The following is a 72,089-nucleotide window of genomic DNA, read 5'->3' as shown; positions in this document are numbered from 1 at the left end:
CCCATTCTCCTTAACAGTGTGAATGTCGGGGAAATTTGAAGCATAAGGATTGTCAAGCCATTTTTAATTACCACAGGGTAAACAGTAGTGAGACATTGTCGAAAGGTACAGGGAATTCATATCTAGAAAAACTGCATCGGACTTTACACCATTGACAGAGTTCTGCCCAGTTAGATCAGTTTTCAAGACACGATCCCCGTGAAAAACATATCCTCCCCTCATTGATCTTTCTACAAATTATTTGAAAAAAACTACGTTTTCTAAAGAGTTAAAGAGGCTGAGTTACAAGGTCGAACCTTAAAACGTACAGGGATTAGGAGGCACAGTTGGGGGCTGCCGCCCCCAAACCCCCGCTTTCGCAGCCTTTAAAAAAAAAGTTTTTTAAACTGAAAGTAAGGAGCGACATTAAATCTTAAAACGAACAGAAATTATTCCGTATATGAAAGAGGCTGTGCCCTCCTCCACGCCTCGCTCTTTACGCTAAAGTTTGACTTTCTCACAACTCTTTTTTTAAACAATAAAAAATTTAGAGTAAAGAGCGAGGCGTGGAGGAGGGCACAGCCTCTTTCATATACGGAATAATTTCTGTTAGTTTTAAGATTTAATGTCGCTCCTTACTTTCAGTTTAAAAAACTGTTTTTTTTATTTAAAGGCTGCGAAAGCGGGGGGTTTGGGGGGCTCGACGGAGCCCTCACTGGAAATATTACTCCTTTTTTATTACTGCGATCCCCCTCCTCAAATTCTTTTTCATATTGTAAAACCATAACACCAATCTTGAACGTTTCGTTAGCCCATTAAAAAATATCTATTCCCTCGAGTGTTACAGGATATTGACCTTCTAAACAACTGAAATCTACTTCAGGGAAATCTGACCCCTCACTCCCATTAGCCGCCAATTTGTCCAACTTTGTCCTAGTAGCATTAACTTGCAGGGATCGGAAGGCAGCTATAAGAAATACATAATTGAAACACTGCTGCCCTGTTTCGAAACAGATTCGTTGTACTCCCTGACATAATTCTAAATCTGGACTATATTACAAAACTATAGACCCCTGTCCCGCTCTTCCACCACCACCTCTCAAATTAAAATCTGTTTTAAATTTACATACATTTAAATTTTCAATAAATAAAAAACATTGACCTACTACCATTCTCATTATAATTATCCGTTTTTTGTCAATACTATTTACCCACTCCATAAATACACCCTCATAATTTTCCAAATGTGGGTGAAAGACTAACATTTCAGTATGAAGAAAATGTGAATAAACTTCACCGGCATTTTCATTTAAATAAAATATTTTGAGTGCTATTGATGCCTTTATACTGTCCCGACCTCCCCAAACCCGAATTTTTCGTTCAAGAATGGCTCGAATCTTTCTCAAATACAAATTGACAATGTATGGGATCTGTTATAATATCCCCTGCTATTAGTGAATTAAATGGGTCCCCAAATATCGCCGTATAAACATCTATTGTGTGCAAGACAGAATTTGTTAAATAAAATTCAGGTAGTGATGGACAGATTTTCATATCCCCACCACCTTCACCACTCTTTGCAACCTCAACAAGAGGGTTGGTGCGTGGGGTAAAAGTCCCTAGTTCGCTCACCATAGCCTCGAGTGTACCTGGGCTGCAAGAATCTGCTCAAGCAAATTTATTTTCCTCTTCAATGATACTCGGTTGAACTGAGGCGATGTACATGAAATCAGTGGGGGGGGGGGGGGAGAGTTCACATTTAACTCTCTGGAAAAATTATCTGAAATTCTACAAGTGTTAGGACTCATATGATCTACCCAACCAAAATCGTTCTCTGACACACCTTGATCTTCAAATCAATCTGGTTGGGCGAAACTAACTTCTAAGCCCTGTTCAAATGCACTAGGTGGAATATTAAATGAAGTAGTAGCATTAGTATCCCTAAAATATTGTTTTAAAAAGTTATCAGTCCACACAGGGTCATCATCATCATCGATAATGTTAGAAGGAAAATCATTAAAATTTTCACTACTTCCAAAACACTCCTTTAAAAATTTACTGTACCATTCAAGTTCATTGTCGACAGATGGCAGCTCAATGAGTTGACTATCATTAAAATCTGTCGGTGGCACGATCAAAGATGTATCCTCAACGAGTTCCTGCAATCCTTGAGTTGGTAGTGGTGGTGGTGGCGGTAACTCATCCATGTAAATCTACAATAATAGAAGAATTTATTTTTATTGTGTAATTGATCCTGTTTTTTATGAGTCGAAAAATGAATTATTAGCGAGCTATATTTTCATATTATTTAAAAACATTTGCATACTAAAAAAAATACTAACAGTTCACTGCCAACCCCAACCTCTCCCTCCCAACCACTATATATATTCCTGAAAGTTTCAATTTAATATAACATTATGTAATGCTCTTACACGTAAATATTTACATCTTAAATGTGCATAGTGTGTTCTGATTTCATCTTAGTTTCATCTTAATGCTCATAAATCTGCTTTTTGGAAAATCCTGGATCATACTTTCCCCATCCCCCACGAAAGTACCATCTTTCCTCCCTCCCACTGTAATAAAACATTTTAAAACAAATATTAATTTGCATAACTTATGAACTATGCTCAACAGACCGTGGAGTTTTTATCTTGTTCCCACACAGACACACAGTTGTTTGAACTTTTAAATATTACGAATAAAATGGCTATCTCAAGGCTGAATTATTTTCTAAATAGTGCACTAGAATATTCAATGAACTATACCATCATAGTTATCTATGATGACTCCTTCCATGTTAAATGATCTGTTGGAAAGAAAAGGATAATAAAAAAAATTACAGCGGCACTTTATTTTATTAATGTGCTGTCCATACTAAAACAGCTTTTTTGCGCTGTCTGATATATTCTCCGCTATCAAGAAGAACCGTAAATCATCTTTTATATTGAATTATAAAAAAATCCAATACTAATCATTTTCATACATTATTCACTGAAATTTAGTTTTTTCTTTATATTAGGAAATATAATCAAGAAACCGTAAAACATTTTTTGTCTTACCTCGTGCATTGAAGATTCATAATATGGAGCATCATGTTGGATATTATTGTCATGTGCAGTCATCACAGAAGTACTGATAACTTCATGTCTGCTAAGAATAGTATATACTATCACAGATGGTCTTATCGTTGCTGCTGCTGCTGATGTTTTCATTTGAGTTGAAGTTGATATTTTTGGTCTCTTTGCCATAGGGTCTCCTTCAGAAATTTCCTTAAATAAAAATTGTATTTAGTTTTACTGATAATTTTATTCTTAATAAGCTGGATGCCCCCCTCACATCCCTCCACCACATTTATATATATATTTACATCTATGTAAAGCATTTAATTGATTAGCCCTGATATCTGCTAGAATGCGGAAAAGAACTTTCCTTTTTTCACGCCCTAATGAAAACGAGACGAGATAAGCAGACTAGAGCGGAAAAAATATTTGGCAATTGACTGATTTTACGTTTTAAGATTATATATGATACACTCTTGAATAATAACAGCCTTTTCTATAGATCAGGGATGTGGAACAGTTCAACAGTCCCCTATTTCAAGCTCTAATGCATACGAGGTTAGGAGAGGGAAAATATTTAGTACTTTGGGCTTAGTTTAAACAACTCAGTATGTAATTAAGACGTGTTGGAGTTTGGCATTTGGATGGTTTTTAAAATTCTATGATTATGTGAAATACAGGTTTTTTGGATAATAACGATTTGTTGTCAAAGTTGAAAGAAGTCATTAAGATACTATCGGATATTAGCCTAAAAGGAATCAAGTTGAAATATAATTAATTTTCATTAGATTTTTTCGCCGTTAAGTTATCGTGTTTCTATATGCTTTATTTGTCTATAAAATTTTGTGCACAAATATAGCTCTTAAGCTTTTGAAATACAATATCTATCGAAACTAATTTAACGGAAAAATATCTTAATTAATTATTTAGAAACTATTTAATTATATAAAATAAATTTACATCAAAGAATTGGCTAACGCCACTTTGATTCTCCATAATGTCAACTATATATTGTTCATGCATCAAATGAATTAGAACTGATACACCACTCTCAGATGTACGCCTTATTTATACATTCGAATTTAAAGGAAACTATATTCAAAATAGAATTTCTGTCACAGCGCATCTAACACTTTGGAAGAGATTATTCTTAGTGACTCCTTATTTGGAGTCCCGTTATATTATCGTCATAGGTTGTTTTTAGATCTCGTTCCGGATAGCAAAGGCTTCCACTACTCACACTCCGAAGTTTCTGTGACCTTGAGGTGGAGGTGTGGATGAGAAAGCGACAATCCTCCTTCTGTACGGAACAAATTCTGCTTATTTGGGGTTTAGTGTTATTCTTTACTTTCATAATAACAGCGTAGACCAGAAATATTCCCAGAAATCGTAAGGGAGTAGATATCAATTTCAAATTTTCATGCGTTCTTAAAGTTTCTTCTGTAGCCCTCCCTCCTCCAACAAAAACCTTTACTGGAAAAAACCCTTTTGCTGGGAAACTTTTCCACCGAGAGGGGGGGGGGAGGGGGATTACCTGAATCTTTTTAAAAACAATCAGAAATTAAAGTCTGTTTCAAATAAAAGTACATTAAGAAAAAATTTCACCCGAGTTAATCCGCAAGAAATTTTCTGGGTGGAATTTTCAGCTGCAATGGAATTGTCTTGGAGGAATTTTCCTGGAGAGGGGGGGGTAATTTTACGTGAAAATAACTTTCCACGGTGGAATTTACTTTGGGTAAAAGAAATTTAAGGGATTTTTCATGGAGGGGGGAGCCGGATTTCCCGGTGTTATTTAAAAGCGATGAGAAAATAAATTACAAAAAAGTTTCTTCAACTGAAAGTAAGGAGCAACATAAAAACTTAAACGGATAGAAATTATTACGTGTATGAAAGGGGCTACTCCTTCTCAAGACCTTGCTCTTTACGCTAAAGTTTTGACTTTTTGTCCTAATTCCTTATGAATGACTCCTGAAACACAATGGCAGTTTAATAAGAATGCTGAGCTTTTTTTTTAATTTCCAATCACCTGCTATGAGAGAATGTCGGAGGGTGCAGAGTGAGGAGAGGGGATGGTGCCTGCAACCACCTGGAGGGAGTCGGATTTTCCAGCATAATCTGATTAACAATCAGAAATTAAAATTTTAAAAATTAAGTTTTTTTTTCAAATAAAAGTACATAACAACATTGAAAAAGACAAAAATTAGTCCATTTATGAGTGGGACTGCATCCTCCAAAATCTCTTGCTCATTAAGCTAACGTCTCTATTGCTTTGACAAAGCTTTTTATTCTAAATAAACGGCCCTAATATTTATGAATTCTTTCTTAAAGAACTGGGGAAAAAGTGAAACTTTAGCGTAGAGGGAGAGGGGCTTAAGAAGGGGAAGTCCCCTCAGATATTGAAAATTTTGTTTATTTAAAGTTTTAATGTAGGTCCTTACTTTTTTTCTATTTATTTTCTTTTTCTATTTAATTTCATAAAAGGGCTACTGTATTGAAATAAACGACACATCATTAACACAGAATTCTGATTAACGGATGATTCTTCTGGCCTTGGTCTGTTTTGGTGGGCGTTTTCAGGCTGAATCCAAGCTACTGTATCTACTATGGGTTGCCTCCCCGTAGTAGCATAATATCTGTGGGGATAGATATATAATGAGTTGGAGGTAATAGGCTTGGGACTGTCTGTGCAGGATTTCGACGCTTGTTGATAGAAGAGCATCGCCAAGTGCTGAAAACCATGTTGTGACAAAGAATAGGCCCAGGATTGCGCAAAGCCTCCCTTTATGCTGGAGGTTCCAGGGACTTCTTGCTGTCCGGTTCTAAGTCGGCTTAAGCACTTTGGTGAAGACTTGATAAGATATGTTGGTCCCCGTCCTGCATTGGTATCCGGGGCCATTACTTTTCCAGAGGGCAAAATAATTTCAATGATTTGAAGAACATAAAAATTGGAACTTGGAATGTTTTGACGTTAAAAAATAACTATCGTATTGACATTGGGACTGACGAATTGAGACTATTCGAACTGGACTTATTAATAGTTTCAGAAACTCATATCCCAGGGTAGGAAGCATGACATTAGGTGTTTTAGAATTTGTTTACTCAGGCAGGAAGGATGGGGCACATGGACAGGGAGTAAGGCTCATGATGAATAAGGAAGCTGCTAAGTCTTGTTTAGGCTAGGAAGGTGTGAATAATATGAATACTAATCGCTCATTTTACGACTAAAAAGTTCAGGGTATCAGTTTTAGTAGTGCATGCCCCTCTAGAGCCGACTGACGGAGATACTAGTGATTCAGATGAATTTTACTTACAGTTACAGAAGCAAATAGACAGGGTCCCAGGTAGAAATATGGTGTTTTTTATTTGGAGATTTTAACTCCCAGGTCGGCAAGGCCGTACCCAGGATTTTTTTCGGAGGGGGTTTTACTCAAAGATTTTTTTTTTTGGGGGGGGGGGGGTACAAAAAAAAACTAAAACACGCACACAAAAGTTGTTTATATCCATTTTTGTTACTTTTTTACGAGTCAAAAAACATTTAGGGAGGGGTTCAAACTCCCCTATCCCCCCCTCTGGGTACGGCCTTGCAGGTCAGTACAATTAGGGATAGATGGTATCCTAGCCTAGTTAAATTTGGTGTAGGAGAAGAAAACAGCAACGGCTACAGACTGTTGCAATTTTGTTGGTGTAACAATCTAGTTATAAAGAATACGGTGTTTGGTTATAAAATGGCCCAAAGACTGACAGGAAGACTGGAAAATACTACCGAATACTACCGAGATAGTACCGAAGACTGGAAGATACTAGGGCGTATAGGAGTGCTGTTATTGTTGTTAAAAGTAAAGATCAACATCTTGTAGTGTCTAGGGTTAATTTAAAGTTAAAATTTCGGAAGAGGAACTACCTTCCGGGAAATAATGATTTGAGTAGACTCCAAGATGAGAATTTGAGAGAAAATTTTCAGGAACAGTTGAATACGAAATTAGAGAGCTTAGAATTTGACAATGTGGAAGATGGATGGAATAATTTTAGGAAAATAATTTGTGAAATGGCTGATGGTGTCTTAGGGAAGAAAGTTAGGACTGCAGCTAGGAATATTAGTGAGAAAACTTTATGTTTAATAGAAAGGGGAAGGGGCTTGTACAAGAATTATCTGACTGATAAATCATATGAAGAAAAAGGACTGTAACAAAAGTGGAGAAAGCATTAAAATATGAACTAATGAGGTGTGAAGTGAAAATTGTAGAGGATCTGGAAGATGTAGCTATATAACATATTAGTAAAATATTGTACTGACTTGTTAATAAATTGAGAGAGAGAGAGTAGTTAATCTAGAACTTTCTCAGCTAAAGATTAGAACGGGGCCACAATTAGCGGTAAAGAAAGAGTTAAAGAGATATGGGCAAAACAATTTGAGAATGTTCTAAATGGAGATAGAGTTACGACAAAAGATATAGAGGAAAATGAAAAATCTTTTATCACCTGAGATATAAATGAAGATTTGTTCTATGAGGAAGAATCTGTGATAGTACTAAAATGATTAAAAAAAAAATTAGGCCCCAGATTCTGATAGTGTAGTAAATGATTTTTCAAAATATGAGAGTTCTGATATTAAAAACCAGCCGTTAGAAATTATGAGTATGATTTTTGAAAAAGGGGAAGTATTAAGCTATTTTACAAACATCCTGATTAAACTACTATAAAAGGAAGGTGGTAAGAGTGATTGTGGTAGTTATTGAGGCATTAGTCTGGTCTCTGTAGGTAGCAAATTACTTAGTAATAAGATACTTTATAGACTGAGAGATGCTGTAGACAAATTTTTAAGAGAAAAACAGTAAGGTTTTAGAAAAGGAAGAGGATGTGTATACCAAATTTTCACTCTTAGTTTAATAATTGAGAAGTCCCTGAGTCATCGAGCCCCTTTAGTCCTCAGTTCTATGGATTATGAGCAAGTGTTTGATTCAGCTGATAGAAGAGCTTTAGTAAAGGTTTTATCCTTGTATGGTATCCCCCTTTATATGGATCATTTTGATAAAATTTGTCTTAAGAAGCACAATCTTAATTTCGGGCCAGGGCGGTTCTAGATCAAAATCTTGGGGGAGGCCCAATGTGACAAGAGCGACAATGAGCAAAATCTTGGGGGGGGGGGGGGACAATGTGACGAAGGTGCCAATAATTGACCAATTTGACAAATTTATTCTAAAAAAGTGAAAAAAAAAACAGGGAAAAGACACCAGAAAAAATCTTAGGGGGCGGGGTTCCCCCCCCCCCCGCCGGGATCCGCCAGTGGTTGCTGGAAGTCTCAGCAATTTTTAATTTTGCAATGTTGCCATAATCAAAAAAGTAAAATTTGAAATGTATATCTTGTTTTTTAGCAGAGCAAAAATAATGCTCTGCCCTTTATAAGGTTTAGGGGACGGTAGCCTTGCTCTTTTTTGTGGTAATCCCTGTTATTTTAATTTCATTTAAATTTCTGTTCGTCTTAGGATTCATTAGTTCATATATAGCAGGCTGTGTTATCTTTTTCTTTGATGTGATTAGTCATTGTAATTCCTGTTCGTTTTGGGTTTTATTTACTCATTGATAGTAATTTCTGTTCTTTTAAAATTTGAACTATTAAATGGCTTTATTTCCTCTTACGTTAGCTTTCAAAATCGCTCTTTAATTTTAATTGCAAAACTTTTCTTTTAGATTAATTTCTGCTCGCTTTTAATTGACGGGGTTTTATTATTGGTAAATACTAGGAGTATTTGTAAGGTCTTTTCGTGTTTTTTTTTTTTTTGCTTGAGAATTAAAATGTTGGACTTTAATTTCAATTTTAAACAACATCGAAAAATTTAGTGAAAATTTTTGATCAGCATTCGTTCTATGCAATTTACTTTCAGTAACTGTTTTTTTTTTACAGAATTTTGGCAGGATGGTAAAGTTGATTGTTATTCATATGAATCGAAAATCTGAAGTTTTTGGTGTTTTTTTAGGGCCGAGGTCACCCTCGCCATCTTGTATACACCCTTAAAAGTTGTAACCCCTCAGAGGTTTCAATGACGCCCATACGGACAACTCCTTTCTTCCACAGGTTCGGCGGCGCAAGAAGAAGATTTGACAACGACCAGGTGCCGCATTTTTAGGCGAAACTCCAGTCCTCACAAAATTCCCGGGTGCTATGGCATGATTACTTGGAATGTGGTCAAGATAATACACAAGTTTTAATAATATGGGGAGCACCTAGCCCTTCGCCCCTGTCTCTAGGCAAGATTTCTAGCGCGTGTTTCGTCATGTGACACACCTCTTTGAATTTATGTGACAGTCCTCTGACGTCACGGTACACACCCTCGCCTTTAAAGGGTCAGATAAGTGGAGCTACCTACCCCTCAAGCCGTCACACCTACGCAATGCGTTTACCGGTTCTATTAAAGGGAACATGGTTGCCAAGACTGCGTGAAACACACCTCTGGACTCCAATGACGTCATGACACACCCCGTTTCAAACGGAGAGAACTAATATGCTTGACGCAATTTTATGTCGCCATGCGTCAGGAACCCATGAGGGAATCCCTTGTTTGATGGTTATGTTTGATGCTTATATTGCTGCTTTGGACATACTTAATAGTATGTCTGCTAGAAATAAGCTAGGAAGTAGGGCTCTTAGACAAAATAATGAAAAGAAATAAATCGTGTTACTAGGCCCTCGCACCTGTACAATGCGGTCAGCTGTTTCTACCGGAGCATTCTGACGTCACGATAGGCATAGGAAAATTTTGACGAATAGAAGTACATCGTGCCACGTGACTTATGAATGTTATTTTCAAGCCGATTGGAGAGACAAAATTTAAGGACCAGTTAGGTGCGTCCCAAATCTTTTAGTCTGGGCTGAACATAAGTATTGCGAGTCCTAGCTGACTACAACAAAGCTTAGGGCCTATTTTCGGGCAAAACAATTTTTTCGAAGTATTCCTCTGCATAAGTTCCCCTTCACCCAATAGCTTATAGGAATAAGTTTCAAGTTTTTAAGAAAAGATTGTCGGTCCTTTTTTGGACGAACCAACATTTAAGAAACAAGTATATTTTTCGGCTCTTATCCCTTTCCCTAGCAAAAATTCTAGTCCCCCTGCCCAGACCAAACACTCCCTAAAAATTTTTAATCGACCCCCAAGCCCTTCCCATGATATTATAGATGCGATATTTTCAAAGCCTGGGTTAGCACACTGCCTTTTGGTTTCCCTCTCTACATCACCGTGAATTGATTCGAAGATAGGGCCAAACCTTTAGGCAGATCAGAAACACACATTCGTTGGCCACCACATTCCCTCCCTCTTAACACAAAACAAATTTTTATTGCCTTATCCCCTCCCCCAATACTTCAGAATTTACAGCTAGATCCCAAAAAGTCGTTCCCGAGATGCTGCGGATATGGCATTTTAACAGTTTGGATGCACGGTTTCTTTTGATTTCCCTCTATCCCTTCCTCCAAGTCAAAATTTGAGATCAACTATTGCCCCTCAACACCCCTGAAAATTTACACTCATTCCCCCAAGCTGAATCTTGACGGAATTAGAACTTCATAGGAGGAACTAAATAGTAAAGCTTTGAACATATTTGGGTAGAGGGGAGTGCGTATCTTATTTACCTCAAGCGGCTTGGTATTGCAATGAGTTGTTAGTAGTAGTATAGAAGTCGTGGATTTGTTTCCCAGATGTGGCTTTTTTTTGCCATATCCTCTTTTCTTTGCTAACATTATATTATGTCTAACCCGTAAATTTTATAATTTATGCTAGTTTCCCATTACATTAATAATCAAATTTATCCTCTAAAACCTACTAATAATAATTCGAATTGTAACGTGAAGTGTAATACGTTATTTTCTCTCCCCCCCCCCCCCCTGCTCTCTCTCTATGTTATTTAAAAATTCAAATCTCTTCAAAAATGTTTCAACGAGGCACCAGACAAAATTATCTTTAATTTATCTTTGCTTTCTATCAACGTTTGGCAAACAGTTCGTGGTAAGGGGATCAATAGTAACCGAAACTCTAAAAAACGTTTTGATACCAATAGATACATCAAAAGAATCGAATTTTTATGCTGATTTCAAATATGTAAATTTCGTCACGATTAGTCTTACCCATCGGAAGTTACGAGCCTGAGAAAATCTGCCTATGTTCGAAAAAAGGGAGAAACACCCTCTAAAATCATGGAATCTTAATGAATCTTAAAATCACACCATCAGATTCAGCGTATCAGAGAACCCTGTTGTGGAGGTTTCAAGATCCTATCTGCAAAAATGTGGAATTTTGTATTTTTTGCAAGAAAAAAGATCACGGATGCGTGTTTATTTTTTTTCCAGGGGTGATCTTATCGACCCAGTAGTCCTAGAATATCGCGAGAGGGTTCGTTCGAAAGGAAATTAAAAGTTCTAGTGCCCTTTTTAAGTGACCAAAAAAACTTGGGAGGATCTTTCCATGGGGAAGGGAATTTTCTATGAAGATTTCCCGGTATTATTTGAAAAACAACCAGAAATTAAATTTAAAAACAAAATTTTTCAACTGAAAATAAGGAGCAACATTAAAACTTAAAACGAACAGAAATTATTACGTATATGAGGGGGTTCACCGTCTAGTCAATACCTCACTCTTTACGCTGAAGTTTTTTTTTAGTACTTTCAGAAGAGCTATTTATTCTAATTTAACGACCTTTGTGATTCAGGGTTCATTCCTAAAGAATTGGAACAAAATTCAAATTTTAGCGTAAAGAGCGAGGTATTGACTGGGGGCCGAACCCCCTCACATACGTAATAATTTCTGTTCGTTTTAATTTTTAATGTTGCTCCTTACTTTCAGTTGAAAAACCTAGCTCTTTTTATTTAATTTCCTATAGAGGAAGATTGCACGTGTAAATGTTGCTTTGATAGGAATCGTATAACCAAAACTACTTACATTCTAATGATTATCAGTTTTGTAGCTCAGCACTGTTGACGATGAGTTCCATTTTTCATAAATATTTCCATTGATAATATGTAGCAAAAAAATTAGGCGTAATATATAATTACTTGTAAAAATAAAAGCAGGACATGGGATTTTCCATCATTGATGGATTTTTTATTCTTTGAATTTAGCTTCAACTTCGAGCATTTAATGCAGGCGCCTCGGCCTGTTATTATACCTATGCCCCGCACGAATCTTATGACAGGAATAACCTATATCATTCAGAATAACCTATACCCTTCAGATACCCTAAAGAATAGCCTATACGATTGATGCTGGAATAATTCTTCACATGCATACCACATTATAGAGGGTGACAGTATAAATATGTGAAGGGTGGTCAAACACGGTAGGGGGTCCTCAGCCTAGGCCTCAATCGAACCCAGGGCGACATCTACATTCTATTCATTTTTCTTTCACGTGGAAATTAACGTTTCAAGTTTTTTTCAACTTATAATCAAAGATGTTCTTCTTTCAGGATTTTATGTAACTATTTCCATCCGAATAGAAAATTTCGAGTTAAAAAAGGATACGGTGCAAAAATTTTGGAGAAAATCAATGCTAAGCACAAAAACGAAAATATCAGTGCAAGAGAAGGCAAGGAATATGTTGCAAGGTTAAAGAAAAAACCACGAAGAAACACTTTCAATGCCTATATCCACTACTGAGAACTCTGATAATCTATTGCATTGATGGATGTTTTCCTCTTTTTTTTGGCCCCTCCCCCATCCTCAAGGAAAGCCCTCTAAAAATAGGAAGCAGATGTTTGTGGACCTATTTGTATGAGAAGTAAACTCATGATTTTTTTTTTCACTGGAAATTAAGAACGAAAATCTAGGTTACTCAGGGGGAGAAACGAAAAGCCCAAAAATAAAAAATAGGTTCTGAAGCAGTCATACGTAAAATTGTGTTCACGTGCTATATACAGTATGCAATTCTTTGTTCAGTTGATAAATTCATCTAATCCACATACTAAGGCTATTTTGGAATTTACGAAAGAAAACTTGCCTTTAAAAGAAAGAAAGAAAGAAACAAACATGAGAAACAATTTTATTCGTCTTCTCTGACAACATGTTTTTGTCTTTCTGGAACATAAGGAACAGCTCCTGGTTTTGAGTGGGCACGACGATTTGCTTCTTTTCTCGCTCGAGATTGTACCATTGCTTTAAGTTCTTTTTTAGCGTTAAAGACATGACGAGGTACTTGTCTATGTCGAGCAATACGTTTAATCTGTGGATGAGCAGCAAACTTCTCCTTCAACTTAGCAGCAGAATTGAGGGCAGCACGCTCTCTTTCTTTAACAACGCCAAGCTTCTCAGATGCTCGAGCTTTCCACATTCGAATATTCATTTCATCAGACCCAGACATTATGTATTTATCATCATTTGACCACAAAACGCAAGTAATCCGTTGCATGCGTTTAGTGTGATAGATGTCCCTAGAATGGCCTTTATCCGCTTCAAATATTCTAATTGTTTTGTCATAGCTACCAGAAACTAATTCCTTTCCAGTAGGCGAATAGTCGACATCAATTACAGCTGAAGTATGGTCTTTATGCACATTCATTGGTGCATTTAAATTTCTCATATCGAAAGAGTACAAATGGTAATCTTCGTTGGCTACTGTAAAGGTAAATGCTTCCATGGGATTCCAAGAAAGAGCATTACACTTAAGTTTCATCACTACTTTCCTCAAGGGTTTCTTCTCCCTCATATCATACAAGATTACACTACGATCACTAGCACAGGCACTCAGAATATTTGTTTCAATTGGATTAAACCGCACTTGATGCAAGCTGTCAACTCCCCAAGTAAAAGACCGAATTGGCTGGGCCCGACTTTCTTCCCAAATCTGACACACTTCGCCAGCAGTGGCATATTTTGCATCCCGCCAGTGATGTGATATACTAAGTAGCATTGACTTTGATATGTTTGTTGACACGACCTCCTCAATATTTCCCTCTGAAGGCGTTTCACACTTCCATCGTCGAATTGTCTTATCATCACCAATGGTATAAAATGCTGATCCCCCCACAGTGAAAGCAATACCTTAAAATATAACAGTCATTAGTATTTAATTACAGTCTGATACAGTAGCTTGGTACGGGAAGGCATCATAACATCAAACCATCAGGAGCAGTGCAGAATCCGTCATAACATCGACAAAAAAATCCGTCAGAACCTCGAACCGTCATAACATCGAAAATTTTAAAACTTTAGTTTTTTGGGGTTTAGGGGGGAAAAGGTACCTAGGTTAGGTTAGGTTACGTATTTAATATATGCTATGCTTTACCCCCACCCCCCTGATATGCAAATATATAGCCGAAATTTGTTTCTAAACTATTTTATACCTATTACTATTATATAAACTTATAAATTTTTTTCAGATGTTATGACGGTTAACCGAAATGATAGCACCCCGCTTGGTACCATCTATTTGTTCAGTGAGCATTAATTCGGTGAATTTACCGAGTTTTTTTTTTCACCGATAAACATTTTGCAATATTTGGCTTTTGCTGTATGATGTGTTTTAGCTAGCGATTGTGTATGGAGGGGATGGTGCTAATTTGAATCATTCTTCTTTGTTAAATTTCGTCCAAAAAATATACTGAGAGAGGAGTTAATGATAAGATAATTAAGAAGTCTGTTGTGTAGTTTTTTTTTTATATTACAAAGCGAAGAAGTGGCTTGGGTCCAAGCTGTTTCCAGGTGCTTTATTTCAGAAGCGAACTGGAACTAAGGGTTGATTTAGCCATTTAAGTGGCACACTAGATTTCATCAAGTGAGGCAACAAAAATGATTTCAAAATCCTGGTATTTGTTATCCAAAGCCCAAGTGAAGTTCTAGTGACACTAGATACAGCTTATTCTACTCTCGCTTCAAGGATAAACGCCTACATATCCAACTAAAATTAATATCTAACGGGTTCGAGACATATTCCACCCACTTCTCGACGGTGTTCGCCTCTCAGTTGGGAGATAGAGCCTCGAAACTGGCTAATGCCATCTCTACTATTGTTGTTATCTATATTGCCGGAATCCATTAGAGATCCAAAAAGCCCTAATGTATTTTAGTCCAGCTATCCCGCCATTATCCAGTTGCTAGTGTTCGCCAGAATGGAGTTTGTGAACATTTGAGAAATCTGTAGTTTCTGATTTCTGTAATTCTCTGAAACCTGTCGTTTCTAGCTGGCACGAAGATTCTGCAGAAACATTACCGTGAAATAGTAAAAGGAATCCCGCCGTCATTTATTATTTTTATTATTCCTGAATTTAAAATATATCCGAGCTGTGGCCGCAGATCGAATTGGTTCGTCCCAAACCATCAAGTTGGATTTCGGATACGTTTGCAAAGAGAGACACGAGAAAGAATGGTACGAAGATTGGTTTTGAGATTGCCAACGATTACGAATGTATAAGAATACGACAGTACGCTTATAAATGTTCCTTTAGGTGCAGGCCTTCTGACCACGTTCTCAGTCTATGTAATAGTCAGATCAAAAAACGTGCTCGCTGAGCCCACAATGGCTTTTTTTCAGAGGATTGTGGCGGGTCTCAGACCGTAAATCGATTTAGTCACTGAATAAGTTAGCTCATACTTGTAGTATTTTGAAACAAATTGCTGGATCTGCGTCATATCTATGTTAAAATTTAGCGTAGTTAGGGATTACGATACTGATTTACTCAATTTAGACCTTCGATCTGATGCAATTTTTTAGTCTTTCCCTGAGTTAAAGCTAGAGGACAAGATTTGCCCGTTATCTTACATTTATAATTCTGAGAGACAAAAAATTCACGAAAAAAAAGGATCATCTACCTTTTTCTTTCTTTTGCAATTTTTCTCTCAACAGATAGCCCAACTTTGCGTGGTAAAAGTAGATGCTTTATCAGACGTAGTTTGAATAAGGTTAATTTGGAGCTTTATATTTAAATTTCTCATAGATCTTTTGTCTATATTAAATGGTCCTTTTCGCCTGCATCAAGTTGGATCTAAATTTGTAAACGACGAGAACTTTCTGAATGCATGTTATTTTCATACTATTCGTCCTTAAAAAACTGAGGGGGGGGGGGTAAGTGCAGAACGCGAAATGCTTAATGGTCTTACGACCCGATTTAAAAACAATGTGAGCCCAAGGAGGACTTAGAAGCAGTTTTCGCACCCTTGGCAGCAAGAAAGCACACGCCCAGGAGGATTTGGACAGGATTTCTAATAAATAGCCAAATATTGTGCATAATTAGTCAGCTTTTAGCAAACATTCAGCAGCCTCTTCTTAAGGATGTGTAAGATCACGGTATAAGAGATTAAGTAATTGCAAAGTTTATGAAAAAAGAAACACATTTACTCTTTATTTTCTATTTATCAAACATACCATGATACACAAGGCCGCCAGTTCAGGAACAGATATGTGGATTTTCAGGGTTTTAGTAATTTTTAAAAGGAAAAATTCTAATTATCGCAGCGCATCTACACCAGAAGCGAGGGGAAAGAGGCCTCATTCGAACGGAAACTATAAGTTCTAGCACCCTTTTAGAAACAAAAAGATCGTGTGGCGTTTTCTGCCATTTTGTGGCACTAAACTACGATTTTACCCCAAATAGGACCAAGTTGCTATCGATTGGAAATTCTGAGATAGCCAAACAAATTACAAAATGAAAAATTTATATTCTGAGCTTCCCAATTTCAGATGAAGTAATGCCACATGGTGGCGCATTCGTCCATGAAAAGTCATGTAATCTATACAAGATAAATGATAACTTTCGATTTTTTATGTAATTATGCTTAGCGATGTATTTTTGCGCAACAGCTATTATGCAGAAGGGGCGGTGGATCATTCTGTATGCAGGGGGGGGGGGGGGCAAACGCCTCAAAGTGTACATTTAATACTCAAATATTCCAACTCTCACTGAACCTTCAGATAAATGCAAAATGAGTTTTGGAGAGGGGGAGGGGGAAAAATTGATATTTAATCCCTTTCGAGATACTTATGAATTATACGGGCACCACCGCTATATAGGCTACTGTATAAAAAATGCAGACACGAAACCCGTCAAACGGGTATTTGCAAGAGAGAATGGATTGCAAAGCGTAATTTCTTACCGCGTTTACAATATTTAAACTGTTGCTTTTTGGGGTTTAGGGGGGGGGGAGGTACCTAGGTTAGGTTACGTATTTAATATATGCTATGCGTTAGATAAAGGTCTTATTAACTTTGCTGTTGTGCCCAAAAGTAGCTAAGAGCTCTTTTGGACCGATCTTCAAAGGATTCCTCCCAGTGTGCAAGGATGAATGCAACTATGTATTTAATCTATTAAACCCGGAAGAATTAACTAGACCTCCTGTAACACATACACTTTTGAATGTAACAAACTCAAAACAGAAAAAAAGAAGCTAAAAATTTTTGGCGACCATGAACTTCCGATGAAGAGCCGTGTCATTGCTTAATAGAACAAGAGCGAATACGAAAAAAATATATGATCAAATCACACTAAAAACAGGTCGACCTTCCAAGGTATAGCAAGAACTGTCATACAACAAAACCTTAGTCATTTATCAAAACATTCATTTGGGTCTTACACACACATTAGACATATTACATTATTCGGCCATTTCAATGTAAAGAAAAAAAGTAGGGCACAAAAAGCTGAAAAAACAAGCATAGAGCAGAGTTCAATGATTTTTAAAGGACGGAAAAAGAGTTATACGTCATATAGGAAAGAGGAATAATCTTGCCCAATACTGGTCTTCGATCGATTATTGACACTCGATCTGATACACCTGGAAGATACCGATACAAAACTCAACAAAATAAAATCAATAAAAGAGAGACCTTCTATTCGCAAACTGCCAATGGAAATGGAACAATAATAAAACAAAGCAGGGTACTTGTGTGATATCCCGACCACACTCAATAAGTGAGGTTATATTAATCATAATGAAATATACCAAAATATGATGAAAATATAATACTTTAGTAACACAATTATGAAAACTACAACACAGAATTCAAAAGTAGGCCACAAAAAGCTGAAAAAAAGAAGCATAAAGCAGAGTTCAATGATCTTTAGAGGACAGAAAGAGTTGTACGTCTCATTAAATGAATTATTGAAAGCAGGCCGCCCAGAGCGCCTAACCTAACCATATTAAATACCTAACCTAACCACCTCTATATATTAAATGTTTAATTAAAATATAGCTGCATAGTATTTTATCTCGCTCAGGCTAAGCTGATTATATGCAAGTTCACAGATACAGAGAGAAACCGGTTTTATTACAGAGCGAAAACAGAGTGTTGTCGGGATATCATCAAATACCCAAAACGGTTTTAACCTTGTTAGCAAAAACTGTACGTACGCAGCACAGACACGCACTTGATTTTACATATCTTCCTTAAATATTCCTTGATTTTACATATTCCTTAAACTAACAAAAGAGTCAGCATCACTAGCTTTTGTTCCCTCCTCCCGCTTTCTTTGCTCGGGGTATAGAACACTAACTCTAAGTTGTAGACGGACTCAGTGGAAAAACAAGAGAAGTAATGACTCAGTGTAATCACGAGCCAAGTCCTGATTCGGTACGAATTCTTTTAGTCTTAAAGAAGACTAAAAAGTTGGGAATAATAAACATGATCTTTTTGAAAAAGTTGTTTTCAAAATGGATTAAAAAATGGGAATCGTTGTTTCCACGAGAATCTACGAATATAAATGAAAACGAGGGGCGCAAAACGGATAGGGGTTTTACATAAATTGATTTTATTTTTAACTCCCTTTCCTCAACGCATGGACTTTTTGATGAGAAAGATTGATCTTCTGATATTCTGGCATGGACTTCCCTGAAAGTTTTCCAGGAATCAAAAAGGATTAAATATCAATTTTTAACCCCTCTCCCTCTCCAAACCTCATTTTGCATTTATCTGAAGGCTCCGTGAGAGTTGGGATATTTAGGTATTAATTGCACTCCTCAATACCTCGCTCTTTACACTAAACTTTGACTTTTTGCCCCAATTCTATAAGAAAAAACTCCTGAAACATAAACTCCTAACCAGAATAAAAAGTTTTTGATAGCGTGCTAAAAAACTTTATCGTGAAGAGGGAGGGAGTGATGAAGGGGCGCCCCCCCCCCCCCCCCCTCACAAACGGAATAATTTCTGTCAGTTTGAAGTTTTAATGCTGTTTCTTACTTTCAGTAAAAAAAAATATTTGATATTGATTAAGACCAGTTATATTGCGGGAGCAAAAACATGGTTTTGTCTATTTTTTCGGCCTATACAGCCGATTTCAGTTTTTCACGAAAAACGATAAGGGTCTAAACTTATCGTTTTTTTTTAAACCAAGTGGGGACCTCAGGCCAGATTTTTGGAACATGTATGTATACCTTGGAAAGTCAGGTGTAGTTTTTACCTGGGGCTAGAATGTATGAATTTTCACTGCCACTTGGCACTGTGGGAAAAGGTGCTGTCACTTGACAAGGGAAATAAAAGGGGGAAGGGTATTTCGGCGAATAAGTTGATTCAAAATGGATATAAGATTTAATAATCCAAGAGTTTTGCAGACAACCTGACGGCGGTAACAAAAGTGTCCAAGCTTAAAATCCCCAAACAGAGAACTTTAGGCTCCCCAGATGCAAGCATTAAACTGAATGCCCCTAAACTGAATTGTCTGTAATGAGTCAGATTCCTAGGATGGCAGAACAAAATGCCATACAAGGCAGCAATACGACAAAGAGGGACGGTACGTTAAAAGAACTTTCACTGACTGCAATTCCATTTTTTTTTTTTTTTTTTTTTTTTTAAATAGCATCGACTTATTCTTACCATAAAATTTTAGAACTTAAGCGATCCCCCAAGTAGCTTCATTTCATCGACCCTTTGAGATACTACATATAGAAACCTGATACAACAGACTTGTCCACAATCCGCATTAACAGAGATATCCGCTGCAATCGAATAGATAGCTCCGCCGAAACAAGCAGACAGGCTCAAATTGTACCAGCTTAGACTTGAAGTTGGACTAAAATCACAAGATATATGACGATTCCTTGGCCCCATCACCAAACATCTTTTTAGACATCCAAAAACGGAGCATTTTCCTACAGGTCCAAAAGTCCTGTCATTTGCTATCAATTACTAGCCATTTATTTTTATCATTCCAAAATGCATGCTAGTGCATGTCCTCCTTATAAGATATTAAATAAAAAAAAAAAAAAAAATTAACTGAAAGTAAGGAACGACGTTAAAACCTAAAACGAACAGAAATTATTCCGTATATGAAAGGGGCTGTGCCCTCCTCAACGCCTCGCTCTTTACGTTAAAGTTTTTTATTGTTTAAGAAAAAGAGATGTGAGAAAGTCAAACTTTAGCGTAGAGCGAGGTGTTGAGGAGGGCACATCCCCTTTCATATACGGAATAATTTCTGTTCGTTTAGGTTTTAACGTCGTTCCTTGCTTTCGGTTAAAAAAAACTTGTTTTTTTTATTTAATTTTTGAGCGTTTTTGAATTAATGCAGGTTTGTATTTTGGCTCACCGTACATGAATAATTAAAACAAAATTTTCATATTAATTTTACTTTTTTTTGGTTAAATGGCTTTCTCGAAAGTTGTTTAATTTTATTTACGAACGTTTTTATTAGTAATAATATAAGTAACTTACGAATTAACTTACGTAACGAACTCCTATATTTATTGATTTTTAATACGTATATTAGGGGGTTCGCCTTCTAGTCAATACCAGGTTCACACAGGAGCGAAATTCGCCCGTCGCCATAATTTAGTTGCCAACTTTGGCAATTTTAGTTGCTTCGTCAAGCAACTACCCAGATTTGAAAAAATCCAACTTTTATGGGGCAACTGACCGATTTTTCCAGCAATTTTTTCAAAACAACAGCAACGATGGGAGAAACAAATGAAAAAGATCAAACTGAGAAGTTAATTATGGCTGTCCAATTTAATAAAATTATTTATGAAAAGAAGGAAAAGGGACATAAAAATGCAGTTTTGGTCCTGAAAGCATGGGAGCAGGTGTCTAGAGCGACAGGATTACCAGGTGAGAACCATTAGCCTATGTCAGTGTGGGTCCACCTTTTTTTGTTACTGCAGTTGCAAGAAAGGCATGTAATATGGCACAGTAAAGTTGCAGAGACCCCTGATAAAATCACTTTTTTCCTACTGTTTATTATTCAGTCTATTGGGCTAAAGGAGCATAGGCCTAGGTGCTTCTGAGTAGAAGCAGGATATTAACAACTTATTTCTTACTGTACATCCTGCTCTATTGGACAGTATCTCTGCACTTTCACCATAGGGGTTGCTTCTATTTTGTTAATTTAGACAAAGATAACCTAGGCTATTTGTTCTTGATGTGCTGACAACCAATTAAGCATTCTGATCAGTCATAACAAGAAAAAATAGAACTGAGGTCTATTACCTTATTTTTATTACATGGTAAAGGTGCATATTAGCTACCATTACAGTATAGAGTGCAGAGGTACTGTCCAGTAGAACCAGGATATACAGTAAGAAGTGAGTAAGAAGAAACATCATTCTGATCCATTTCAACCATGCTCTTTTAATTTTGAATATTTGCGGGTAAAAGTTGGACGACGTAAAAATCCTGTGTGAACATAACGGCGACTAAAATTGCTCATCGATGCAATTGACGAATATTGCCTATCGCAGCAACTGCTTCTGTGTGAACCTAGAGTTACTCTTTAAGCTAAAGTTCGAATTTTGTTCCAATTCTAAAAAATGACCCCTTAATCACAAAGCCCGTTAATTAGAATAAATAGCTCTTATAAAAGTACTAAAAAATCTTTGGCTTAAAGACGAGGTATTGACTAGGGGGTGAACCCGATCATATACGTAATATTTTCTGTTAGATTTAAGTTTTGATGTTGCTCCTTACTTTCAGCTGAAAAACTTGTTTTTTTATTTAATTTCTGATCTTTTTCTTTAATAATGGTGGGAAATCCGGCGCCCCCTTCATAGCAATGTCCCTTCCCCCATGAAAACTTCCTTCATGGAAAGATCCTCCCATTCAACCCCCGACCCCCCACCTACCAGAAAAAATCCCCCTGAAAATGTCTGTATACTTCCCAATAACCAATTCTATAAGTTAACATTTGGTAGAATTCATAACTTTCAGCTCCCCCCCCGGGGATTTCGGGGGATAAAGGTATCCCAAAAAAAATAGCTATACCATTGTTGGCCATGCTAAGTTAAATGGCTATTTCAAAATTTTGATTAGGTAACTTTGGGGAAATAATGAGTGTGGGAGGGGGCCTAGTTGCCCTCGAATTTTTCAGTCTCCTAAAAATGGCAATATAACTATTAATCTCCGTTCCAAAGAGCCCTCTCGCGATATTCTATAACCACTTGATTAATACAATCACCCATGGGGGAAAAAAAAAGATGCAGCCATGATCTTTCTTCTGGCCCAAAATACAAAATTCCACATTTTTGTAGATAGGTGCTTGAAACCTCTACAGTAGGGTTCTTTGATACACTAAATATGATGGTGTGATTTTCATTAAGGATTTATAATTTTTAAGGGGATCTTTCCCCTTTTTTCTAAAATCAGCCAAATTTTCTCAGGCGCGTAACTTTTGATGGGTAAAACTAAACTTGATAAAGCTTATATATTTGAAATCAGCATCTGATTCTTTTGATGTATCTATTGGTATCAAAATTCCGTTTCTTAGAGTTTCGGTTACCATTCAGCCGGGTCGCTCCTTACTTACAGTTCGTTACCACGAACTGTTTGATAATTAATAATGATATATCAAAATAGTTTGTGGTAACTAACGGTAAGTAAGGAGCGACTCGGCTCAATAGTAACCGAAATTCTAAAAAATGGAATTTTGATATCATTAGATACATCAAAAGAATCAACTTGTTATGCTAAATCCAAATATATAGGATTTATCAAGTTTAATGCTACCCATCAAAAGCTACGAGACGGAGAAAATGTGCCTGATTTTCGAAAAAGGGGAGAAACACCCCCTAAAAGTCAAGGAATGAAATGACACCATCAGATTCAGCGTATTAAAGAACCCTACCGAAGAAGTATCAACCTTCTATATACAAAAATGTGGAATTTTGCAATTTTTTTTTACCAGAAGAAAGATCACGGATTCTTGTTTATTTGTTGTTTTTTTTTCCAGGGGTGATCGTGTTGAACAAGGTGCATTCGAACGGAAATAAAACATTCTAGTGACCTTTTCAAGTGAACAAAATGATTGGAGAGCGATTAGCTCCCCTCCAAGGCCCCTTTTCCTCCAAATTCGTCCAATCAAAATTTTGATACATCCATTTTTTTCAGCATAGTTGAAAGGTCCAATAACTATGGCTTTAGGGGTAACATGACCCCCCCGGCCTGTGGGGAAAGGTTGTAAGTTATGAAATTTGCCCGTTGTTGGCGTATAGTATTTGTTATTGGGAAGTAGATGTATTTTTCGGGTGGGATTTTGTGCTTTGGGTGGGTTTCCATGGAAAGAATTTTCCACTGGGATAGAAACTTCCGGGGGTGAACTTTCCCGGGGAAACTTACACTGGGGGGATTTGACAGAATTCCCAAAGGAATTCTTTTTATTTGTCTCTTATTTTCTCTTTACCAACTCAATGTTATGTAGATGTTCCGGGGGAATTGTCCGTGGACAATTTTCAGTGGGTTTGGATTCACGGGAAAAAATTTCCACAGAAGGGGGGGGATTTCCGAATTAATCGGAAAAACGATTAGAAATTAGTGTTTTCCAAATGAAAGTATGCTAAGGAGAATTTGTCTGGCTGAATCGTCCGGAAGAAATTTTACGGGGGATGGGTGTATTTTCCGTGAGAGGAACTTTCCTTAGAGGATTTTCCCGTGAGGGGAGGGAATTTTTTAGAGGATGAGCCAGATTTACCGCCATTATTTGGAAAACTATCAGAAATTAAATAAAAAACCAGGATTTTTCAACTGAAAGTAAGGAGCTACATTAAAAATCAAAACGAACAGGTTTTATTCCGTAAATGAAGGGGTTGCCCCCTCCTCAATACCTTGCTCTTTACGATAAAGTTTGATTGTTTGTTAAAATTTTGTAAGAACGACTCCTGAAACAGAATTAGAATAGAACGCTTTTGTAAAATTGCTAAAAACTTAAGCGTGAAGAGCAAAATATTGAAGAGGGGGGCAAACGCTTCATATACGGGATAAGTTCTGTTCTTTTCAATCTGTTCCTATCAATCGATCAATCAATCAATCAATTTATTTAAAAGAAACGGAGAATTTTATTTAACAAAACTTTAGACTCCCACAAAGGCGCTTTGGCCTGTGAGAGTGGGAGACTAAACATAACATTAAATAATAGCAATAAAATCGAACAGAAGGACAAGAAGAAGAAGAAACGAATTAAACAACAACAATAAAAACTACTATGCATATCAAAATAAATGAATTAAACAAATTGAAAAGGAAAGATAGACGGGAAAAAGAGAAGGGAGGAGAGAGCTAACTCTCTCGGCATAAGCGGTGATCGGTTAGCTCTTTTTTAAACTGTCCATAAAAATGACATAGCCAAAACTGAACTGGTAGGGAATACGAAATGGAGGCGCAGCATAAAACTGGATTAAAATCCGATCTTATGGTTATAGTTTTAGGAATGAAAATATCTATGTTATTTCTGATAGAAAAAGAAACACCAGATTCATTACATAGTTTAGAATTTAAGAGATATAATTATTTGAAGAAGTTAATGAGGAGTCCATAAAAATACTTAAAAATGAAACAAGAGGAAAGAATGATGTATGTGGATTGACCATCCAACGAAAATAAAGTGTGAAATTGAAACTTAAGTAGCCTGCACAAAATAAAGCACTAGTTCATAAGGCTCTATTATAGATCTACAGAGCATCGGTAAATATCAACCATAATACCGATAACTTTTAAATACAACTATAATTCTCAAAAAAAAAAAGTTGCTCAGTTTTCAGTAAAGCGCTAGTTTCTATAATTCTGCAGATAGTGAAAAATATCGGGTCAGTTTATATGACCTAGTTTCATAGATACATCTTGCGTAATCTGCGAAGCAATAATTTGTGTTCGTTTTAAGTTTCAATTTCGCTCATTACTTCCGTAAGAAAAACTCTGCTTTTAAAATTAGTTTTGGCTCATTTTATCTTTTTTTAACATATACAATAAACCTTACAAAAGCATCTGCGTGTAACTTAAGCAAAAAACTAAACAAGTCATCATGAATTTTTAAAGGGCGTTACAAATAGGCTTTATTTCTTACATCCCTTAAATTTTCGCACAAGATATATGCAACTCTGTCACGTAGACAGAGTCTGAGGGCCATGTTGGTCTCGCCAGCCTTAGAAATTTCCAGATAAATAATTAAATATTTTCACGAAAATGAAAATAAACAAATTGTATTTGATTCTTTAGGAAGCTGTTATTTCAAAGTGCGCTTTTTTCAGCATTCACTTACTAAGGGGGTGGGGGGGGGGAGAGGGATACAAGAGGGAGGACTGTAAACCTCCCGTTGAAGTTGTTCAATCGTGTAGATAAGATTAGTGCCATCGTTATGCTTTCCCCTCCAGAAAACTGCAATATGGCAGTACGGCTCTTAACGAAAGTTATTAAGACGAATTTTTAAGAGGCGGTAACTTGTGTAGAGCCATTAGCCAATCTGTCTGCAATCTTATGGTATCCTGCTGCTACTAGCAGAAAAATAAAATTTTAACTTTACTAACTATACGGCAGCATATTGTTTTTTATTTACGGTTAGTTTCCAAGGCCTGTTGGTTGATCTAAATCCTGCGAAAACACGCACAGTCTTGCGTATTTAACTGCATATTTATGCCCATGGCTTTCAATTTCCAGGGGTCTCTAAATTCAATTTGGTAGTAACAGGCTACTTTCCTCGTCATTCAAGATGGAGGGGAGGCTCAAAACCCCACATCAAGGATTTTAGACAATTAAAAATCAATTGTTTATTAGAATTTGTTCTCCCTGGCACGTCGACTCTCTTTAGGTTATAATTGATGCTTTGTAACTTAAAATGGCAGAAAGCGCCACTTTACTCTGGTTAGTCAAAATGGGGGGGGGGGGTCACAAGACCTCCTTTTCAGGATTTTAGAACATGAAAAAGCGACTGGTTATCTTAAAATTTCCATTTTCTGGCATTTTGGCCCTCTTTGGCAGAAACTGATGTTTAGTGGAACAAAGTGGGAGAAAACGTGACTTTGCTGTGGCAAACAATCTCTTTTTTTACTTAAACATATCAGTGCTTCTCGTGAAAACAAGTTATTTTCCTTGTTGTTCAAGGTGGGGGCTGTAGTTCTCCTGTATAGAGTTTTCGAGCATGGCGATTCCAATGGTTTACTTTTTGTTGCGGTCCAACACCATTTTCAGGAGGTTTCAGGCTCTTTCCGAAATTTCCATATGTTTGTATGAAATTTTACTGTTAAGATTAATCAAGCTAATATGTAGTTACCATTGTTGAATGAGCAACAAATGGCTTTCTCCCCGCTAGACAGTTTTTTTTTCAAAAGGAGATTTTAAACTTTTGGTTATTATGGGCCGTGGTCCGAGCTCATTCTAGGTTGCAGCTATTGCTGCAACCATGATAAAACCATTAAAATCCAAGTGTTTGAGCCATAAAAAGTCCTTATAAACTTTTGGTGACTATTGACTCTAGCTGAATGCCCATAGTTATACCCAACATCACCTTCTTGTCCTTTGGGGAAGAATTGTATTTTGAGTTTAAAGACATTGTTTCATACAGTAAGATACTGTCCGTTTTGCAGACTTGGTTAAATCGGTACCTAAACAGTCTTTTTTTCTGAATAGCTTATTAGTATCAATGATCTTCTGTTGATTAGAAGAGATTAAGTTCAAACTATGTAATAGCAACACAGATTAATCTAACCTATTTCATCCAGTTATATAAAGATAAATTTTTGATATTCTTATACATGTTTCAATGGATAGTCCTTCAGGATAGTCCTGGATAGTCAATGGACAAATTCAGTCACTATAGCACCATGGCGACGATATTCTCTCTCCAATTGGTTAAATGCAAGCCAAAACCGAATTGTAGCAATCTATCTGGTTTGTTTATTGAGTTTTAGACGTTTTTAAAGGCAACACTTTTGTTAATCAAAAATTTATTTTTTATTTGAATGGGATCAATTACAGTTCATTGCACTTGTTTCTGCTGGCTATCATCTTCCAAAACTTAGTAGGCCAAAAAATCATCCTGTTATATTTAGGATTCTAAGCTTATCCTAATGAACTAGGTGATTTGCGGCCTTTTTGTGTGATCATGGTCTATGTGGTCGCCTAGATTTAGTGAGGAGGTATGTCGCCTAAATACTTTTTTCTTGACTCATAACATTATACAACAAACGATTTTAGAAAATTGGGAGGGGACAAAAATAATTTCAAATTATGAGATTTAGGGCTACGTTTTGGTTATAAAACTGATTGGATTCGCCTACTCTTTGTGTCCCCATGGCATTATGTAAAATTTCAAGACAACTTTTCTGGCCAGGAATAGCTGAAAATTGCTAAAAGTGAGCCTCCTAGAGCAGCATGATACATACAGCCCGGTAGCAGCACCTTGTACTTGAAAGAGTCGGAGTACTCCTACAATGACTCTATCACTGCTAAGACTACTCCAGCCGCAACCATGCCTACTATACAAACTCTTAAAATGAACAATCCTACCGCCAGCTGGTACTACTATAATTATCACTACTATTACGGTTAGTACTATCACAACTGTTGCTACCAGTAATATAATAACTCTCAGAATGATAACTCCGTCCATTAAGATTTCTACCACTATACTACTATTCCTATCATGGTTATCCCCCCACTACTGCTCTGACTTTAGCTACTTCCACGACTACGATTGCTATTGCAACTACTGCTTTCCTATTACAACTACTACTTAATGATTAAAAACAGAGATTTTACTAATGCATTTTATTAGAAACGTGAGCATTTTAAACTTTATTTAAACAACTTTTGAACAAGTTCAATAAACAATTAAGTGCCATATGGCACTTTAGAGTGGAGTTAATAAGAAAACCTTTAAGAAACACACAGATACGAGCAATAGCTCTTAAATGAGCAAATAAACTTCTCTCTTCGATACGATAGTAGCCCGCTAACCCTGGCGGAAAAAAGAAAAGGACACTAACAATGCAATAAAAATATTTCCCGTATTTTTTAAGAAAGAACCGTTTAGGATTTTAGACCACAAAGAATCGATGGGCTCTTTTAGAATATGCATTTCCCGTCATTTTAGCCCACTTTTAGAAAAAAAAATAATGTTTCGTTATGTATGTTTTGTTTTGTGGCACAGGTTATGAAAGCATGTATGTTTTGTGGCATAAAATGGCAGGAAACGCCTCTTTGCTGTAACCCAATATCTGTGGTTACTTAAAAAGAGCACTAGCTATTTCAACTTCCATTCAACTGAGTCCTCCCCCAATGTTCGCTCTTTACTAGGTTGCAGCTATTAATGTAACCATGATAACCATGGAGATGTTTTTACTCTGCGTAACAAGAGGGCCAGAAATTAATCGTCAAAAATAATCCATTAATTTACTATATAAAACGGCTCTTCTAACCATAACTATTCTTATCAGTCATCAAATATCAGTTGATAAAATTATAAAGTGAAAATCAAAAACATTTTGCTTTACAAAAAGTATCCAGCCTGTGTAAGTAACATTTACGTTTTACAAAAAGCATCCAGCCCAGGAGTTACTGCCGCTCTTATTGCTAATACTCCTATCTTTACTATTCTTCAGGTATGCCAAGATTTTAAATGCCAAGGAATTACTCTGAATGATAGGGTAAATAGCTGTTTGTGATAATATATTTTGGGTTAGACTTAAGCAGCAATTTAACAAATAAGCTAAGGGTCAAGAAATAAACAACCACTCGGCTTTTTTCAAAGATTAGAGAGTCAAGTCTAGTAAAGCCCCACTTTGGTTGTCATTCTGTCTCGGATCTTCTAGGCCGCAAAACTGCCAGAATTTGAAAAGTGACATTTTAATCAGCATAAATTTGACAGTCCAGTGGAAAAACTGAAATTTTTTGTTCTGTTTTTGGCTATTATTATAGAATAAGTTGTTTGGAAAAGAAAAATTTTCCATACATGTTACAAAACAGCAAAATTGTTATCAAAGCTACTCTTTCGAACTATTTCGTTGTGGAAAAAGAGACCATATTGCATTCTGGAAAACAATTTTAAGACCTTAAAATTATTCTGTCCTTTGAATTATTGCAGTTCCATTTAGCAAGAACAAAACAATTCCAATATGCATGGGTCTTTTTAACCAAAAGAGTGATAAAAAAAAAACTAATATAATATTCCACCTATATAACTAATAGCAGTCCTCAGCTGCCACTACTACTAATCAAACAATTCGTGGTAACGAACTGTATGTAAGAAGCGACTCGAACCAGAGTAAGTGAAACTCTAAAAAAAATAACTTTGATAACAATTAATTCATCAAAAGAATTGAATTTTTATACTAATTCTAAAAATATAAATCACATCAAGTTTATTGGTAGTAATCAAAGCTATGAGCCTTATAAAATTTGTCAGATTTTCGACACAGGAAGTAAGTACCCCCAAAAAGTCAAGGCTTTTAATGAAAATCGCACCATTTGATTCGGCATATGAGACCCCTACTGTGGATGTTTCAAGCTCCTATCTACTAAAATGTGGAACTTAGTATTTTTTTTTTTTGGCCAGAAACAAGATTACGGATGCACGTTTATTTGTTTTGTATTTTTCACCAAAGGTGACCGTATCACACAACTGTTCTTAGAGGATTGGAAGAGGCCCCCCTTCCACACCCTCCTTCCCCCAAAGATATCTGATCAAGATTTTGAGATAGCTTTTTGATTCAGCATAAATCAAATGCCTCTGGAAATGATATGACCCCCCACAGCACACGGTGAAAGGGATTTAAGCTATGCAATTTGCCCATTGTTTACACATAGTATTTGTTATTGGGACATATTCAGACATTTTTGGGGAGGGGGATTTTCCATGGGGAGAATTTTCTACAGGAAGGAAATTTTCCGAAGGTATTTTACACAGAGAGAGGGGGGGGGGGAGGGTACAAACCTTATTCGAAAAACAGTCAGAAATTAAATACAATGTAAAATTTCCAACTGAGAGTAAGGGGACTTAAAACATAAAACATAAAAAACAGAAATTATTCCGTATATGACGGGGACCCCCTTTCTCATTCCTCGCTCTTTACGTTAAAGTCTGACTTTGTGTTCCAATTTTTTTAAGAATGAATCCTGAAATACAAGGGCCTTTAAATTTAAATGAGAAGTATTTTTAAAGAGTTTTGAGACTTGAGCATAAAGATCAAAGTCTGAGGAAGGGGCGCCCCCCTCATATATGGAATAATTTCTGTTCGTTCTAAGTATTAATGCTGCTCCTTCCTTTCAGTTGAAAAATCTTTCCGGAGACCAACAATTACTCCTTCACCCAATCTGCTTAAAGCTTAACTCCTTACTCCCTCCCATGGAAATCTAATTTCCTTTAAATTTTTTCTCATGTGCTCTTAACCCATTCAAGGACACCCTGCTTTCCTTTTTGCCCGAAATGAATGGCTAAACAACAGGATTTTCGGTAACCATGATTTTTGGTAAAAATTCATTTATAATTATATTGAATTATATTATTAACACCTTACCCATCTAAAAAAGACTTAAAATCCTTAGAAAGCCTCTTTCAAATTTCGGCTGTGTCACCAATACTCTTTTTTTTCTGTGTGACTACTTTCCCTGACACTTTGACTTGGTACCGCCTTTAGTAGATCTTCTTTAAAAAAAGTTAGGATACTCAGGGTAAAATACGATATTCCTCGGTTTTCAGGAAGCGGAACTCTAAGCCTCTAGTCAATGGTTTAGACCATGACAAATCACTCATCTCAGAGTTTATATCCTCTGCCAGTTTGACCCTATTTGGGCCAAAATATATATTTTGCAAAACCAACTGGCAAAAACGACACTTTTGCAACGCCATCTATTTCGCATTAAAGCGTGGCATTGAATATTTTCATTTCCATTCTAATGAGCCTTTTCGTTGTTTTCTAATCTACAATGACTGGTTCGATAAGATGGCCACCGGGAAAAAATGAGACATATCAGTGCCACCTCTGCAAAAATGTAATTTTCCTTATTGCTCAAGGTGGATGGATTTCGAACCCCATAGTCAAAGGTTCTCGACAGCAGCGATTTCAATAAATAACGATTTATTTCAATTCGACTTCAATTTTTGAACGGTTTCCTGCTCTTTTTGAACTTCTTAAAGATTTCTTCATGTAAGTACAAATCATTTTCAGTTGGAATATTATTTTAACAAAAACTACTGTTTTCAAAATAGTGTTCCATGTCACTAGACAGGTTTCAAATTTCGGCCACTTCAAGGCGGCTCTTGCAACCATTAGAGCTTCTGCTGCAACAATGATTTTGGTTCACTCTATTATTTCATTTTCCAATTCTGAAACTGAGGCAAAGGGATGGGATCAATGTGTTTCCATAACTTTAACACGTCTCTCATTGGAGAAAACAATTAGAGCTTAATCTTTGTTTCTCTCTAAGTAGTGATAAAAGAAAGTTGGCCTCTGGCATGAAAATGAACTTATGAACAGATTTATATATTTTTTTTTTTTTGAAAACGGAATTATATTTTTTTTTCTTTTTGTAACGCTTGTCAGTAGTCCTTGTTCAGGTAATCCGAGAATGCCACATTAGTCTTTTCATACAAAAGTTAGTACATAAAATGCACCATTTTAGGGAATTTCAAGGGGTTGATTCCTTCACTGTTCAGGCAAATAGTCGGAAAAAAGTTGGATGCTCTGATTAAATAAGACTGAAGTCCTGATTTGATCCAAAATGGGCCATTCTTCTTTCTTCTCCTTGTTTGGATTGTTACGGAGGCGCTTTCGCATAATCTCATCACCGTAATCAAAAACCGGAAGGCTTGATTCAATGCAACAAAAAGCTAGGTCCTAAATAGGTACAAAAACGACCCAAGTCCCGATCCCGTGTACACAATAAACAAGTTGGGTCCAAGCTGTACTTAGTGCTTTCCAAATGTTTTAGCAGAATGTTAAACAATGAGGAAGACTTACGCAAGTATTTCAACCCGTATTACTATAGGCATAAAATCAAAAGCCTCCAGCCCCTCCCTCCAACAGCAAAAAAAAACCCAGAAGTGTTGGCATGCTGCACCTCGTTTGAATCAAAATCATGCAAATAATCTCAATCTATATCAATGGAGGTATAAAATGGGCCCATGGCCAAGCCAGTCCAGTAAGTTAAACTGTGAGCATTAAAGTCTGAATCTCGGGTTCTTCCTTCCTTGCACAGAACATGATGGGGGGTTGCTTTACTTCTCTAGACTGATCCAGAGGCACACCTCCCTCTGGAACACAGGTACTCTAAAAATATAATGTCTTTGTTTTCACCCCCCCCCAAAGAAAAAATCAATCTCTACCCTCCCCTCCAGGGTTGCACCCCGCCACACTCGCGTTTCCTGATAAATTTTCAGTTTTATTGTCTAGTAATCTTACGTCTTTGATGGAAGTTTGATTAGGATCAGGATTTTCAAACTTATAGCAATAAAATACACACCTCTGATGTACCCATCGTGCGCTTGAATAGTCTTCAAGTGTCTTCTAGCTGCAACATCCCATATTCTTAATTCACCATCACACGAACCGCTAAAAAGCCATGATATTCTTTCAGGATGTTTAGCCAGAGTGTGGACAGCTAAAAGACAACTATGTTTAAGTTAAAGCAACATGGTACTGTAAAAAGAAGCTGCACTTGAGAAGATTTTATTTTACAGAAGAGGCAAAAAAGATAATAAAAAACACAGAATGCCAGCAATAAACAGAAAAATCACGAGAAACAATAATTGAACTTCATGCATGTTTAGGAACAGTATACCGCACGCCAGTATGGCTTTTGGGATTAAAATACTACAAGTCCCCCTTTCAATAATTCTTAAAATACTGCCCAATAACGTTAGCTACTTAAAGAGACACCAGATCTTTGAATGTTCATTCGAGTTAACACTCATTCAGTAGTTCGCGATTTCTGGTTCGATATGACCACCCATGGGGGTAGAACAAATCGTATGCGTAACCCTCTTTCTCTCTCTAAAAAAAAAAAAAAAAACAACAAACAAACAAGAAACATAGCTATTTACCGATGGTGGCTTTTAGGTTTTCACATATCATTTTCGTCAAGATCGTCCCCCTCTTTAAAGGAGTTTAACCCCTATTTCTAAATTATGCTAACTTTTATTTACTAGTAACTTTTGATAAACAGCTTTAAAATTGATCAATTTTATATACTTAAAACCAGTACAGATAGATTTGGTTGTTGCATTTACTATAGTCAAACATAGTTTTTTAAAGTTTCGGTTTCTGTTGACAAAGGTTACTCTTTAATTACGGTTGCTAACTACAAACCGTTTGATCCAAGGCTATCTCAAACGTGAGGGGAAGCAACTATCCCCTTCTTCAGTCTGCTTTTTTTAGAGGTAATTAAAATTCATATAACAATGTTTCGAGAATGATAACCATCCCTTAAAAATTGCACCCCTTCAAACATTTCTCAGGAGGTGGGGCTTTCAAACAGACCGAAGAATCTTTGCACAATGCCGTGGGGCGTACACTGCTGTAGATCATTACTGTCATGTGCACATCACTGTCATGTCCAGTTCCAAGTCGATCGGAGAGAAAAAAAAACAACCTACCTATCTGCCGAAAACTTGTTGTCCCCTTTACGGTCAGATTATGTCTCCAATCATACAGGTTGAAAAAAATATACTTTTATTACCAAGAAACAACCTTCTAGAATTACCAAAGTTCATATGATGAGTGTTTGAAGGAATCTATACTATTGCTTAAATAATGACCAAAATAACACTTTTTTTCTCTTAAATAGTGAAGTTATTTGCAAATGAAGAAAAATCAAGGGGGTGAAATGGCAAACTAAGAAAATTAACAAATTAACATAACTTACCGTCTTTGTGCCCATCTAGGGAACAAATAAAAGGCTTGGCAAATACTCTTTCAAGCTTGACTGAATTCAGAGCTCTGGTGTACTCCCGCGCCACTTCAAATGGATGCAAAGATGGGTCATAGTTCCTATGAATTTTGTGGATATCATGCTTGGTTTCACGTATATACTCATCTGGATTTCGTACAAGAGTCTTAATCTTCATTTGAACTTGTAGTTCCACTAGAATTAAAAACGTTTTACTAAATCTGTAAGTACTTTACTTAAAGGTTATAGCTTAAACTTATACGTAAATAATGATTGGAGTTCAAAGCATGGGTGTAGCCAAAGTTTTACCTTAGGTAAAGAAATAAAAATAGGTTACCTTCCTATACTTCTGTGGTGAAAGGTATGATAAATTTTTTTTTGTGACTCCTCTTTTCCAAACCAGTCAGATTATTCCTTATTTTTTCGAGAAAAATAGACCTGTCTTTCTAAGAATAAGCCCACTATTGCTTTATGTTAACAAATACTGAGCAAAAAATCTAAACAGATAAATGAAGGAAAACAAATAACTATGACTTTTTAAAACCTGTTTAGGTTCTTTCATGAGCATGGGCACCGGCAGGGGGGAGAGGTAGGGGGGTGTATGGCTCCATGGGCACCCATAGTCTGAATCTTAGGGGGGGCTTACCTGGTCTAATCGGTACTTCCAATGCTTAATAATTGAAATCTCAAGACAAAATATCATAGGCAGCGCGACAGCACTGCCTAAGTAAAGGGCGATGTGGGCACAATATATTGTTGTTTTTTTAGACCATGGCAATTCTTATAGAAAGAAATGTCATATGAGCTTCAATAGGAGCTCATGGAGGGTAGCCAGCTTCCCCTTCCCCACGTCAATCACTTCCCCAAACACATCCAATCAAAATTTTAAAATAGCCATTTTGTTCAACGTAGTTTAAAGGTCCGGAAATTATAACTTTGAGAATGACAACCCCCCCCCCCCCCCAACCCTCAGGGAAAGGGTGGTAATTTATGCTCTGGGGGATATAAGTTTTTTTTTTATAGAAAGGGTGGTCGTATAAACCTCGGAGGGGGTCATTTGATTGGTAGTCCGAAGTTCTACTGGCCTTTTTAACAGTCAAAAGTAATTGGAGGTCAACCAGCCCCCCCCCCCCCTACACCAATCATTTCCCCAAACACATCCAATCATAATTTTTGAGATAGTCATTTTGTTCAGCGTAGTTGAAAAGTCCAGAAATTATGTCTTTGAGGATGACCCCCCCCCAAATAGCCCTCAGGGCAAGGGTTGTAAGTTACACCCTGGGGGCAGAAATGATGGTCGCATAAACTTCAAAGAGGGCTCATTGGATTGGTAGTCAGAAGTTATTGTGTTCTTTTTAAGAGTCAAAGTGATCAGGGGGCCGATACCCCCCCCCCCAAACACGCACGTGTTGTATTTTCCCGAAACGTATCTGATAGAAATTTTAAGAATTTTAAACTTCGAAAAGGATTCATTCGGTTGGTAATTAAAAGGGCTAGTGCCCTCTTTAATAGTCAAAAGTGATTGGAGGGCAACCCTCCCCCCAAGCTCATTATTTCTTCAAACACTTCCAATCAAAATTTCGAGACAGTTATTTTGTTTGACGTAGTTTAAAAGTCCATAAATTATGTCTTTGAGGATGAGAACCCCCTCACAGTCCTCAGGGCAAGGGTTGTAAGTTATGCCCCGAGGGGCATTTAAGCTTTTTGTGGAAACGGTGGTCGTATAACCTTTGGAGTGGGCTCATTGGATTGGAAATCGGAAGCTGAAGTGCCATTTTTAAGAGTCAAATTTATCTGAGAGCAGCTATGCCCCCCCCCCACATCATATTTTCCCCAAATGCATCCAGAAATTTTGAGATAGCCATTTGTTCAAAAATAGTCCAAAGATCACATAAAAAGGCCTTTGGGGTTGAAGCAACACACCAGAGTATGGGAGTAAGGGTTGTAAGTTATGCCCCAGGGCATTCAACGTTTCTATGAAGAGGTGGTCTTGTGAACTTAAGAGGAGGCTCATTTGATTGGAAATGCATAGTTCTAGTTCCATTTTAAAAGTCAAGCACGATGGAGAGAAAATAGCCCCCCCCCCCCCCTCCTGATATACTCTTTTCCCCAAATAAATTCGATCAAAATTGTGAGACAGCCATTTTGTAGCCAATAGTCCAAAGAAAATATAACAATGTCTTCAGTAATCACATATAAGAAATATTTTTAGGCGGATATTGAACTAAATCAAAACAAACTATGAGCATATGGACTTTCAAAAAGGTGACAAAGCAATATCTCAAGAGCAACTTATATTATTAAATTAGACCTTTAATAGTAAGCTGTGGGGGGTTTTGAACTAGCCAGAAGGCACTATGTGTATACTTTTAATACTACAACTACAGATACTGTAACTAATGACGCTAAGAGTGATATGGTGAAACTTCTAGGAAGCGTTTAGGAGGCGTCCCAATTAAACGAAAAAATGTATACATGCAGGTTTTCAAAAAGGCATATAAGCAATATCATAGGCACCATCACGGAAATATCATTGAAACATTTAAAGAAGCTAATTCGAATCAAAAATTAAAAGTTCTAGTATCCTTTCTAAGAGTAAAAAGGGACTGGAGGGCAATCAGCCCGTCTCTCGAGCCGATTTATTTCCCAAACAAATCCAGTCAACATTTTAAGACAATTATTTTGTTCAGCATAGTAGAACGGTCCAGCAACTATGTCTTTGGGGATATTGGGCATGTCAAACCCCCACAATTATACAATTGGCCCATCATACTATATAACTAAATGTTACTTTAAAACTAAATTAAAAGGTTGTACGCTCAGGCAAGTGACCAGGCATTCTGACTCAGTACAGCATTCTGACCACCACTTGCCTGTTTGCGGTTGAGAATAAGATACTTCAGCAATATATCGAGAACGACTGGGGGTATTAAGTTGAAGCTTTCGGGGCTACTATATTACTACTTCGACTCTTACAATTTAAATAAATAAATATATTATAAGTTTATCTAGGTTGTCAAAGAGCATAGAAAAACTCTTCTGGGAATGATATTAAGTTTTATTTTTTCAGATCAACTTGAGGAGGTATAAAATTAAATTAAAAAATACTATTTGTGTCAGGATTAAAAATTGTAAGAGAAGTTTCTCCAAACATACAAATAGCAAGCCAAACTATGGATTCTTATGAAAAAAAACGAAGATATAAAATATGATTTTTTCATGAAAATGACTATCTTAATACAAAACGAAGAGAAATTAATCTAAAAAAAACTTTTTCCAAAACACAAGTCTTTCAAAGAAAAATGAAGAGCTCCATTAAGCCAAAAATGGGCAGAAATGAAGTCAAGTAATCTTCCAAGCATAAAACTACCACAAATCACTATCAATATAAAAATGAAATCCAAAACGAACAGAAAATTACAATAAATAGCTGAGTAAAAGTCGAAACGAGCAAAAATTAACATTAGTACGGCTGATAACCCCCTTGCCTTCTAAAGACCATAACATAATTTGCGCTTTACTGAAAACAAAATATGTTTAAATGTATTCACTTCTTTTACTTTAAGAAGTATATATCAGTATGGGTAGATTAAACTGACAATCCACGGTCATTCGTTTTTTTTTTTTTTTCAGTAAAGCCTAAATTATGTTTAGGTCTTGAGAAGGTATGGGGGTTGTCAGCTCTAGTAATGTTAATTTTTGATCGTTTTGAGTTTTACTCGGCTATTTATTAAAGTTTCTGTTCGTTTTGCATATCATTTAGTTGTTGATAGTGATTTTTGGTAGCTTTACGCTTGGAAGATTATTTCTGCCCATTTTCTTCTCTTTACTTTTCTATGAAAAACTTATTTTGTGGAAAAAGTTTTTCAAATTAATACAAATATAAGACAACGTCATTTAGCCATGAGGGGGGGAGGGGGAGGCTGGCACCCTTTCCCCTCCCCCCTTTAGGGGCGCTCATGCATGGACCCCCCTGGAAATTTGGGACTACATAATAATTATAAGGAAACCAATGGAAAAAGAGAAGAATAGGGAAAAACAATGGAAAAAATGTTTGTTGCCCAATTGCTGGCTGACTGCCAATAGATTTTGACCCTTAATAAGGAAAATATAAGTTCTAATTTGTGACTTATTGACCCCTTTCCAGTTTTCCTCAAATATTTTTTCTATATGATTTGGTTGGAGTAATAAAAAATATCTAATTCTTCATAGTAATGAATGGTAAGTATATACCGATCCTTGTGAATAACGAAAGTATAAGAGCCTAACTATTGATAACATTCAATCGAAGAATCAGCTTTTTATGGTGATCCTAAATATGTATTAGTTTATCAGTAATTAGTGGAGTTATTAGTACACAAGAAAATTCGTATAATTATAGAAAACACAAGGAAAACAACTTAATAAGGGGCAAATTCGATAAAAATATGCCGTCAACTTTTGCTTGCATTGCCAGAGTACCCATGACCTGATATATGAAGCCACTATAATCAGAAATGTTTCCCCTGAACTGAATGCTGAAATTTTTTTTAATTCACCCCTGAACGGATACATTTTTGTAAAAGATTTAATTTTTTATTGTTATGAAGTATAAAGGTGTCAAATATATTGGTTTGTGTTATTCAAATTAAATTAAAAATATTGAATTAAAAAGTTTTACTTGATTTTCTTAATCTTAGTTTTAATTTTTAATTTGAACAAACTACTTTGATAATGCGTTACTTTTTATAAACGCTGAGTATAAAGGCATTAAATATTTTCGTGATTGATAACCAAGTTCAAAACTGTCGATATTGTAAAAAAATATCCGTCCAACACTTTGGCATTGCTCAACAGAATTGAATGCTAGAAGTTTATATTTTAGTTTTTGTAAGTAGGCGAGGTATTGTTTTGTGTATTTTTTTTTGTAATCACTTACTTTTTTCATTTTTACATACTTTTACTTTAATTGACATACTTTTTCCATTGCCTTTAGAAAAATGTTTGTCTCTAAGCTTCATTAAATAAAAACATAAAGTTTTTTTCAACTGAAAGTAAGGAGCAACATTAAAACCATTGTTCAAAGCGAAAGGACCTGTGTGTGATTTGTATTACATTATCTAAAACCTGCTACCTACAAACGCACAGTGACCTATTGAATGAAATTGGATATGATTTGTTGGACATAATTAATGAACTTGATATTGAATGAAATTGGATAGAATTTTTTGGATATTTGGACGGATGAACCGATCATAAGGTGATTCATAAGCTCACGTTGACCTACCTATTCAAAGTTAAGTGTAGTTTTTTGTCTATTTGATAGTACATTTCAATGGTTCAGTTCGAAAAGGATGCTGTTGTTCTAGCAAAATTCAGAAGTTATCCACCATGGCCCTGCCGAGTGTTGGACATAATTAAGGCCAAGAACAATAAAATATTTTACGTTGTATTTTGTTACGGAAGCCATGAAATCGTGACAACAACAGCCTCACAGCTTTCGAACTTTGTTAGCATTTCAAAGGAGGCTAAGAAGAAAAATGAATTAGGCGTTGCGAACGCTTTTGCGGAATTAGCTGATTTTCCTCATAAACATCTTGAGATCACTGGTTCGAGTTTACCAAATACATCGGTGGATTCAGTAAACTCTGTTTTTATCGGACTTGGACACACTTAAATCCAGTATCCGGAATGATATTGAAAAAGAAGTTTGTAAAAAATTTGGAATGTCAAATAGTGCGGGTATGTTTGACTCTATTGTTTCTCAGATTCACGACTCTATACTCGTTCAGTTTTCGACTAAGTTTGATGAGATTGAAAACAAACTAAGGGCTCTCCAAAATGCAAACCTAGCCCTGAAAAATAGGGTTGAACTGCTTGAAACCCGTCTTGATAATATAGAGCAGAAAAAACTACTGAATCAGCTCGTATTTCAAGGTGTTGACCATATTGGGGGTCTTCCCATCTCTAAGTGTGTATTGAATGTGATTACAGATAAAATGCAAATTTCTGATTTTTCTTCTACCACAATAGTTTCTGTATTTAAATTTCGAGCAAATTATACTGATTCGGACACCATTTTAAATGCAAAAAAGCGTCCTTTGCCTGTGTTGGTTACGTTCAAATCTGCTGAAATTGCAAGAAAAGTGTTTGCATATAAGTCAAAGCTTGCTCGGTCGGAAATTTTTGTCACCGAGTACCTAACATCAAAAAAGAAACAGATTCTTGACTTGGCTAAGAGTAAGCTTGGAAACAGAAATGTTTGGTCGAATTTTTTTTTTTTTTTTTTTCCTTCTTCTTTCTGCCTATCAGTATGTTTTTTTGTCGTAAAGGTAATCACCCTCTTCAATGAGTGCGAATATATATTATGACCCTTTGAATGAATTCGAAAAAAAACCGGTTTATTCTTGGAAGCCAAGCTCGTGACACACTTGCGGGGGATGATGAATGCATAGATAATTTTTCGTCGAATTGTCGCCCTAGTAATTATGTGAATCCAAATAATCTTTATGAGTATTCAAATCCTGCGAGTGCAGAAAGAGCGATCGTTTTCTGGAATTGTCAAGGTCTAAGAACGGCATATTCTTCTTTATGTGAGATTTTAAGTTCCCTAGATAAGAAACCGTGCATTGTAGGCCTTTGTGAGACATTTGTTTCTAGCAAGTCACTGCCATGGGATTTTTCTTTCCCAGGATATATTTGCGAGCGAAGAGAACGGACAACCATGGAGCGTAGCGGTCTAGGCCTTTTGATTAGTGAAGGTACCCAATATTGAGTTAGGGATGACCTTTCCCTGTGGCTTGAAGGTAGGATCGAAACACTTTTCATTGAAATAAAAAATGAAGGGGAAAGGAACTTGATTTTGGGATTAATTTACCAAAATCCGTCATGTGATATTAGTTTTTTTCTTGATGAATTTGAACCATTGTTAGATAAAATTAATAATGAAAATAAAAACAAATTTATGATGGGAAATTTTAATATAGATTTAATAAAAAGAGCGAATAGCTCAGATTTTGTTAATATGATGGTGTCACATGATAGTTTTCCTCTTGTGACTATTCCAACTCGGATTTCGCATCTCTCGGCATCTTTCATTGATAATTTTTTCGTTAATGGTGGATTGCTTGAAAGATCCCAAGCAGATGTGGTCGTTTCCGACGGCTCGGATCACCTTCTTTTAATAAGTAAAATAAAGCTAAATCAGTCAAATGAAAATAAACGAAATGAAAGGACTTAGTTTTACCGTGAAATGAATAATAAAAACCTAAAGAGTTTCGCACATATGATGGATGAAACAAATTTCTCGAGTGTAATAAAGGAAAAGTGTCTAAATACTGCATATGATCTATTCAGTGAGATAGTGACGAATGTAATGAATGAAACATGTCCCTTTGCGAAGAATAAACCCTAATAGAAATTTTCCTAAGAAACCATGGATATCAAAAGCTATTCTAGTTTCAAAAAAGCAGAAAAACAAACTTTATGTGAATTATTTAAAAGATTATTCAGATGATAATTTTATAAATTTCAAGAGATTTCGCAATATTTTAAATTCAGTATAACGGAATGCTCAGAAACTTTATTTCCAAAATGAATTTCATGAAAATCAAGGGGATATGAAAAATACATGAAAAACAATAAATAAACTTTTGGGTAAATTTCAGAGTAAGGAGGAGGTAAGAGTCATGGAGACAACAGGAGGTCGTCTTACCGATTCTCAAGACATATCTGAATTTCTGTGTGGTTATTTTGCAAATGAAGGAAAAAGACTCTGCGATCAAGCGCGGGCTAAACTACACACATCTGCGAGTTTTGGATCTGTCATTAAAAGACAGCCTGTAAGTCAGAATTCCTTTGAGTTTGCAAGGTATTCGGAACGGGAAGTGGCACGATTCTTGGGTACGATGAAGTCAAGCTCTAGTGGGATGTACGAGTTTTCCCTGAAACTCATAAAGGCCGCAAAAACGAGTGTCTTACCTGTGTTGACGCACCTCATCAACCTTTCTTTAGATCTTGGGGTCTTCCCGGAAGCACTAAAGATTGCAAGAGTGATTCATCTTCATAAAGGAGGGAAAAAAGATGACCCATCGAATCGAAGACCTATATCTATTCTCCCATTTTTCTCTAAGTTGTATGAGAAAGTGGTACATCCCTAGTTAAGTTATTATATTGAAAAGAATAAAATTCTAATGGAAAATCAATTTGGGTTCAGAAAAGGGCTATCTACGGATATAGCAGTTCTGAAATTGGTTGATTGGATTAGTGATGCATTTGAAGCTGGTCTCATACCTGTAGCTGGGTTTTTGGATAATAATGAAAAAAGCGTTCGATACGGTGGACCACTCAGAGCTTATTCAAGCTCTTGACTCGATTGGGGTGAAGGGTTCAAGTCTGGAGTGGGTTTCACCGTATCTACACAATCGGTATCAGATAGTTCAGAATGGGTCATCTTTATCTTCAAAAAAGAAAGTAGAGTGTGGGGTCCCACAGGGGTCAATCTTGGGACCTCTACTTTTCATTATTTTCATTGATCGAGTGAAACAATACCTGCCAGAGGCTGGTGTCATCCTGTTTGCAGATGACACTTTGCTCTTTCTGGCAGCGCCTTCACTTGATGTTTTATATAATAAAATTCATAATGCAGTTTCTGAATTTCTAACTTTTTCTCAGCAAAATATGTTAACCCTAAACTTTTCTAAAACCTTTTTCATGATAGTTTCTAGACTTTCGTCTAGTGCTGGAAATGACCATATCACGGTTTAAGAAAATGTGATAAAGAGAGTAGCAACAACGAAGTATTTGGGGTTTTTAATTGATGAAAACCTGTCGTGGAAAAACCATTCAAGTGCAATAGCTGAAAAATTAAGCAGAGGCCTTGGGGTGATGCGAAGAATTATAAATCTAGTCCCAAAAAAGATCCTGAAAATGATTTATTTTTCTATATTTTACCCATATATTAGCTACGGATGCTCTATATGGGCAAGTAATTTTGTAACATGTTTTAAAAGAGTACAAAAACTTCAGAATAGAGCTGTAAAATTATTATCTGAATTTGATGATTCTGATGAGGTTCCTGCTTATGAGCATTTTAAAAAGAATAAGTTAATGGATGTATCCCAAATTCGAGATTACCAAGTCGCGATTTTCTCGTATAAATATTTGAATCAGCTGCTCACCCCTGCTTTTGAAAATCTTTTTACTTTTAATAGAGACCGTCATAATCATAATACAAGAAAAGCTAATGACTTAACTCATGAGTTTAGGAGCACCACTCGGGCATCTTTTGTGATTCTTCATTATGGTCCCCATGTTTGGAATATATTGCCCGAGTGTGTGAAAAATGCGCCTAGTCTTCCGGCTTTCAAGTCACGGGCAAAGAAGTTTCTTTTATCTCGTTAGTGAATTTGGTGTCAAGCCCACTCCAGATTGTCATTCTATTTAAGGTATTTCCCCGATTTAGCTTGCTTTTTTTCTTTTTTCTTTTTTTTCTATCTACTTCTTGTCTTTTCCTCTTTCTCTCTTTTTTCCTTTAATCCTTCATCAGATAATTTTCTTGTGTGTTGAGTAGCAAGGTATGAATGTTATTTTAATTAGCTGAGAGTGATAACCTCGCTTGCCCTTTCAAGCTTATTGTCTTTCTTGGCAGGCGAAAGGCAAATAGTGTTTGTTTTCTTTTTTAATAAATGTATATCTCATGTCTCATATCTCATCTCATAAAAAACCTAAAAGGAACAGAAATTATTACGTATAATAATATAATAGTATAATATAATATAATATATATTGAAAACCCGTCGTATACAATAAATGTACAATGACAGAGTATACAAAAATACGAAAAGAGGAAACAAAACGATAATAATAACAACAAAAGCAACAACTTCTTAAATAGTATACAAAATAGTACGAAAAGTGGAAACTGAAAGATAGCATACTAAAAGATTACAACAGAAAAAACAACTTATTCGAAAATAGCAATAAAGACAACAAATTTTGAAAGGAAAAAAAAAAAAAAAGAAAGAAAGAAATAAATAAAAAGGGAAACAAAAGGGAAAATTAAACAAGCAAACTTGCCCACACGTGCTTTAGAATTGCTGGTTTTGTTTTTTGCTGAATAATAAGTGTCTCAACAGCTAGATTTGGGTCCGCTAGGTTATAGTGCCGAATCAGAAAACTATTTTTTGTCCAAGGTGGCAATTTTAGTAGGTACTTTGCAAAACGGAAAAATATGGAGTGGATTTTAGACTTTTCACGGTTTGCCAATAATTTCTAGAAAAGGGTGACATACACTATATGTGGCAGAGCGGTAGCATTGTAAATAATTGTCAGTAGTGGATGGTTAAATCTCAGAGTGGATTTAACGATCAAAGCTTAGGAACTGGATATTCTGCGTTCAAGATGTGAGATCAGGAGGGAATGGGTAGACTGTAATGAGGAACATAGTGGAAGCCCCAGATATACTATTTTATCAACTGGTTTTACTGAACAATCACCTAGTGTGATATTAGTAGGAGGGTCATTCTTCCAGTTATAAAGCAAAACTTCCGACTTTTGGGAGTTAAATCTCAGACCGACTTTCTCGTAGTTGGACTGCAGACATGAGAATATTTCTGAAAGGCGGTTAAGCGTCCGACTGAGATTCAGCGTGTCATCGGCATAGCATACTAGGGGGATGTCAATGGAACTGAGAATGCATGATGAAGGACAGCTGTCTTGAGGTTCAATAATGTAGTTATTGAAGAAATTGGGGGATAAAACTGCTCCATGATGGGCACCCTTACGAACTGGTATCAAGGCTGGCCATGGGGCTGACGGAAGGCCTTTATTGGGAGGGAGCTTGAGTTGCATGCGAAGGTGAGAATAAATATCATAGAAAGCCCGGATGATATTTGAGTTCACTCCTCTTTTAGCTGAGTTTAGCAACATACGTGCATGAATCAATGAACCAAACGCTCTCTGCAGGTCCAAGCCCCCGATCGCTAGACTTTCTCCTGATTTGTGTGCATCCAGGAGTGCATATGCAACGACATGGAGCGCTTCCGCACAACCAATGCCGCGTTGGAAACCGAATTGTCTTGGTGGACTACAACACAGTTTTTCTCATCTACGAATGGACTACAACTCATCTACGAATAAAAGTTCAAATAACTTGCAGAAAGTGGTAGCAACCGTGATTGGACGGAAAGAGGAGCATTGCATGGTAACCTTTCCTTTTTTAGGAACTGGCGTAAGATCTCCAATTGAGAAAGTGGTTGGGACAATACCCTGAATGAGGATAATCTGCATTAGGAGGGTTACATGACTAATGAGAGCGGGCCCACCACTTTTTAGATGGAGTGCACTGATCCCGTCAATCCCAAAAGATTGTTTAGGTTTTAGGTGAGAGATGGCCCTACATACAGCTCCCTCCGTTACAATATAATCACTCCGAGGAAAACTATCTAAGAAGTCGTCCAACTCAGCTTCGTATCTTTCGTTGAGGGCTGGGTCAGGAGGCGAAAATTCTGACCCATAATATGCGTACCATTCAGAATCAGGGATAGCAGATGCGGATAAAGACTCATCGCCTTTAGAGGACAGAAAACGCCAAAGCAGAGAAGGATTAATTTTGGCCCGTGTAGATTCGATATCAATCATCTTGTTTCTGTGAGCTTTTAGCTCCTTTGTGAATTTTCTTTTTGTGAGCAGGCGGATTGAATTGACTACCCCCGAAAGGGGTCGTCCACAAGAAACCCAAATTTGACGCAAAAATTCAGACTTTGAATGGGTATCCACTAAATCTGGATTTTCAGACCAGCCAGGAAGTGTATGATGACGAGGTCTACTTAGAGGGACGGCAGCTCTTTCAGCACAGCAAAGGGCATGGCCAATTTCTGCGCAATAAAAGTCAACTGATAGTTGTGTTTCGTCCCTTGAAAGAGCAGTTAATCCAGAGAGAAGATGGAAAGGGACACGGATCTTACTAAGGACTCTGGCGGCTTCTTCTTGAAATAAAACAGGGTAAATCTTACGCCAATCACGGCGAGACATAGGAGGTGTTTTCGAAGTTGTTTGCGTTTGTGTATCTGAGCTGTGGCAAAGAATCTCGGCTGAGAACTGTATTGGTAAGTGATCAGACAGCTGAAAATCAAGCACAACCTTGACAGGCGAAATCCTGAGATTTGCGGACGCAACGACGTGATCGACATCTGATGTGGACATTGAGGTGTGTACATGTGTAAAATTTAAATCTTTGCACTTGAGGTCAAACTGGTCTCCAAAAATACTAAGCAACAACGTAGAACGTAAAGACTTAGATAAGAGCGGTTCATTCAAGTCACAATTGAAGTCACCAACTAATATGCATTCAAGGCTTAATGATCTACTATGGTTAATACACTGTCTAAGTTTATTAGTAGAATAAATAAAAGTGCGCTCCGAACATTCATTGTGGTAATTCTTTGTCAAACATAAATAATGAAAACATAACCCTCAACACTAATCGCTAGAAGACTATCATTGACTTTACTTACACTAGATCTTAGAGTCGAACGAACGAAAATGGCAATACCAACGGAGGGTTGTCCTTTTCAACTTAGCTGCTTCGCTGATACTGAATAGACCGATACTGAACTATTAAAACTAAGAATATTTTTACTGCGGCTTGTGACGAAATGTTCTTGTAAACAGACAACTTCATTTTGCTCAAAAAAAACATCTAAGATCGGAATTTTATTCGTGAACGAGCCATTAATGTTCCACGATAAACATTTAACTGCATAAGCTTCAGATGTCATTTCTTTTGTGGATTACTATTTGAGGGACATTTTACACTGTAACACGTGTGACTGCCGATTTGGCATTCAACGCAGAATGTCGGCTGTCTGCATGGTTCATCTCGCGTAGAACGATGTTCACTTGAGGCACATCTAGAGCATACAGGTTCAGCCGTAAACTGGGAAGCGAGATGACCGATTTTGTGACAGTTATAGCATCGTCTTGGCAAGAACTTAAACGGATCAGCAGGTAGACGCTCGTAGCCGATAATCACCGAAACACTCAGAAATTGTTGGAGCTCACTGAGAGTGTTAAAATGCCCTTTGAAAGAACGGGATTTTCCGCACTGTTCAGTCTTCGTACTATTCGGGATTAGATTTTTTAGTCCTTCCCAGTTTATATCCTCAGGGACATTTCGAAGCACAGCTATGTGCAGGGGTTCTTGAACAGTAATTTTGAGATCGGGCTTGGAAGATTTTGCTTTCTCAACAATTTTCTCTGCTGCAGCTTTCGACCTGACCACAAGCTTCCATTCGTTTGCAGATTTGCGAAGTTCACTAATGTCATTTGTATTTTCACAGAAACGGTCTATGAAAGCTTTCCGGTCATTTGGGCCATTGAGCTCCTTGGGGGGATTTTTCAAGACGACAGAATAGGTAGAGTTTCTGGGCTTGGACGTTTCAGGTGCACTACGACTGCTTGTGAAAATACTGGTGGCTGGAGCGGACTGGGTGGCCAAAAAATTATCAAGCTTCCGAGAGAGTTCATTTACTTTGGCAGTAACTGCTGCATTCACCGCATCTCCGATGACCGGAACCGAGCAGGGGTTAAAGATGACAAATTTTGGCATGCTCACATTATTTTTCGCAGCTAAAACTAGAATTTTGCATATTTGAATGATATTGTCTGCATCTTTAGAGTAGATAACAAGACGATTCGTAATATTCAACTCAGTATGAAGGATTCGCTTTGCCTTTATAAAATCTTCATGTGTATAGAAAGCAACACACGCTTTTACGATACACTCCAATTTTATTCCATCTGTTAGTGCTCTCGTTACACAATTCAGTAACGGATTCAAAATAATTTTTTCACTTTCAGCCATCGTAGTTCTAAGCGTAATTAAATCTTAAAGTAAAGTCACAAAACAACGACTTGCCCGCAAGGAGGCTTTTTTAAGTCCCCCCACTTTCCAATAAACGCCTTCTAATTATCCAAATGAAAACTCAATCCAATCAAGCAAGGCATCATATGTCTGCACTCTCAATATTATAATATATTCCAAAGTTAATCCGGCTTAAAATTGAACTGGTGTATACCGGTCAGATGTCAATGACGAAATATATTTAGTCACTAGCGTGAACACCTCGCTGTTCACGCTACAGTTTTTCGGCACTTTAAAAAAAGTTACTTATTGTTTTAATTAAACGACCCTTGTGTTTCCGGAGTTATTTTTAAGGAATTAGGAAAAAATTTAAACTTTAGCATAAAGAGCGAAATGTTGAGGAGGGGCAACCCCCTCATATACGTAATAATTTCTCTCTACTTTAAGTTTTAATGATGCTCTTTAATTTGAGCTGAGAAAAATAGTTTTTTTTATTTAATTTCTGATTGTTTTTTTTAATAACGCCAGAATATCTGGCTCCATCTAGAAGAGAAAATCCCCCTCCCCACACAAATATCCTCGGGAAAATTCAATCCTGGCAAAAATTTACAATTACCGGACAATTACCCTTAACATCTCCACGCGTAAAATTGAATCGGTAAAGAGAAAGCAAGACATATTACAAAGAAAAACTTCCCAAACGAAGACATTATTCACTATTTGAAATTATCTAAATTACAATAACCGAGGGTTTTGTCTAGCATAGTTGCATGGTTTTAGTAGCCTCTGGCCTTTCTCTCCTGTTTTGCTTTAAGGGTTCATTTCTGCATTGAGACGATAGAGCCATGTAATGGGCATCGGTGAGGATTCCACGGTTGTCTGTTGCCAAATTTGGTATGTAATATAGGTAGATCCCCTTGTAAATAATTTTAGAGTTTCCATAGGCACCAATCCACGAAAATGAAAGGAGGCAGCAATTTTACGGGTTTTTAATGAAGACACAAAAAAGGTATTCTTTGAAATCCATGGAATATATTAAGGCATTTGTGTCACTTAGTGTCTCATAGTGACTTTCATTTCGCTTAGTCAGTTGCAATAAAAGTCATACTCAGTCATTGCTCCATGTTGAAACAGTTTTGAAATAAAAGGGGTAAGCTTTAAGCTACAGAAATTAAAATTAATTGTTGTCAAGCAAATGCCCCAGGGCATAAATTACAACCCTTGACCTGAGGGCTGTGAGGGGGTTGTCATCCTCAAAGACAAAATTTCCGGACCTTTCAACTACGTTGAACAAAATGGCTATCTCAAAATTTTAATTGGGCGTGTTTGGGGGAATGGTGGGCGTGAGAGGGGGGTTACTTGCCATCCAATCACTTTTGACTATTAAAAAGGGCACTAGCCGTTTCAATTTAAAATCAAATGATTCCTTTTTGAAGTTTTTACGACAAGACTTTCTATAAAAAAAACCTTATATGCCCCCGGAACAATACTTAACACCCTTACGCTAAGGACTTAGGGGGGCGTGTCATTCTTAAACACAAAATTTCCAGACTTTTTAACTGCGTCAAACAAAATGGCTATCTCAAAATTTTGATTGGATGTGTTTGGGGAAATGGTGGGTGTGAGAGTTAGTTATCCTCCAATAACTTTCGACTATTGAAAAGGGCACAAGCCCTTCAAATTTCCAATCGAATGAGCCCTTTTTGAAGTTTCTATAACATCGCTATCTATAAGAACCTTATATGCCCCCAGGGGATAACTTACAACCCTTGCCCCAAGGGCTCTGAGGGGGTTATCGTCCTTAAAGACCTAATTTCTAAAACTTTGAACTACGTTGAACAAAATGGATATCTAAAAATTTTGATTTGATGTGTTTGGGAAAAAGGTGGGCGTGAGAGGGGGGTTAGTTGCCCTCAAATCACTTTTGACGATTAAAAAGGGCACTAGCCCTTTGAATTTCCAATCGAATGAGCCCCTTTTCAAGTTTCTATGACAAAGCTTTCAGTAAAACCTTATATGCCCCCAGGGCATAACTTAGAACCTTACCCTGAGGGCTGTAGGGAGAGTGTCACCCTCAAAGACATAATTTCCGAAGCTTTGAACTACTTTAAACAAAATGGCTATCTCAAAATTTTGACTGGATGTGTATGGGGAAAAGGTGGGCGTGGAAGGGGTCTTAGTTGCCTTCCAATCACTTTCGACTATTAAAAAGGGTACTAACCTTTTCGATTTCCAATCGAATTAGCCCTTTTTGAAGTTTCTACAACAAATCTTTCTATAAAAACCTTATATGCCCCCAGGGCATAACTGACAACCCTTGCCCTGAGGGCTGTGGGGGGGGGAGGGGGTTGTCATCCTCAAAGACCTAATTTCCAGAACTTTCAACTACGTTGAACAAAATGGCTATCTCAAAATTTTGATTAGATATGTTAGGGGAAATGGTGGGCGCGAGAGGGGGGTTAGTTGCCCTTCAGTCACTTTCGATTATTAAAAAGGGCACTAGCCCTTTGAATTTCCAATCGAATGAGCACTTTTTTAAGTTTTTACGATAACACTTTCTATAAAAACATCATAGCCTATGCCCACAGGGCATAACTTACAACCCTGGCCCTGAGGGTTGTGGAGGAGTGTCCTTCTCATAAACATAATTTCTATCTGGAAATCAACTACGCTGAACAAAATGGCTGTCTCAAAATTTCGATAGGATGTGTTCGGGGAATTGGTGGGCGTGGAAGGGGTGTTAGTTGCCTTCCAATCACTATCGGCTATTAAAAAGGGCTTAAACCGTTCCGATTTTCAATCGAATGAGCCCTTTTCGAAGTTTCTACGACAACTCCTCGATACGAAGTGCCCTGGTCTAAGACCAAGAAACCAAAAAAAAAAACAACAAAGTAATACATTGTGTCCACATCGTTCTTTACTTAGGCAGCGCTATTGCACTGCCTATGATTAGGTTTACTTTCTTTTTCAAGGTTCTTTTCCAAGGCAGCTCTGGAGGATAAAGTTGGGATCTCAGTTAAGTAATTTTTGCTGATGATAGTCGTTTTGAAATGTAAAATTACTAACCTGAGATTTAACAATAAGAACAGTTATGGGTCAGGTATTAAGTTTTGCTATTTATAGACGGATAGATATATAAGTGTATTAAGGCCAAAAATATGGCCATGAACACAAAAAGAGCACAAATACAATAAACTTAGATCAGCAATCATCAAAAAAAGCACAAATATAATGAACTTACATCAGCCATCATCAACAAATATTTAAATGAAACATACACTTAAAAACAAGTTTTTTTCCAACTGAAAGCAAGGAATAGCAATAAAACTTAAAACTATCACATATTAATCCATATATGTGGGAGAGAAGTGCTGCCCCTTCGTTGGCCCTCTCTTTTACACTAAAATTTGACTTTTCGTCACAATTCTTTAAGAAATACTGCTCAAACACAAGAGCCGTTGAATTTTAACAAGAAGTGTTTAGCAAGAACTTTAAGACAGCCCCCCCCCCCAATTTTTCCTTACTATCAGCTGAAAAATTGCCTGTTTTTGAATTTAATTTGAGCTCAATACTTTAGTAACAAAAGAGAAATGCAATGCAATTCCTCATTTAATACTCTTTGCAAGTATATTCATCACTACTGCTTGTTTATAAAAGAACAATAAATAAGAATTATATTTGAAGTGACCTCATCTTGGCTTGTATTTCCACCCACTTAAGAATAACTTGGAATTAGACCCCTCATTTTAAAGTTCTTCATTTTATTTTCATAAACCTGACATAAATTGAAAATAAGTTAAGCTGTACTCGTTTTATTTAGCAAACTTTCCAGATACCTTGATATTTTACAAATAAACTGAGGCAATGTACTATTTAAGACACCTGGAAGTATCAACCCATTTTTTCCAAATATCCCTTCCCTTATCGTAGGGAGCCCCTGGCACCAGCTCAAGTAATACATTAAATAATCCTCTTTAACTCTGCAAAGCAGGCAAGTATATCTGTATTCACCGGGACATCTTTCTTTAGAATATCTTTTAAATCTTGCGTTAATTGGCAGTCAGTTAGCCCTGAGTTGCATCCACAATGTCAAATATCTAGCTGGTAAATTCAGCTTAAGGTAGAACTCCTGCCCATAAACCACCTTAACATCCTTATAAAACTTTAATGTTTCTGATTTTCCTATCTCCTCACTCCATTTTTGGATTATTTGATTCTCTAGTACTATCTTAATCTCATTTTCCCAATTTTCATTTATATCCATTGGTCCTCTACCTTCATTTCAAACAATAGTACAGTCAATCTAGCGTCAAATAGGACTTGACCGCAAAAAAATTGGAACAGGATTTTTTTTTTCACCATCTTGTAGAGAAAACAAAACTGTACAACATAACGGAGGTTGAGACGTTCAGTAGGTTGCAAAATAAGCGTTTTTTAGAGCTTTTCGGTGTTTTTCTTTTGTTGTTTTTAGTGTAATAATTCCGTTATAATAGAGCTTCGCATTTACTTCACGGGAGTCGTTGCTTTGAAAAAGTTTTGTGTGCTGAATTCGAATATCACATCAGATTCAAGTTATGTCCCACCGTTAGTATTTCACATTCATCACCAAACAAGAAATTCGTATTTCGTGGCCATATTTCCCTTTTTTCGTCCTTTGGGGCGAATGAAGTCAGGAATAACGTCGCCCTATCGACTGAATACTATATTTTTGGAAAGTTCCGTACATTCTAAGATTGTCGTCATTAAGGTTTAACAGCATATACGGCCATCTAGCGGAAAATTTCGTAGCGTATTTCGCTAAGGTCGGTGTTGGAACCCTTGGTCCCAGTTTTGTCAGATAAATGTCCCTCCCAGATTCATTTCTTTGGGCCCCTTCATTATTTTCCTTCTTTAAGTAATAAATGTTAATTTCCTATAATTTTTTTACGCCATTTTGGGTCCTCTTAACTGCGTACGCGTTTAATTGACCACAAGGGAAAAAGTGCGCAGTTAGGGAGATTGGCCAGTATATTAGGAGTCCTGGGATTGTCTGTAAAGATTCATTTACCACCCTTAGTAACCCCCACCGCGTGCTGCGGTTAGCGGGCTGGGAGAATTTGTCCTTTTTCACTTCAGTTCATTTTATACTTGTGACTGTGAATATAGTACGAATTTTTTCCTATGTACCTATTTTACTTTTCAGCTTAGGCCGAGACTAAAGGGTTAATTAGAAAATCTTATCGGTAAACTTTGGCTTTAAATGTGGCCATAGACCACCCGATCACGTTAGTATAAAAGAACCGTTGGAGAAACCGCGGAAATCCCACTAATTTGGGGCCAAAGAGGGACCGTCCCCCCTCCAGTAAGTGGCACAGCAACTCTTTGCGCCATTTTTGCCTTTAAAAGTGGTGACCCTGCACAAAGAACCTCCAATAAGTGGTGGCAGCAAGTTAAGGTCCTATCAGTAAATCTAATAATTAAAGAATTCCGCGCTTTCAAAGAGACAGGGTAATTTAGCCTACAAAAGTAGCCTATTGTAGTTACAGAGGCTATATATAAAAATCGTAAGGAGAAAATTTTTATCTGATCTGTGCCTAGTCGGATAATAATAGATAATAAAATTTAATAATCAATAAATCACGCGAATAATTAACTTGGGAGACAAGGGAGGCTGAGCCCCCCACAGATAATCGACAAATTAAAAGAAAATAATTTTTCACGAAAGAATAAAAAGAAATATTGATAAAAGGATTTTCATTTGAACGAAAGACGTTAAAAAAAAAAAAAAACCTTAAAATAATGGTGGACAAACGAAGGATGCAGAATATGACCGGCAGAATAGCATCTTGTGAGTTTGAGAGTACAGCGTAGGTGAGTAAATTTCCTACTTGCAATGTAGAACAGCCTACTACTGATAGTAAGAAACAACTAATTAAACTGAAGCCAATTTCTATTACACTGAAAGGTTACAGACATTTTCTTATTTTTTTTTTTTTTGTACAGCGTCATCTTCTGAGTAAAGATTAATAAGATGATCAGACGACGAGATGGCACTTTGCAAATATAGGTTTAAACCTCTGTCTGTATTTCTATTCCAGGTCTATGGCGACTGAAAACGAGCGCTGTTTGATATTTCTCAAAGAGATTGACGAAGAAGCTGAGTATACTACACTCACAGAGACTGGGGCTGCCGCTATCAATGGGTCCAGTCGCTTGCGGAAAACCACCCTCGTTGCAAATGCTGGAGAAAAAGCCCACATGATTTGCAGACGGAATTACAACCACCGATTCTACATCGAAAGGGACAACAAAAATCGTAAAGAAGAGTGGCTTGCACAGATCTCGTCCGAAAAGTGTGCTCTAAGATCTGACACTTCTACATTCATGTTTAAGGACTGCTGCTTTTTTTGTGGGACGGTAATCGACTTTCCGGCCACACACAGGAAAAACCGTGAGATCTTTTCCGTCCGAACAGTCGACTTCGATGAAAAACTAAAAGAAATCTGTGAAATGAGAAGTGACGAATGGGCAGTCGAAGTGTTTCGCAGAATATGCACAGTGTCAGATCTCCATGCAGCTGATGCAGTTTACCATCAGATCTGCAGTACAAATTTTCGAACAATGCGTGCTCGTCCGAGCAAATTCGATGCAAGTGGCAACGAGCCTGAGCGTAAGAAAAGGAGATCTGGCAGGCCAGAAGATGATGTCAAAACAGAAGCATTTTTAAAGGCTATGGTATACTTAGAAGTGAATGATGAGGAGCAAATAACGATTAGTGGATTAGTTGAAAAGATACGCGAGAATCTGTATGGAGATCTGGAACCTTACAGTAAGGTTTACATGAAGAAGGTCGTCGAGCACTTTGGATCTCGAATTGTCTTTTCAACTGTAAACGACAAACCAGATGTTGTTACTCTTAGAGAAAATGCAGCAGATATTCTGCAACAGTATTATGCCAAGTCGAAATCTGGAGATTTGAAGGGGCAAAAAGAACAAATTCTGATTGCTGCAGAAAAGCTGATGAAAAGTGACGTAAAAGATATTCCGACGAACAAAGAAAGTTATGACCTTTTGGAAAGGGTGTCGTCAGTTTCTGATGCTATAGAATCTGTAGAATTTGTACCTGACAGTCTCAGAATTGTGCTTCGTGAACTTTTTGTTGGGAATAGCTTAGATCTGAAAATTGCTACGATCGGCCATGCCATTGTCCAAGCAATTCGACCGCGAGTGCTGATCGCACCATTGCAATTGGGTCTTGGTGTCCAAATGCACCACCATTTTTCATCGCGATACCTCATTGACAATTTAAACTCACTTGGACTTTGTTCTTAATACTCAGAAGTAACGATGTTTGAAAGAAGTTCAGCGGTCCATGCAGTAACTGACCTGGATGGAATGATGTCTCAGGGATTCATCCACCACATCGCTGACAACGTTGACCATGACATTTGCACTATTGACTGTAGGAACACCTTCCTTGGCATGGAGATCATCGCCTCAATAACCCCCGCGCCCAAATATTTGCCGAGGAAAATTCCCCGAACAAGTCCGTCAGCGGCACACATAAGAGACGCATACAAAATCCGTGTGCTTCATGTCAGATGTGACGACAGTGTTCTTTCAAAAATAAGATACGTTCGAATTCCTGACTTCACTGCAATGGATCCCAGTGCTAGTCTCGATACTCTCTGGCTTTCGTTGTGGTATCTGAAGACTCCAAGGCCGGGATGGAATGGGACACATCAGACTGTCATGGTTGGAAACCATCCGGGGAAAGCGTCTGTAATATTTCTCCCGATGATTGATCTGTCTGCCAGTGATGACACCTGTGTGTACTCTACCTTGATGTTCATTGCAGACCAAGCTTAACGCCATGGATTCGCCCCAGTCGTGACCTTCGATCAGCCATTGTGGTGGAAAGCTATAAAAATGGTTGAGGCTTCTGAACCAGGAAGTGAGCTCTCAGCAGTAGTTCTGAAACTCGGTGGGTTTCACACAACCATTAGCTTTATTGGATGCATAGGATACACAATGGAAGGATCCGATCTCCGCGAAGTCCTGGAACTTGCATATGCCCCAAACACTGGTCCCCATCTCCTAAGTGGAAAGGCTATTTCACAAGCTGTTCGAGGTCTCTTGCTAGTTGATAGTGCTCTACATGCCGTGCTGCTCTCCGAGTTATTTGACGATGATCCCTGTTCAGAACCTGAAACAAAGTTAGGCACCAAAGAAGTTGCAGACCTTAAAACACTATACAGCAAGCTAATGAATGGAGAGGCAGCAATGACGGAGGTTGAAGAAAATCCTGCCCTCAAGCGGACCAAAGGTTTCGTCGACCAGAAGATACTTGATCTGTCTCAGCACAGAACTTCAAAGCTGTGGTTTCAGCTTATGAATATGGTTGGGATACTTCGTTCTTTCATCAAAGCTGAGCGGATTGGGCTTTGGGACTTACACCTAAAGTCTGTGTCTGAAATGCTACCTTTTCTTGCGGCCTGTGGTCACAACAACTATGCCAAATCGTGCCGAATATACCTTCAGAAGATGGTGAAGCTTGAAGAAACCCATCCTACTGTCCATAGTTCATTCCAACAAGGAATGCACGTCGTCAGACGATCTGATCGCTATTGGGCTGGCTTGTCGACGGATCTAGTTATTGAACAAGAGCTTATGCGCTCGTTGAAAACAGCAGGCGGGCTGACTAGGGGTACGGGCATGACCAAAACCCAGAGGTCGCTGTAGGTTTTAGCACGCCCAACCTGCTCTGCTGTTAACCTCCTAATGGAAGATCTGACGCAAATTCTCTATGGGACAAGCGAGCAGCACAAGGAGAACGCAGGCCCCAGACAAGAACGAGACTTTAAGGATACACAGGCGATGGTCACGTACTTTGAAAATGGCTCACCATTCGGAGGGGATACCCAGCTTAGAAGCATTGCTACCGGTTTGACTGCATATGAATCTGCAAACGTTGACTGTGCGAAGGCTGTCGGGCTAACAATCCTTGATGTTATGACTGGAAAAGTGGCGAAGGATTTTGTCTTCCAAAGAAAGGAACAGGCAGTCCAGATAACAACAAAGCAAACAGCTGGAGGAGATTGCAAGCGACTGGATCCAGCTTTGCTATTCCAACGCTTCATTGCGTTAGCCAAAAGGATAAGACTTCCTGAATCAGACTGCTTCCGGTATGAACTTTGTTCGTATTCCGCTGCTCTGTTTGACAGCTCATTTATGCCGAGAGTGCCGAACAAGGCCGAATTCACCAAGGCCATTGCACTTGCATGCAAACTCGAAGAAATTCCGTGTGTGCTGAACGACGGGACACACTACGTACTTGACGGCGGATCTCTATTGCACCGAGTCCCATGGATAAAAAATGACACGTATGCAAGTATCATACAGAGCTACTCTCTGTATATTTCGCGGAAGTACCCTGGTGCAACTGTTGTTTTCGATGGGCATGATAGTGGACCTTCCATCAAAGATATGGCCCATTCGTATCGTAATCGAACGATTGGTCGCGAGGTTTTCCTCACGAATGACATGCGTCTGAAAGTTAAGAAAGAAGAATTTATCGGGAACAAGAAAAACAAGTCAAGATTTTTAGTGCGCTTGCAGTTCATCTCCGGCAAAAAGGCTATTTTGTAGTCCAAGCCCCCAGTGATGCAGAAGTGTCTATTGTAAAAGCTGCTATCGAATCAGCTAAACAGAAGGTAACTGCCGTGATTGGAGAAGATACGGATCTTCTGGTCGTTCTCTGCTACCACTGTGATGTCTCCACTAACAAGGTGTACTTCGCCCCAGAGCCAAAGAAAAATAAAAAGCGAAGGTGCTGGGATGTTCATGAAATGAGAAAAAGATTAGGCCAAGAAGTATGTGGTCTGATCCTCTTTGCATATGCATTCCTTGGGTGTGATTCTACATCACTTGTCCAAAACATCAGAAAAGTTCTTGCCCTGAAAAAAGTGATAGAAGACGAAATTTTTCGAGCATCTGCCAAGGTATTTATGAAGAAGGCAGCAACAAAAATCGAAGTTAAGGAAGCCGGAGAAGACGCACTTCTTATAATATATGGTGGAAAGAAGGGGGAAATCTGAACGAGCTTCGAAAGCAGCTCTTCGAAAGAAAGCTCGTCACAGCAACGGCTTTTGTTCACCCAGAGCAGCTACCTCCCACATCCAACTCTGCAGCATTTCACAGCTATAGAGTTTACTTTCAGGTACACGCCTGGAATGATGACCGTAATCTAGAATTGGACCCTCAAGAGTGGGGCTGGAAGGGCCGAAATGGTACATTATACCCTGTGATGACGGACCTACCCCCAGCACCTCCCCAGCTTATTAAGATTGTTAAGTGTTCCTGCCGTTCAAACTGCACCTCTGCTCGGTGCACTTGTGTCAGAAACGGCATGTCTTGCACTCTCGCGTGCAAAACTTGTCAGGGAGAAGAATGTGATAATTCTCCCAAATCAGAAGATCTCATCGACGATCTCGACGACGAAGTTTCAAACTACACTGCCAGTGATTAATGTCGCAAGTCATTTGAAAAGTTGCCTGCCTTTTACCAATGTGATTTTTGTTACCTGTGATTTTAGTCAGTTAATACATTAAGAGATGATTGATTATTTTGAAGAAACCTTTTGGTGATGAATGTGAAACACTGTCGGTTGATCATATCCTTGATCTGATGTGATATTCGAGTTCATCGCATAAAACTATTCAAGAAATGTGGTCAAACGACTATGTTATAATAGAATCGCGAACTTCGTGAATGGTGATGAATGTGAAACACTTTTGGTTCACCGTATCTTAAATCTGATGTAATATGCGAGTTCAGAACATAAAACTACATCAGAAATGTGTTTCCCATGAAGTAAACTTTAAGCCTTGAGAAAATCGAAAATTTAGGCTTAAAAACGAAAAATAAAACACAAAACGCTAAAAAACACTAATTTTGCACCCCGCTAGGTTTCTCAACTTTTGATATGTTGTCCAGTTTTTTTTTTCTCTACAAGATGGTGTAAAAATCATTTCTGTTGCAATTTGTTTGCGGTCAAACCTTATATTGACTGTACTACAAAAGAAAATCCTGTTTTGTCTAAATGTCTCTTATTTTTGGTGGACACGATCTTTTTTATAAGCAATTGTCTTTAGTTTTTATTTTCTTTTTCTAGGCTTTTTGAGGCACCATTGGAGGAAAAAGCGGGATCTCAGGTAAATAATTATCCCAGGTAAGAAATGTGAGATTACTTACCTGAGATTCAATAGTCAGAAAAAGTTATATCTCAGGTAAGAAAGTTTTGCTATTTATAAGTAACTGTATTTTCTAGTTTTTTTTTGAGGCAACACTGGAGGGAAAACCAGGATCTCAGGTAATTTTTGCAGGTGATAGTCTATTTGAAATAAAAAATTACTTACCTGGGATTTGACAGTCAGAAAAAATTAAATCAATGGTAAGTAAGTTTCACTATTTTCAAGTAACGGTCTTTAGTATTTTTTTTTTTTTTAGTTTTTTTTTAGCCACTATTTGAGGAAAAAGCAGGATCTCAGTTAAGTACTTTTTGCAGACCATAGTCTTTTAAAATATAAAATCACTCCCCTGAGATTCAATAATCAGAAAAATTTATGTCTCAGGTAAGTAAATTTTCTTATTTATAAGTAACTGTCTTTAGTAGATTAGTTTTATTTTCTTTTTCTAAGTTCTTTTCTGAGGCACCATTGAAGAAAAAAGTGGGGAACTCAGGTAAGTACTTTTTGCTGACCTTAGTCAATTTGAAATACAAAATTACTTACCTGGAATCCAACAATCAGAAAAAGTTATGTCTCGTGTAAAGTAAGTTTTGATATTTATAAGTAACGGTCTGTCATATTTTATTAATTTTTTTTTCTTTTTAAGTTTTTTGAGCCACCATTGAACGAAAAAGCAGGATCTCAGGTAAGCAATTTTTGCTGATGAGAGTTGTTTTAAAATATTAAAAATTACTTAGCTGAGATTCAACAATAAGAAAAAGTTATGTCTCAGGTATGTAAATTTTGATATTTAAAAAGTAACTATCTTTAGTATTTTATTTTTTATCTAGGTTCTTTTTAAGGAAACACTGGAGGAAAAAGAGAGGATCTTGGGTAATTAATTTTGCTGATGATAGTTGTTTTGAAACATAGAACTACTTACCTGAGATTCAACAACCAGAAAATGTTATGTCTCAGGTATGTAAGTTTTGGTATTTAAAAGTAAACTTTTTTGTTGTTTATTATTAGTTTTATTTTCTTTTTCTAGGTTCTTTTTCATGGCACAACTGGAATATTATGCTTTAAAATTAATTAAACTAATCCACTACTATTTTACTAGGACTAGGCTTATAGGTTATATTTGAGACAGTAAGGTTCTTTTTAAGTCATTAACATCATGCATCTTTCAAAAGTAGTAAAAATCAATTATGAGTTGATAAAACCAACAATTTTGATAAATAAAATTCATGTAATAAATACATACCAGTTCCATTTTTTTCCATGAAATACATTGAACTTTCACTTTAAACAAAAATAGTAATATTTACAGTATTGATGGTACAGCATGTGACAGCAAAATTTACATTTGCCCCCCCCCCCCTCCCTGAGTAAAAACCAATATTTAACTCTGATTTGATGGTAAATAATAAGAACCACATTAAACAAAAAAATCAAAAAAAAATTATGGATTCGAATGTTCACTTTACACAACTATGATGCATACATTCCTGGGTTAAATCATTTTAATTACCTTAAATTGCAGCTAGGAGCAATCTAAGGATTTCTCCTTGTAGAGCTCCAGAATGATGACTAGTTGTATGCAGGTACACTGGTGACCAGGTGCTGTTGCATCTTCAGTAGCATCCCAACTGAGTTTACACTCTCTGGAGGACCACTCAGCATCTAGCCTTTGTTTAAAAACATCAACAGATTCAGCAGAAACTGTTTCATTAGATAGTTTATTCCAATTATTGACAATATGTGATGAGAAGAATTGAGTACAGACTCTAGAAATTGTAGACTGCTTGACAAGTTTCAGGTGATGCCCTCTAGTTCTTGAAATGGCAACAACAGTAGGGAATAATGTTAGGAGAATATCAGCCCTCAATAACTTAAAGGCTAAAATGGCATCCCCTCTATTTCCCCAGTAAACAAGTGTAAGGAGATTCAGCTTTGATAGTCTTACAGGGTAGGAAAGCTCTTGCATGGCAGATATCACTTTAGTAGCATGTCTCTGCACACTTTCAAGAACTTTTATGTCTTTTTTAAAATATGGAGAGGCAAGAGAGATTCTAACTTCAAGATTAGGACTCACAAGTCCCTTATAAAGAAGAAAGATAACTTTAGGGAAACAAGAGGAAATAGTACACTTAATCAATCCCAAGGTCAAACTAGCCCCAGCAGCAGACCTCTTAGCATGAGTGCTGAATTTTAGTTCATTGTCAATAGTGACACCAAGATCTTGCTCATTAGGTTATTTACAGAGGAGAGTGGGGGGCCAAAGAGAAAATAAGAGCAGCAAGGATTCGGTTTACCAAAGTGAATGATATGGCACTTGGCAACATTGATTTCAAGAAGCCAGGTCTAAGCCCATTGGCCCCGCTGTTGAATATTAATTTGTAGCAGAGCATGATCTTCCAGATCATAGCTGGTCCAAGAAATTTCAGGTCATCTGCATAAAGGGTTGATTTACTACTGATAATAGAAGAAGCATCATTGATGAAGATATTAAACAGTGTAAGACCCAAGACACTTCCCTGAGGAACTCCACTCAGAATGCATGCATTGAGGAAGAAAGAATACAATTACCAGAGTTGTCAAATAACTGAACACATTGATTACACAAATAAAGAAAATCAAAGATCCAGAGCAGGGATTTCTCCTCAAGGTTCACTGCATGTAATTTAATTTAAAGTTTTAAGGTATATCTCTTTGTAACGAGGACACATCAGTGTTTCCAGTGCAAAATAATTATGAATATCATGCATTTCTGTTGCATAAGAATAAATTGTAAGAATTGAAAGCTAAATTTTTGGGTCTTCAAAAGTTAGGGGTCCTATGCATGTGTCTAGGTTGCCTAGGCCTATGATTAATCTTAATCCTCAGTACTCTCTGACTTGGGTAGAAGATAACAGCATAAAAGAGTGGTTCTTCTGAGGAAACACTGTAGTTTAGGGGCTTCTTTTTAACCTGTCCTGGAAAGTAGGTGGGCTAAATGAAACTTTCAGGAATGAATCCAGGGCCTAAAATATGCCCTGGGAAGATATTTCAGAACTACTCTCTCTACCCTTCTAGGGCTTAGTAAATTGTATACATGATAAGTTTAAATTGCCAAAAAGCATATTATCTAAGTTTTAAGCTTTTAATGATTTTCATTGGCTCTAGTTTTTGAGCGTGATTCTTGTAAAATTATTAATTAAAAAACTTTTTCCACAAAATAAATTTTTTAAAGAAAAGTAAACAACTCCATTAAACAAAAAATAAGCAACAATAAAATAAAATAATCTACCAAGCAGGAAACTACCACAAATCAGCTTCAATAAATAAATGAAACCCAAAACGAACAGAAATTACAATAAATAACCAATTCAAACTCAATACGAGCAGAAATTAACATAAGTTGGGCTCAAAACCCCTATGCCCTCCCAAGGCCAGAACATAATTTGCACTTTACTGAAAAAAATACAAATGAATGTGCATTGTCAGTTTAACATAAATATACTGATATTTAGCAATCAAAATGTTATAATTATTCGATTTATTAAAGTTAAAAAAGTAAAAACATTTAATTTTTTTATACACTTACTCTATTTTGATTTGGCTAAATTTTAAGAGCAGAAGTAGCCCTAGAAGTTTGAACATAATACCCTCAGTCGTTCTTGGGATACTGCTGACATGCCTTATTGGGAATTAGCATTAACACACTGCATTTTGATTTAATCTTAAGGCAACATTTAGTTTTTAAACATAATGGGAAAATGAGAGGGTGGGCGTGGGAGGGGGATTAGTTGCCCTCCAATCACTTTCGACTTTTAAAAAGGGCATCAGCCCTTTCTATTTTCAATCTACTGAGCCCTTTTCGAAGTTCCTACGACAACTCCTTTGATATGGAGTGCCCTGGTCTCAACAACAACAACAACAAAAAATAATACATTATACCCACATCAATCTTTACTATAAAAATGTCAAGCCTTCCAATCACTTTTGACTATTAAAAAGGGCACTAGGCCTTTTGATTTCCAATCAAATGAGCCCTTTTTGAGTTTCTACAGAAATGCTTTCTAAAAACACCTTATATGCCCCCAGGGCATAAATTACAACCCTTACCCTAATGACTGTTAGGGGGGTTGTCATCCTCTAAGACCTAATTTCCAGAACTTTAAACTACGTTGAACAAAATGGTTATCTCAAAATTTTGTTTGGATGTACTTGGAGAAATGGTGGGAGTGAGAGGGGTGTTAGTTGCTCTCCAATCACTTTCAACTGTTAAAAAAGGCACTAGCCCTTTCAATTTCCAATCCAATCAGCCCTTTTGAAGTTTCAATGACAACACTTTCAATAAAAACCTTATATCCCCCTAGGGCATAACTTACAACCCTTGCCCTGAGGGCAGGGAGGGGGGGGGGTGTCATTCTCAAAGACCTAATTTCCAGAACTTTCTACTATGTTGAACAAAATGGCTATTTGAAAATTTTGGATGTGTTGGGGAGAATGGATGTGTTTGGACATGTTGGGGGGGGGGGGAGAGGGGGGTTAGTTACCCTCCATTCTCCAATCACTGTTGACTATTAAAAAGGGCACTAGCCCTCTCAATTTCCACTTGAATGAGCCCCTTTTGAAATTTTACAACAACTCTATCTATTAAAGCCTTATATGCACCCAGGGCATAACTTACAACCTTTGCCCTGGGGGGTTTGTCATCCTTAAATATGTTACATAATTTTCAGAACTTTCAACTATGTTGAACAAAATGGCTATCTATAAACTTTGATTGAGTGTTTTTTGGGAAATGGTGGGCGTGAGGTGGGTTAATTACTCTCCACTCACTTTCAACTATTAAAAAGGGCCATTTCAATTTCCAATCAAATGAGCCCTTTTTGAAATTTTTACAACAACTTTCTATATAAACCTTATATACGCCCAGGGCATAACTTATGACCCTTGCACTGAGGGCTCTGAGGGAGTTATCATCCTAAAAGACCTAATTTCCAGAACTTTCAACTACATTGAACAAAATGGATAACTCAAAATTTTGATTGGATGTGTTTTAAATGGTGGGCATGAGAGGGGATGTCAGTCGCTCTCCAATCACTTTCAACTATTAAAAAAGGCACTAGCCCTTTCAATTTCCAATTGAATGAGTCCTTTTGAAGTTTCTACGACAATGCTTTCAATTAAAACCTTATATGCCCCCAGGGCATAACTTAGAACTCTTGTCCTGAGGGCTTTGGGGGGGAGGGAGGGTTTTCATCCTTAAAGACTTAATTTCCGAAACTTTCAACTATGTTGAATAAAATGGCTATCTAAAAATTTTTATTGGATGTGTTTGGGGAAATGGGGGCGTGAGAGTGGGGTTAGTTGCCCTCAAATCACTTTTTACTATTAAAAAGGGCACTAGCCCTTTGAATTTCCAATTGAATGAGCCCTTTGTTCAAGTTTTTATGACAGTATTTCAATAAAAACCTTATATGCCCCCAGGGCATAACTTATAACCCTTGCTTTGAAGACTGTGGGGGGGGACTGTCCTGCTTAAAAGTATAGTTTCCAGAACCTTAAACTGCAGGGAACAAAATTGCTATCTCAAAATTTTGATTGGATGGTTTTTGAGAAATGGTGAGCATAGAAGGGGTGTTAGCTGCATTTCAATCACTTTCAACTATTAAAAAGGGCACTGGCCATTCCAATTTCCAATCAAATGAGCCCTTTTTGAAGTTTCTACAATTCCTTCAATACAAAGTGCCCTCGTATGGAAACCAAAAAAAAAAAAAAAAAAAAAAAAAAAAAAACATTGTGCCAACATTGTTCTTTACTTAGGCACTGCTATTGCGCTGCCTATGATAGTTTAGGGGCTTCTTTACATCTTGAAAAGTAGTTGAGTTGGGCAAATGAAACTTTCAGGAATGAATTTAGGGCAAAAAATATACCCTGAGAAGGTATTGCCAAGCTACTGAGTCTACCCTTTTCTTACTTCAAGGGCTTAGAAGATTACATAGATAATAGGTATTCTCATAATCTGTATTCTGACAAAAAACATCCAACTGTTTCTCTCTAAATATATACTTATCATACCTTAATTTTCAGTTTCTAGTTTCTTTTTTTCTGGTTTTATTTTTGAAATGCAATTCCTGTTATTTGAGTAAAATTTTAATTCATATCATTGTTTAATTTTAAATGTCAAAAAAGATTTAAGGGAGATGACAACTTCCTGGGAGGGTTTAAAAAGGGATGCTTAGAATAGATCAGGGTGTAGGAGAAGTGTGCATATCTGTGTTGGCCTGAGGCAGCTTAGTACTGTACTGACTTGTTAGTAATAGTTGTATTTGCAGATCTTTAAAACCTCATAAGTTGGGATTGAGCAAAGTTGTGAGACTGAAAATACTTTTCTTTTACTTCATTTAAGCAGAAGGTCTATTTTGTAAGGTTTTACTTTCTTAACACAAATATTTTTAAAGGTCATCAAAGGTCAGTACCCTCTAGAGGGAGAAGGAGTAGGGGCAGGTACTTCAAAATACCTTCCTAGGACATAATTCAGTCTGTAGATCTATCCCTGAAAGTTTCATTGGTAAACTTCTGATAAACCTGATTAGTTTCTCAGTTACTTACAATTATGGATCTAGAATGCTTTCAATTCAGAATAACAGATATAATTTTCAGTAGTTCAGTAGGAATATTTCAATACAGCCATTGAACCATTGTGAAGCCTAAACTTAAAAAAAAAAAAAAAAAAAAAAAATTTGTTTGATCATGCAAAAAATGCTGTTTTGTGTGAAATTGGATGTGTGAAATTGAGAGGACAATCCTGATTTACAAGGCTTTAAAGATCTGTAAGTCTATTTCTTGGTAAAATTCTACTTTAGCTACTTTTGGCTATCTTAGAAAGGGGTTAGGTTAGGAAAATGAAACTTTCAGGCATGGGTCCTGAAATTTGCCTACATGAGCCTATAGAAATTTTGACAAAAAAACATTTTACCTTAATTTTCAGTTATCAGTTTATTTTTTTTGTCTGACTTTAGTTCTGAAAATGCAATTCTGTTATTTGAGTAGAATTTTAAGCCATGTCAATATTTTTTTTTTAAGTTAGGAGGTGTATTTGCATAACTTTAAAACCTTATAAATTGGGATTGAGCAAAGTTTTGAAGCTGAAAACAATTTTGTTGTATGGTAAATTTTTGGTAGTTCATATTATTGACTTACAAATAAAGTGAACATACCACTTGATGCCTTTTTTTTATACTCTTTATGAATATAATACTTGCTTCTATTGGAAATTCAAATTTACCAACCCCCACCCCCAGTACTTACACATTATATGTTACACACCACAATATACTGTATCAGGAAACACTGAAGGAAACTAGTCAAATGAGTATTTCTAATAGAGAAATGGATTGCAAAGTGTGGTTTCTCAATGCATTTACAATATTTAAACTTTTGTTTTTTGGGGTTTAGGGGGGGGGGAGGTACCTAGATTAGGTTAGGGGATGAACATAAAGAAAAACATTGTTGATGTTCTAAAAAAGAAAAGATTGCTACAACATACAAATACTGAGGAAATATTAAATATGTTATTTTGTACACTTTTATTTGTCAAAAGTCCAAAATACACCATTTACAATTCACAAAAGAGGACTTGGAAAGCTATATATATATATATATATATATATATATATATATATATATATATATATATATATATATATATATATATATATATTATGTTTAAGAGGTAATTACTTGGCAAAAAAAAAAAAAAAAAAAAAAAAAAAAAAAAAAAAAAAAAAAAACTGTCGTCCTAATCCAGCAATTGAGACAAATGTGCACTTGAACGAGGCTTTTACCTTACCCATCTATCCAACTACCTAGGACCAAACAGTATACCCGAACCGTGAACCAAATAGAAAAGTCCAAATCCAAGCAAAGTTGTCATCAATAAATGTAAGTCGTTGTAAATTTACCAGCAAAAGCACCTTAAATCTAGCAAAATATTTCCAAGTAGAACCTTCCCTTTAGGGCTCATCAGAAGAAATACCACCTGCCTTAACGGCTTTTGAGGCTTTACATTCTTTACCCGGCACGGTGGAGCCTCTACCATAAGATCTATATGGTAACCCTATGTCAGGTAAAACTTGTGAAATACATGCATACTAGTCAAGCTATTAAAAATTACATACAAAAAGTGTTTCAATGTTTCCATAATAAAATCCCAGAGGTCACTGAAAGAGACCATTCTGGAACAAATGAAGACATGTCCAGATGTATCTTTTATTGGTATCTGGAACCAATTACCAATTTAAAGATCCTCAAACTTGTTTGAAAACCCCTACAAACTCAAACTTCCAAAAAAAGAAAAGCGCAAGAGAAATTATATGAAAATATCATTCAGTATTTCTTAATAATTTTTTGTATATTTACCTAAAAGTTCATGATACATAAAACTAAATTTTTTGAATTGCCAACTAATTTTTTTGGCACAAAAACCTCTTAAGATCAGTTTTTCGCTCAGCTTTTTACATCTATTTTTTAAATCTGTATAATTACTGCATATTTTTGCATACCTAAATAATTGGGAATAATAAGCTGAATAAGTAATATTTGAATGTATATTACTTTCAAGAAATGGAAAATTAATTACTTCAAAATTAAAATCATCCGTTTTATTATATATTTTAAAAACTAATTTATTATTATTTGAAATATTAATATTTAAATCTCAGAAATGATCGGAGTGTCCCATCCCATAGCTAGGCTCAAGAATTAACTCTTGTGGATAAATATTTTTTGAAATCTCAATAAACTCTGCACAATTTATTACTAAGAGATCGTCCAGATATCTTTTATTATTTAAAAGGTTATATTTTACATTGCTTAGGCTATTTTTATTTATCATGTATTCATATTCTAATTGACTTAAAAACAGGTCTGCTATGAATGGACTCGCATTCCCAGCCATAGGAATACCTACAGTTTGTTTATACAAATTCCCATTAAATCTTATAAATGTATTAAATAGAACAAATTCTAATAAATCGCATACCATATCCAAGCTATAACATCTTGAATTAATAGTACTTCTAAAGAAATTCGTCCATCGGGCTTTTTTATTAAAATTATAAATTTAAAAAAATCTGATATTATAAAAAAGAAAATTTTTCTTTATCACAATTTTCATTTTTTCGAATAATAATTTTTGTGACAAATTTTTATAAAGAGTATTAAAATCAATTGAATCGACTCTTTTAGCTGAAACATTCGCCAAAGAATCTATCACTTGTAAGGAGTTATTAACACTCCAATATGGGTTCAAGTTAGAAAATATTTTCATTCCAGAGCAATATGCTTTAAATTTATTTCTAATTTCTCCTAAAATTAAAGATAGATCAATAGCTGCAATTCTGGTTGGACACCTTGCTGCCCCAGCAATAAAACGTGGTTTTGGTGGATTTTTATGAAATTTTATCGTCCAATATAAGAAAGGAAACTTTTTATCATTATCATTTATTTTAATATTGAATTTTTTTAAAATTCTTTCTTCTATATTTTCAATTAAACTATTCTCCTCCATATGGGCCTTTTCGTATGTATTTTTTGTTTGTAACTCTTTTGATAAAATATCACAATAGAGTTTCTGACAAATTATGGCAAAATTATTGCTAGCTTTATCAACTGGTACAATTATAAATTCATTATGTATATTAGCAATTGCTTGTTTCATATTGGCATTATAAAATATTGATTTTTTCACATAATCTGTTGAATTAATTCTATACATTTTATTTCTTACACAAGTCAAAATCAAATTTATCCAATTCTTAAATCTGTCTTTAGTAATTTTCTCCTTCTTGCATCAATTATCAATAAATAAGTTTAAATCATTCTTTAATACCCTAAGAATATCTGCTGGCCTTATGCGGTAAGAAAGACGGAACTTAGCACCCATTTTCATTATATTTTGAAGATCACGATGCTTTATAATGGACAAATCCCCCTTTACAATATGCTCATAAGTTTGATCCACATACGGTAAAAATTGCTCACAATTACAAACCGGTTTCCAATTACTCCCCCTGTCCATTTTTTTAAGTATTGAATTATAGTTAAAAATCATTTGACCAATTGTTTTTGAAAATTTATATGTTAAAATTGGACTACTGTTATACACCAAATTACATGGAAGGGCATTCCTTACTCTCTGCTGGTTTAAAATTCTTGGCAAATCAATATCTTCTATTTGCTTAGAACAAAAATTAATAGACAAATATGATCTATTATCCTTATTTACAATTTTATCAAATTTATTATATTTTGAAATAAATTTTGATTTAGCTAAAATGCAAACTGCATCATATATTGATTTATTTTTTGAGTTACATGTTGTTCTACTTTTTGCAATCCAGAATACTTTTGTTAAATTATTCCTTGATAACTTATTTAAAGATTTTATTAAACTAGTCATTCCATTAGTCTCAAATATGTGACCTAAATTGATTAAAAATGCATTTAAATCTAAATAATCCTTTTTATTATTTTTCCTATGTCCTCTTGATCGGTTTTTACGTTTAGTGGGGCAATTAAAAGAAGGGTGCTCAGTTAACCCATTGATACAATTAGCAACTACATTCGACATGTCTCCGTATTTTGCAACTCGATCATTTAGCCCAAAAGGATACGCGGTACCCAGGGCATGGATCCAATACTCTTCTTGTCTGCGTAATTAATTATTTTTTTCTTCTTTAGTAAAGTTTTCTAGGTCCAGATTTTCTAAAATTGTAAGTTAGATTAGATACTGAGCAAGTACCATTATTACAGTGTTGAACTAGATAATTATTAGTTTTTTCCTGTTAATTGTGGTTTTATGTCCTGAAAATCTCTTATAGATGTTGTTAATTGTTTCCCCCACATATTGTAATTGACAGTTTTTACATTCTAGTAAATAGATAATATTATTTGTTTTACAATTTACCTGTCCTTTTAATAAAAATTGAAACTTTTTATTATATAAATTGCTTTTAATATTATTTCTAGGGATGAAGTGATCTTGACAAATAAAACAACGCCCATTGCACTTACTAATATTTGGCAGACCCCTTTGAATATAATCCTTACCAATATTATTCAATATAAAATCAGAAATAAAATAAAGCCGAAACGACAAAAAATAGAAAAATCAAAAACATCTCCAAAAGCCAAGCCAAAAGTCCACAAGTAATTAGGTTACTCTAACTAATCATACAAAAAAAAAAAAAAAAAAACTACCCTAAATAGAACATTTGCTTATGATACCCTTATAAAATAAGTGATAAATTCGCCAAATAATCATCAATTTCGGGTAAAACCTGGACCAGGGTTAAGGTCTGTCGGGGAGGAATTTTTGATGATTCCTCCACCAGCACTAGATCCAACATTTCTACATTAGGGGGGGGGGGCAAATTTTATTTATGATGTAAATTGGGGGTAAGTTTGAACTTTACCCCCCCTAATGTAGAAATATAATACCCTGAATTGGCATATATAGAGCAAGGGGCTAAAATTCATTTCCAATAGAAATGATTATTATATTCATAATCAGCATAAAAAAGGCATCAAATGGCATATTCACTTTAGTTGTTACTCAATAATATGATTTGGTAAATATTTACCTAAATTTTTAGCCCACCCCCCTCTATATATGCCAATTCCTATGCATTTCAAAAATCTCATAATATTTTCTAGGCTCCAACAGCTGCAGTGAAGAATTTCTGTGGGAACATTTTGCAATTTTCTGCATAAACTATGAGCACTTTTGCGTTAGCCTATATTAAAATTACACCAATGGGGACTAAGGGTGACTCACCTACTTTCCAGGATAGCAAGAAGCACCTAAATTAAAACTTTACCTTATTTTTTCCCCTTGGGATCTGATAATTAAATAGCACTAGGCTATTTGCTTTAAAACCTAACAACCAAATTCAAATTAGTAGTTATAACTGAAAAAGAGGCTCAGAATTACAATTTTGCCTAAGGGTCTCAATTGACTCAAAGACATACCTATTATACATTAATTTTTTTCTTAGATCAATCAACTGTAGTGAATCAAGGCGTGCCTGCGTCCTGAACCAGCGTTGTCACTCTTATGATTTTGTTTTTACTAGTTTTGGGCGAAGAAATTTACTAGATTGGCTTCCGTTTTACTAGATGTTGCCAAAAACGTGCGCGTGTCGCGGCTTTCGCCCCGACACGCGCATTGGCGTGAGAAAGCTAGTAAATACTTTTGTCATCGAAATGAAAACGAAACTAAAAAGTAGCTTAGTGTGTATTTTTTTTCTGCTTGTGCAACATCTTAATATGATTTTTTTTGGCCAGTCGGCTTATTTGCCTTCAAATATGTAAGAAATGTGTTCCTAGTTATTCATTAGGTCCAAACAGTTTCTTCCAGACTCCTAATTATCGACAGGCTCGGCCTTACTCCATAGTTTAACCAACTTTTCTGAAAGTTTTTGTTTCAGTAACACTTACAACTAACCTTCACAAAAATTTCAGGCACACAAAAAAACAAACAATTGACAACGAAAAATGAAATTCAAAGTAAAAAAGAACAATAATAAAGTCCGATTCGACAGACCAAATTCGACTGTTTCAAAGCTTAATCGCCGGTCCGGCACCCTCTTCTATTTCCCAGGGACCGGGTTCGTTCGCTTTCATCTTCCATTTTCTGCATCTATCAATCGGAGCGGGTGGAATCTCCCACTCCAAAACAAATCTTGTGTCTCTGAGGCAGAGTTGTTTGGACAGCATGAAAGCTACAACTATGTTGATATTTAATCGGTTTCGCCCCGTCGTCTTGATAATACTTAAATTGGAAAACTGCCGCTCTGCACCGGCTGGAGCATTGGATAAAGCAGAAAGGGTCAACATAAACTTGGGGAACACTCTGAACATGGCTTTCCCGCTACCATCTTTCAGTTTGGTAAGCCTC

The 72,089-nt window shown here is 36.5% G+C and overlaps 2 protein-coding genes across 3 annotated transcripts in view; both read right to left on the bottom strand.

Moving 5' to 3' along the window:
* LOC148950397 (uncharacterized) overlaps positions 1–3,239 on the bottom strand; it is a 76,379-nt gene extending 73,140 nt beyond the window's left edge. Inside the window, exons 1-2 of the mRNA XM_089092383.1 lie at positions 3,042–3,239; positions 2,044–2,192 (exon numbers count right to left, since the gene is read on the bottom strand). Coding sequence (XP_088948509.1) covers positions 2,044–2,192; positions 3,042–3,230 — 338 coding nt within the window. The 5' untranslated portion in view covers positions 3,231–3,239. The remainder of the gene's footprint in view (positions 1–2,043; positions 2,193–3,041) is intronic.
* Positions 3,240–13,052: 9,813 nt separating this feature from the next.
* LOC148950396 (DDB1- and CUL4-associated factor 13) lies at positions 13,053–71,241 on the bottom strand. Of its 2 annotated transcripts, none has more exons than XM_089091584.1 (4): positions 71,162–71,241; positions 34,064–34,282; positions 32,663–32,800; positions 13,053–14,064 (listed from the first exon to the last, which is right to left on the bottom strand). In XM_089091584.1, exons 2-4 carry the CDS (start codon positions 34,263–34,265, stop codon positions 13,067–13,069), a joined length of 1,338 nt encoding a protein of 445 aa, XP_088947710.1. In that variant the 5' UTR covers positions 34,266–34,282; positions 71,162–71,241; the 3' UTR covers positions 13,053–13,066. The 2 variants fall into 2 exon arrangements, with proteins under 2 accessions (XP_088947710.1, XP_088947711.1); XM_089091585.1 differs by lacking the exon at positions 71,162–71,241 and adding an exon at positions 71,011–71,032.
* Positions 71,242–72,089: the final 848 nt, after the last annotated feature.

This window comes from Artemia sp. Qi Xiang Cuo, chromosome 7, assembly GCF_049724085.1.
Source record: "Artemia sp. Qi Xiang Cuo chromosome 7, ASM4972408v1, whole genome shotgun sequence".
Taxonomy (NCBI): domain Eukaryota; kingdom Metazoa; phylum Arthropoda; class Branchiopoda; order Anostraca; family Artemiidae; genus Artemia; species Artemia sp. Qi Xiang Cuo.
The sequence above is the reverse complement of the archived record's forward strand: the minus strand, read 5'-3'. Positions and strand labels throughout refer to the sequence as shown.

Excerpts from the sequence above, each read along its gene's own strand:
- LOC148950396 (XM_089091584.1), bottom strand. The coding sequence starts at position 34,265 with ATGAAGATTAAGACTCTTGTACGAAATCCAGATGAGTATATACGTGAA. Across the intron at positions 32,801-34,063 it reads CCTAGATGGGCACAAAGACG|CTGTCCACACTCTGGCTAAA; the intron begins GTAAGTTATGTT and ends GTTGTCTTTTAG. Across the intron at positions 14,065-32,662 it reads GCACGATGGGTACATCAGAG|GTATTGCTTTCACTGTGGGG; the intron begins GTGTGTATTTTA and ends TTATATTTTAAG.